The sequence below is a fragment of the Abramis brama genome (genome assembly GCF_963993115.1).
Source record: "Abramis brama genome assembly, chromosome: 8".
Lineage (NCBI taxonomy): Eukaryota > Metazoa > Chordata > Actinopteri > Cypriniformes > Leuciscidae > Abramis > Abramis brama.
The window spans coordinates 2,596,608-2,668,696 of NC_139970.1; the positions used below are offsets into that span (position 1 = coordinate 2,596,608).

General features: G+C 41.7%; 2 protein-coding genes across 2 annotated transcripts; both read right to left on the reverse strand.

The window, feature by feature from the left end:
- Nucleotides 1-4,122: 4,122 nt before the first annotated feature.
- LOC311088751 (tripartite motif-containing protein 16-like) lies at nt 4,123-43,092 on the reverse strand (the record flags this gene model as incomplete). Its single annotated transcript, XM_084123031.1, has 7 exons — nt 42,471-43,092; nt 12,151-12,246; nt 11,830-12,063; nt 7,494-7,653; nt 7,296-7,343; nt 4,533-4,781; nt 4,123-4,196 (listed from the first exon to the last, which is right to left on the reverse strand). The coding sequence occupies exons 1-7, from the start codon at nt 43,047-43,049 to the stop codon at nt 4,123-4,125; spliced, it is 1,440 nt and encodes a 479-aa protein (XP_083979157.1). The 5' UTR covers nt 43,050-43,092.
- LOC311088646 (tripartite motif-containing protein 16-like) lies at nt 40,600-42,081 on the reverse strand (the record flags this gene model as incomplete). Its single annotated transcript, XM_084122892.1, has 4 exons — nt 40,600-41,285; nt 41,525-41,572; nt 41,723-41,876; nt 42,067-42,081. The coding sequence occupies 4 exons, from the start codon at nt 42,079-42,081 to the stop codon at nt 40,600-40,602; spliced, it is 903 nt and encodes a 300-aa protein (XP_083979018.1).
- Nucleotides 43,093-72,089: the final 28,997 nt, after the last annotated feature.

Below are 72,089 nucleotides of genomic sequence, written 5' to 3' on the forward strand. Positions count from 1 at the left end.
TTCTTGCCAAAATATGACATCTTGCTTTTCTCTCTTCATTTTAGCTATGACTTTACCCCTTTTTACAGGATTATGTAAGCCATTTACATTAAGAGTAATAAAGTTATATTTCTGTCTAGTCATTTTATTTTTTAGGGAACGTTATTATTATTGAACAGCTTGAATGGCTAAGAAAAAAAGTATAAAATGTCGGTCTATCTAAAATAAAACATGAACAAATGAACAGGAACAAAATCGACTTCCAAAGGTGAAGTGCCATAATCACTTCTAAGCTGAAAGTGGAATCCTCTGAAACCAAAGGAGTCCCTCTCAATGCGAGTCGTATCCTCTGACTTAAATCAGAGCAGCTCGCGTGGTAGAGAAAAACAAGCATGCATTTCCCAGCGGCAAGGTCCAGATTACACTTAGAGTTTATGGAAAGCTGTTAAGAAAAATCTCACCGGTGAACATCTTGATATTGACCTTAGCTAGTGGCGTCTACGCTGCGGCAAAATTCTTTTAATTTTTCTTGAATGTCTTTGATCCTCTCCAGTTGACGTCGCGAGGTACCCGCATTTTGCCACGCAGATTTCACCATCCTTGGTCCAGAAGGGTCCTTGTATTTAGTTACTTGGTTGAAAGTTTCGGTGTTAATCACTCCTCTTCCCTTCAGGTCGTTCGCGGCTTCTTGAAGATCTCTGTAAATCACTGTACCGGTTTGGAAATGAACACGGAGTCGCGCTGGGTGTAGCGTCTGGCAGCGAAGGTTTTTTTCTTTAAGAGCTCTTCTAATGGGTGCATAGGCCTTCCTCTTTGCCAAAATGTCACTGGTGTAGTCTTGTTCGAAGAAAATGCGCTTCCCTTTGTACTGAATATCTTTCTTCTTCCAAGCAGATTGAAGCACACGCTCTTTGACTTGAAACTCTAGAAAGCTTAGGACGATTGATCTCGGGTTAGCCCCGTGAGGAGGTTTAGCAGCTAGTGAGCGATGACACCTTTGTATTCCGAGAGGGGTGTCGGGAAGAGCTAGTTCTGTTTTGATAAATCTCTCCACAAAACCCGTTATATCGTCTCCTTCGGCCTCCTCTTCTATGCCGTGGATGCGTAAATTGTTTCTACGTGAGCGTGCCTCTAAGTCTTCAAGCCGTGTCTGGAGTTGTTCCTGTAGTTCAAGTGAGTGGGATAGCATATCTCTTGCATCCGTGCTAAAGGCCTCCATTTCAGTGATTCTATCCTGAAGTCGCCTCCACTCTAGTCGTTACGTCTTTTATGTCGGTCTCAATAGTGCTCAGTTTGATGTTCATTTCTCCTCTAAAATCACCAAGCTCCCTTTTGAGTTGGCCCGTTGCTTCGCTGAGCTCTTTAGAGATGTCAGTGTGTATTTGTTTTATTTCGGCAATGATGCTAACCTTCATAGCCTCCATGTTATCGGCGCTTGTTAGCTTGTCAGCGCACGAGGTGCTATCCTCGCTGTCACTCGGTGATAAAACATTCTCTTCTGAATTAACCGGAGTCTTTCCTTTGTTTCTTGACTTCCGTCCCCCTGACATTATCTCTAGTAACTTTTATATCATTAAAATAGCGTTCAACCTTGAGGGGGATTCAACCCCGCCGGGAGCTTTAGAATTATGCGACCACTCGCCTCTCCGCCATTACCGGAAGCCCTCAGTATGTATTTTTAATAATGATTTGGTGTAATATTTGTGAATTTGATTATGTAGCCTACTTATCCCTTTTCTTGCGAGTGCCGTCCAGATTACTCTCTGGTGCCGTGCACTCGCCGCGAGACTCCGCCCACAAGCTTTTGATTGATTTTGACCCATCTCTAGTCGCGTCTCTTCTGGTGTGGACAGGCTAATTGCTTGTCCCTGGAATCTTATTGTCATATTATGTTAAGTTAGTTTCATTATCATTGACTTTTAGTTTTTCATGTTCATCATGTTTTCCTTTGTTCAGTTTTCCCTCTCCTCATTATTAGTTCATATGTGTCAGCTGTGTTCTATTAATCATCCTAATTTGTGTTTGCTATATAAGTTGGTCCCTCACATTCATTCTCTGTCCGATCACTATTACCCTATGTGTGTTACTCTGCCTGTTTGCATGCCTTGTGGATATTTATCATTAAACGTTGTGTGGAACTTGGTTCTTCTGTCTTCCTGATTAGATCATTACATCTGGTTAGGACACGGTGTTAAACGTGCTCTGACTTTTAGTGATGGGAAAATGAGGCTTCCTGAACCACTGCTACCTCGCAGCCCATTGCTTCAGCCAAAGGTTCATTACTCGAAGCTTCATTCAGCATTGCTCACTAGTGACACCTAGCTACTGTGCAAAGAAATAGCAGACAAATTAATTCATTCTGAACCAGTCGCCCCCCTACCCCCTCCCTCCCTCCTCCCTCCTCCCTCCCTCCTCCCTCCCTCCTCCCCCCTCCCCCTCCCCCTCCCTCCCCCCCCCCACTGTTTATGTCTGTAACCTTTCATTTGCAATAATAAAAAGACATGATCAGACATTTGTCCATTACTGTGTATAATATAAAATATTTATCTTTCTCTGTCTGAATTTACTTGTGCAGAGTCACACACAGTTAATTAATTATTCATAAATTGTTTGGATAGTGACAGTATGAACAACAACAGTGACACTGTTGAGTGCAGTGCTTATGTTAGAGGGAGTATAATAAAGTACATTTATTCATTTAGCAGATTATAGATAACAGATTAAAGTAAACTGCAACAGAATAGTCTGGAAGGAAGGATTACAATAGATTTTTTATTGAGAAACAGAATTATTTCAAGTGTGTTGGGGTTTAGAAGATTCCTCTTCTTGGACAAAATCTCTCTAGCCTTGGAAAATATCCTTTCATAAGGAACAGAGGATGCAGGGGAACGTAAAAATGGCAGGGGTACAAATGAGGACACTGATGCTTCTGTTGAGCCTAGACAGGGGAGGATTCCCTCTTTCTTGCTGGCTCCATTACCAGGAAAAAGGAAGAGTCTCAAAAAGCAAACAAATCCAAAAGGGCAATCCAAATCAAAAAGCAGTCCAGATCCAAAAATCCAGAGCAATCCAAATAATCTTATCTAATTAATATAACAAGACTATAATATAGCTAGGCTTACTATAATTAATAATAGCAATATACTATAACTATTCTAACCTAATAATGTAATAATATACAGCCCTCACACATATATGACACAATAACGACAATGACAATGATAGTTATCTAACTCTCTGACTCTCTGACACTACTACAACTGCTTCTGCTACTCCTGACAACACCCACAAGGAGGCGCGAGTTTCGAACCGCCTTTTATCCGGAAGCGACACTCAGACCGAACCGATGACGTATCCACACAAACCGAGGCCTCGTTTGTCATTAGTCACGTGATTTTCACGTTAACAACACAAGCCTCGAATCGCGGCTTCATCTGGCACGCCCACTTTTTCTCGACACATGCTCCGACGCCTCGGTTCAAATGTCACATCACTACTGACTTTTATTATGGAGTTTAGTGGGATCTCATCATTTACTCCACCAATACAGCTCTAGCGCTCGACTGAAGAACCTGAACGTGTTATTTCACTGACAGAAGTCCAGCTGTAGTATTATTCCATAGCAACCCTTGTTTGTAACCATGACAACTTATCACCATCACCTGTCCTTCATTCAGTCTCTTGTTATCTAGTGTATTTAAACCCTCAGTCACATCTGATGTTCATGTCCTGTTCAAATCAGAACTGCTCCCACAATATCTATTTTTAAATCTAAGTTAATTATTATTATTTTTTGATCTGGCTTATAATTCATGAGTTCTGTCTTTCTATGCTTTGTTGTTTACTTTGTCTTTGTCACTGTTACTATGTCTTTGTCTGTATTTTATTTAATGGTTATTCATTTCGTACAGCACATTGGTCAACGGCAGTTGTTTTTAACTGTGCTTTCTAAATAAATTAAAATTGAAATTGTCTTGTGTTAATGTTTCATGTTGGTGTTTATTAAATGTTAGTGTTCGTCGTCTTTCTGAGTCAAGCCTCTTATCTTGGATTGTCTAGTCAAGCCAGTGTGTGACAGTCACTGATTTATCATGCAGCTCAAAGCATTATGGGTAGAATATCTCTACAGTCTATTCTGATTCATCAACACAGTTTCACTGATGATCCATAATAAACCATAAACCCAGGATAGAGCGGTTGAGTGAATGTGGTCTGGACTGTGTGGATGAGGCTCATTGTGTCAGAGACGCTGTAGAAGGACAGAGTTCCTGCACAGTGATCCACATACACTCCTATTCTACTGTGATCCACACACACTCCTGTTCTACTGTGATCCACACACACTCCTGTTCTACGGTGATCCACACACTTTCCTGTTCTACTGTGATCCACACACACTCCTGTTCTACTGTGATCCACATACACTCCTGTTCTACTGCTGATGGGCTTTACAGGGAGTTTAGTCTGTTTGTGATTGTGTCTGAATACGTATCTGGAGGAAGAGCAGGACAAACTCCAGGACTGATCATTACGTCCAAACCAACACTCTTTACCCGATCCCTTCCTGCAGATGCTCTTATATGACACTGATATACTCACACGTTCACCACTCCACTCAATCTCCCAGTAACAGCGTCCACACACACTCTCTCTACACAACACCTGAGCATAATGATCAAATCTGTCTGGATGATCAGGATACGACTGAAACTCTGGGAAAGTGTCAGTAATCACTCTGTTCCTCTCAGACAGACGGAGATGTTTATTCACTGTGTTCAGATCCAGATTGAGCTGATGGGAATCTGATGGAGATAAAACACATCAGAATCAGGAATTATGAATCTGTCTGATCTTTTAATGTATCTGAACTCTTCATGTTCAATATATCATCAGTGTCTCAGTGCAGTTTACCAGATATCCTGAGCAAATCATCATTTACATGATCAACTCTAAAACTCTTCTGTCATGTTTTCTTTCACTTCTTCAGGAAGAACATGAACAGATGTTGGAGAACAGAAGAACATGAACAGATGTTGGAGAACAGAAGAAGATGAACAGATGAACAAGAACATGAACCTGATTTGTTGGTTGCCTCACATATCAAGCAACCAACTGGACCTGGTTTACACACGCAACTGCATCACAGGCACCATTTTGGTGAAACCTCTCCACGTTTCAGATCATTTCCTCATTACTTTCAATCTACAACTCACAACCCGTGCACCACCAACCCCCCCACCAGTCACTTTCAGACGAAACCTGCGCTCACTTTCTCCCTCCCATCTTTCCTCTGCCGTGTCTTCTTCTCTTCCCTCACCCTCACATTTCTCATCTCTGGATGTGAATACTGCAATGGATACCTTATGCTCCACTTTAACTTCTTCTCTTCTTCTGCACCTCCACCACCACCCGCCTCCTCTTTAACTGCTGATAATTTTGCTAACTTCTTCACCAACAAAACAACATCTATCAGCAGTCAGTTCTCAGCTCCACACACACAGGAACCCAGACCGACCTCTCCCACGGCCAATATCCCTCTCTCCTCCTTCTCTCCAGTAACTGAGGAAGAAGTATCTAAACTTCTCCTCTCCAGTCCTACCACCTGCCCTCTAGACCCCATCCCCTCACACCTTCTACAAGCCATCTCTCCCACACTTCTACCAGCACTCACACACATCATCAACTCTTCCCTCCATACTGGCACTTTCCCTACAGCATTCAAGCAGGCTCTGGTAACGCCACTGCTTAAAAAACCAACACTTGACACATCATTTGTAGAGAATTACAGACCTGTCTCTCTCCTACCATTCAGTGCGAAAACACTTGAACGAGTTGCTTTCAACCAAAATATCATCTTTCCTGTCTCTGAACAACCCGCTGGATGTCAACCAATCTGGCTTCAAGAAAGGGCATTCGACTGAGACTGCATTACTGTCGGTCACAGAAGCCCTACGGATCGCAAAAGCTGCTTCCAAATCTTCAGTTCTCATTCTCCTGGATCTGTCTGCTGCCTTCGACACTGTGAATCATCAGATCCTTCTTTCCACCCTCTCATCTCTGAGAGATCTATGAGAGATCTTCCCTCCACTAGTTTGAGTCCTATCTCACAGGTAGGTCCTTCAGGGTCGCATGGAGAGGTGAGGTATCCAGAGCACATCAGCTGACCACAGGGGTTCCTCAGGGCTCAGTGCTGGGACCGCTCCTCTTCTCCATCTACACCACGTCATTAGTACCCATCATACAGGCACATGGTTTTTCGTACCATTGCTATGCTATGATGACACCCAGCTCTACCTCTCATTTCAACCAGATGATCCCACAGTAGCTGCATGGATCTCAAGCTGTCTGGCGGACATCTCGGCATGGATGAAGGAACATCACCTGCAGCTCAACCTGGCAAAGACTGAGCTTCTCGTCCTCCCTGCCAATCCTTCTCTACAGCACGACTTCACTATCCAGCTAGATTCATCATCAATCACCCCATCAAGGTCGGTCAGAAATCTTGGAGTAACGTTTGATGACCAGCTGACCTTCACAGACAACATTTCAAAGACAGCTCGATCATGCAGGTTTGCACTGCACAACATCAGGAAGATCAGGCCTTTCCTAACTGAGCATGCAACACAACTTCTCATCCAGGCCCTGGTCATTTCTAGGCTTGACTACTGCAATGCTCTTCTGGCCAGACTTCCATCATGTGCAACTAAACCTCTACAAATGATTCAGAATGCTGCAGCTCGTCTTGTCTTCAACGAGCCCAAGAGGGCCCACGTCACTCCTCTGTTCATCTCTCTGCACTGGCTACCACTCGCATCAAGTTCAAGGCATTGACGCTTGCTTACAGATCTATCACAGGCTCAGCTCCCTCCTACTTTCACTCACTCCTACGAGTCTACATCCCTACCAGAAGCCTACGAGCGGTCAACGAGCGGCATCTCGTGGTTCCATCACAGAAAGCCACAAAATCACTTTCCAGAACATTCTCATTCACAGTTCCATGCTGGTGGAATGCTCTCCCCACCCTCATCCGGAACGCAGAATCCCTGGCAACATTCAAAAGACAGCTGAAAATCCATCTCTTCCATGAGCACTTAACCTAACTTTCCTTTTCCTTTAATCCTCCCTTGTCTGGCTTATGCTACTCTGAGCAATGCCTGAACTTTGTATTTTGAGCACTTCTTACATTGTTTTTGCCTCTACACGATGCTTTAGTCCTCATTTGTAAATCGCTCTGGACAAAAAAAGTTTGCTATATGACTAAATGTAAATGTAAACACACTCAGTGAGTTTTTCTGCTTGTTTTCTCAGTGACTTACATTGTAGGAAGTCGTTCCTGGTCCTGGGAACAATGTTGGAGAAAGTGACTGTGGAAATCAACAGACATGAAGAGTGTGATTATCATGTCAAGAGAAAATGATCCCTGCATCCGTTCCTAAGACATTTCTAATATGATCTTCTACATGATCTGAGATGATGGAGGATCATTTCTGAGAGCAGAATCTCCAGGACTTTACCTCTGTCAGAGATCTTCTTCAGCTCCTCTTTGCAGAAATCCTCCAGTTTGTCTCTCAGCTGACGGACAGATTCTCTCACGCCATCAAAAGAGGAGAGAGAACTGAAGGGATTGTCATTTACGTCTGTAGATTCAGGAGGAGCTGAGAGAGACTGGAAACTCTAGAGAAAACAGAAATCAAAGCTCATCACCTCCACACTTCAGCCAATAGCCTGCTCTAATTATATATTTAAAAAATGAATGATAGCAACAGTGAAATAAAGCAACAACAACAACAACAACAAAACAAAACAAAAAACATTTGTCCAGGAAACATGAAAGTGATTCATTCACATGTGGAAATAAAATCTAGAGGTCAGTAATATACCAACATCTCTCTCATATTAAATATTTTAAATAATCATATCATTATCCTGATCAAATGCATCAATCTCCATCTCAGCTGTATTGTATTGTGTAAATTGAACTCTAAACAAGTTTAATACACTGGGAATATAATTAAAGCCTTTGTTTTATTCACAGAATTAAAGGGCAAAGTTTGCTGAATTCATGTTTGTGTGATGAAAAGGCATTAATATGTGATTTTTTTACGTTCATTTAATTTTCTATGAAATGTGAAGTAGTATTACTAAACAATTATTATTATATTATTATTTGGGTGTCACAGTTTGTTTTCATTAGTCACAGGTTTTCCTTTGTTCAGTTTTCCCACCACTCCTTTGTTACCATGGTCACCTTCATTATGAGGTCATTTGGTTCAGCTGTGTTTGATTAATCATCCTCATTTGTGTGTGCTATATAAGTTGGTCCCTCACATCCATTTTCTGTTCAGTCACTGTTATGTTAAGTGTGTGTGGATCAACCTGTTTGCATGTCTTCTAGATTGTAATTAAAACTTTGTATTTGAAATGATCGTCTTCTTTCTGCAACCCACTGTGACATTGGGGAATTTATCTTTTAATAAAGCACTAAGTTTTATTAAAAACAAAACAAATAAACAATAGGCTACTGTTGCATTATTGAAAGTGAAGAAACAATACTGTTCTATAATTAAAGCTGCAGGCCGCAGTTTTTCCTCTTTGTCGCCATCTCTTTTCGAAATCTGCAATTGCAGTTATTCGCAGAATTATCAACTTTACGTGTGTTGTGCCTCGGCACGGCACAGTCCCGATGAATCCAATGTTTTGAGGAAAAAGTGCGGCTGTCAATCACCGCTGGTGTGGATACTGGCATTCGCAATCACAGATTCTACTTTTTGGAAGTATGACCAACATAATAATTTTCACCGGATAATGTAATCTGATCAAGTAACATCCACTTTTGTTCTGACTAACTAAGGGGAAAAAAGCATGGCAGTATATTGCGCCGATTAAATCTAACGATCGCTTATCATATCACGTCAAATCATGCAAATTATACTTTGTTCTTAAATTGTTAATGTTAACAACAGCAGCATTGCGTGACTACATTTAATGCCCTTCCGTTATTATCCTTGTTTTCGCATGAGCCCGGTTGCAGTCTCTTCATTTCTGTAGCCACTCTCCAAATTCCATTGTCTTTTGCATTTTTACAACGAGTGAATATCCAGTTGTCACTGGTGATTGTCGTTTGAACCTTTCTGGATCTGCCATCAAATTGATAAGTTTAATTATATCAAGTGCTGTGAGAAAAGGCTATAAATCTCCACCTCCAACATCCTCACACTCAGTCTACTAGCTGAGACTCTTCTTTATGTGTACAGATGTGTACAGATGTGACTTTATGTGTACATATGTGACATAATGACACAAATACATGCTCGAATTTCCTGCGTAAATCCACCAGTACCACTGGAATTAAAAACATTATTACAAGCTTACCATTTTGAATCGAGCTAAGGCAAGCCGATCGTTTTGAACACTGGCTGGTTATGTACTTGCTCAAAAAATTATTTTGGATAATTTTTAACCCAAAAAAGCTACGGACTGCAACTTTATTGGAAATAATATAACATTTCTCATTTTATTCTAAACATTGTCCATTTATTTTTCATTGAATATGTCGTGTAGAGATTGGCATGATTGAAAAGCACCCTGAATTTATTTTGACATGGAGTGAATACAGAGAGAGGTTTTTTATTAGTGATCGGGTAGCGAGTGATGAGAAGAGAGAAATGATCAACTAGAAATATCAATAGAATGTAAACTGGACAATTAATTTACTATAAATGAGTTTGAATTTGGATACTGTGAACTGGAACCTGTGAAACATTCACAAACTATGCTGAACCACCGAACACTAATGTTGTTCCTACAACCAATATGAGAGTTTCTGGTAAACTGTCAAGTTTGAAGATCATCTGATGCAACTTTGATAATCCATCCATCTTCTTTCGCTTATCCGGGGCCGGGTCGCAGGGGCACCTGTCTAAGCAGGGATGCCCAGACTTCCCTCTCCCTAGACACTTCCTCCAGCTCTTCCGGGGGGACACCAAGGCGTTCCCAGGCCAGCCGGGAGACATAGTCCCTCCAGCGTGTCCTAGGTCTTCCCCGGGGTCTCCTCCCAGTGGGACATGCCCGGAACATGTAGGCGTCCAGGAGGCAGCGGCTCTACTCTGAGCTCTTCCCGAGTGACCGAGCTTCTCACCCTCTCTAAGGGATCGCCCAGCCACCCTGCGGAGAAAGCTCATTTCAGCCGCCTGTATGCGGGATCTTGTTCTTCCGGTCATGACCCACAGCTCATGACCATAGGTGAGAGTAGCAGCGGTAGCAGCGATGTGGAGGAGCAGCGGCTCTACTCTGAGCTCTTCCCGAGTGACCGAGCTTCTCACCCTCTCTAAGGGATCGCGAGGGACTCTCTGAGAGTAGCAGAGAGTAGCAGCGATGTGGAGGAGCAGCGGCTCTACTCTGAGCTCTTCCCGAGTGACCGAGCTTCTCACCCTCTCTAAGGGATCGCCCAGCCACCCTGCGGAGAAAGCTCATTTCGGCCGCCTGTATGCGGGATCTTGTTCTTCCGGTCATGACCCACAGCTCATGCCCATAGGTGAGAGTAGGAACGTAGATTGACCGGTAAATCGAGAGCTTGCGGCTCAGCTCTTTCTTCACCACGACAGAATCGAGCTAAGGCAAGCCGATCGTTTTAAACACTGGCTGGTTATGTACTTGATTGCACTATAAAAAAAATAAAGACAGAGGTGATTAAATAACAAACATGTAAAACAACAGCATCAAACCAATAAGAAATCTCAAAACCAAAGAGACACATAATAGTTACTCCACCTCCCCAGAAAACCAGAACACACAAGTTTCACAAATTAGGCCTGTTGTACGCCCCAGTGGCAGTTTGGCCTGCTTCACTACCTCTGCAGGAGGTTCGTATCTGAAGCAGGGTTCAAGGTTGCTCATTTTCATCATATTTTGAGTTGTGGTGGGGTATCAGGTGGAGGGTCCATCTTTTAATGAATAGGTAGCCTAGTGTAACGTTTTTCTTTTTGCTAACAAACAACTGAACATAATTAAATTATGTGACTAGCTTACCTGCTGAAGCTCTTCTTGATTCTTCTCCACTCCATGTCCATCTTCCGTCTTTCTATTTACATGTTTGAGCAAGCTCATCTAACAAAACGTAATTTGTACCATGAGCCTATTTTTATTGAGCATTAAGCTAGCCCATATAACGCACGTCAGACAACGTTTGCAACTATAGTTGAAGTCTGTACTCTCGGCACACAGACTGATTAGGCAAGGCTACGTTTGTAGTGACAGGGCACACCATTTTATTATCTGCTTACCTTGTCATCCAAACTTTCAAACGCGCATCAGTGGGCTCCGGCTCCGACTCCGAACCTATGCTCCGAACTATCTCTGAACTTCTCACACGCAACTAACGTATCAGGTGCAAGGTTTTCAGCGAATCAACGATCAGAGAATACTGCAGTGAGAACATTGTAGGCAGATGTTACTGCTGTGTGCCTTAAACTCCCCTGTCATTAATACGCTGTGGTCTAATCTAGTCATCAACAGAAAATTAACAGATTGAGAGGGGAGAAAAATGGATTTTGGCATGACATTTCTTGCGTGTGCGTGAGAGTGTGAGATTGATGCTGAAAGCGTGAGTGTCACGCCAGATGCGTGAGAGTTGGAAACCCTGTGATTTCACTATGATGTTAGAAATCAGAAAGGTAAAAAAGTTGAATTGTGAGTGAAGATGATCAGATGAGAGTCTGACTGATGATTATATAATAACCGAACACACAGATCAACACTTCAGTCAGCGGCTCATTCTGCTCTCATGAAATGTTTCTCTGAGAGTCTCTTGCTCAAGTCCACTATGATCCTGTTCTTCTGGATCTCTGTTACCTGCAGGAAATGTATGTGATCCTGTGTGTGTGAAAGCTGCTCCAGCTCAGCGTCTCTCCTCCTCAGATCATTGATCTCCTGCTCCAGTCGCTCCAGTCGTTCTTCAGCTCGACTCACTGCAGTCTTTTCCTGATCTCTGATCCGCTGTGTCGCCTCAGAGCGGCTTCTCTCAATGGAGCGGATGAGCTCAGTGAAGATCCTCTCACTGTCCTCCACTGCTGTGTGTGCAGAGCGCTGTTAGGACACACATCACAATCACACAGTGAGCTTCAGTGAGTCCTGACTGAGACTTCTCAAACTTCTCTTCTTCTCCAGACTCACCTTATGAGACTCTACAGCCTCTCTCAGCTGCTGAAGATCTTTCTCTCTCTGCTGGATCCTCTGCTGGAACGACCTCTGCGTCTCCTTCAGCTGCTTCTGCAGCACAAACCAATAACACAGATGGCACTTTATACTGTCACTATATCATCATGTGAAGAGTTGAATCCAGTAACAGTAGAATTAATAACCAATGGCTGGAGGTTCAAACTCCTGAAGGGATGATTGATCAGTTTTACCACCATTGTACATGAATTTACATGAAGCATAAGCATCATAAAAGTGAAATTGACAGAGATGTAAAGCTTCACAATGACAGAGTTTCTGCTGAATAACAGACCTGAATAACTTTAACTTGCGTTATTCTTCACAGAGATATATTTTGTCAAACAACGTGTGAATATTTTCCATTAATTTAGGTTGCTTTATTAAAGGGGTCATGAACTCCATGAACTGCATGACTGAATTATTGTTTTATAATGTTTCCTAGTTTGCACTTATAATTTTAGTGTTGTAATGTCATTATAAAGGCTTGGAAGACAGTAGTTAATGTGATAATGTTCAACAGTGTTAATCTAATAAGAAGTGGTTCTATCTGTTAGTCCCTGGTTCACTTTAAGGGGCTGGGTAGAGAGACTTGAGAACTAGAAGTGTGAGTTCAGAGTGAGTTCAACAGCTAAAGCAGCTAGCTATATTTCTTCCTTCGTTATGTACGGCATGGGTTACGGCCATTACAGTAACTCTGCAGTTCTTAAATAAAGTCTCAAAAGGAGAACGAATCCGCCTGTTTACTTTTACTAATGAAACTCTACATTTGGTGTCAGAAGTGACGGACTTCAACGCACGAGCTGAGCATTCGCCGCCGGGATGGACTACGGGGCGCGGCCGAATGTGAAACGAGATGCAGGAGAAAATAAGGGGAAAAAGCGAGTGCTTGTGAACACATGGCCCGGGGGCAGATCCGTGCTGGGTTTCGAGCGATGTGGCCTAGATGAGAGAGGCTATCATGTTACAAGCTGGTGAAGCTGGCTTCGCACCTCCCTTCGCCCCGCGCAGTGAGTTTGTACATCAGCAGAAAGGCGCCTACATGACGTGCGGCACAGCAAGACACACTCTCGCGATGATGTGGGATGTAAATAAACATGGCGCCGCCCAGGCCTGCAGCGAATACATCAGAGACTCGCTCCCTATTAAAACACCACGGTTCTCCGGTTAGACAGATTGGGATGCATTCAAAGCCCAGTTTGAACTGTTAGCTGATAAAGCCTTGCAGTAAGCGCTGTGCCTCACTGATGATGCAGCTGCCCGTCTGTTGTTGTTGAGTCTTGCAGAAAGAAATTATTATAATGCATTGGTTGGGGCTCTTCATAGACGGTTTGGATAATGTAGCCAGCCTGTCCTTTTAAGGACAGAATTTCATAACAGACGCAGAAGACAAGGTGAACCCCTCCACATTTTGGGCAATGACATTGAATTTCTGTCAGGACCATTATTGTCAAATACGATTGACAATTAGCATACAGTTTGGATTGGCGGTATGGTTCTGTTCTGGGTGAGAACTCCCTGCGCATCCATGCAGCCTCTGCGCCCGGGCCACTCCGCCTCAGAGCCCCGCTCATGCCAGCCAGGCCATCTGATCAGACATGATCATGTAGACAGAGGGACACGGGTCCTTGATAATATTTCCCATACCTCGCCCCAGGTTGTGTACGAGGAGCAGCAGGTGGAGGAAGAGGTTAGACTGTGACCTGCAGAGTCTCTTATGGTAGTGGGCTGGTCTTATTTTGGACATTTTTGCCACATTCCCATTGTAACCTGAGACTCGGGAGATGGGTGAAAAGACACTTCAAGAGGCCATTTATATATATTTATGTATTTCTTCATAATTTTTTATAGAATATTATCATTTAAGATGATTTTCAGGTATCTCACACAAAGCAGTGTGGAACCAAGGAGAACCCATTGAGGTCTGCCCAGACAACCGCACCGCTGGAGGTGGTCAGGAAGGGTCAGATTATCATCATGAGTAAGGTGCCACAGAAACAGAAGTTTCTCCACGAAGGAATGATACGTCAACTGAACAAGTCACAAAGGTCCAGATTGACTCTATGAACTTTGCTCACATTCTACGCTACACCACGAGAAGAAAACCTGAATGCATTCTTCCACCTGCTGAATTCAAACTACATACACCTGGTGAGACCAGGGGTTCTGCAGGTGAACACTGCCCTCTGAAAGCTTCTACAGATGCTAACATTGCAAAGACAATTTTTGAGCTACATCTCAAAGACTACAACAAACGTCTAACAGTGACTCCGTAGGGACTCATCTGAATTTGATGGTGTCAAGGAGGGAGCTGTAAGACTGGAAAAACTGGAAGAACTGGAAGAGAGGGCTACTCTCTGAGAAAACAAAGTAAATTAACATTTGAACTCTCTTGCTATATTACCATCCCCATTCAAGAAACGATCACACTTGAGTTGATCACCTCCCAATTTACACATCATTCCCTTCACCCATCCCTACCTGAATTCACCCAAAAATCTACATGGTTTAATATGAACAATTATCATACAGTATTATACATGTTTGGTATCATTTGAAATGTCTCAGTGCGACTGGTACAAAGGTCTCATTCCCAAAGAAGTAAACCAGAAAGGTAATAAGGTGTGGAGAGTTTAGAGATATCTGCTGTGGGTGTGCCCCCACTTCTGCCCACAGTAAGTCTGGGATGGTGATTAATGCAAATTCCCACTGTGAACTCATGTTTACATTTGAAAAGAAGTCTCTGTCTATATAATGAAATGCAACAAGAGGCTTGGCGCGATTTGTAACTCAAATTAGCCCATGGTGCTGAGAGTGACCAAGACTCTCAGCTTCATGTATTTTCTAATGTCAGGTTCGCATCTTTTCTCTTTATTCCAGAGCATTTGAGGTTTTGTATTTATTATCTTTGAACTGATTAAGAAATTGGCATGATACATTTACCTTAGATAATAAATTGTAAACATTTGATTTTATTCTAATCGACTCTGACATTATTTTCAGTAAAGAGTTAAAAAGAATAGTGAAACATTCGCTCACGTTTAATGATGCACAGATATCATTAAAACCTTTTCATTTATGGAGTCAGATGAAATAACGAATTAATACATATACATTTTTTTATTTCACTTAATCAAATTACTTTGCCACGAGGAAAGACAGTAACACGCATTCCTTCACCCGCTGATCGGATGCCTCTGTTGGGCCGATTGAGACGGGCTTACACTAGCATTAGGATCCTTTGGAAGATAATGTGGTTTTTAGTCGAGTGATCCTGCATCTTCTCTCCTCGTGATCTGACCTCTCTAACACGCCAGTGGACGGGGCCAACGTTACGATGATGAAGTATGCATTGATTGTCTTCTGCAGAGGCGTCTTTAGTTGCACTATTACCTCATAAAGAGGCACATTCCACAACCAGTTGTTCGCTGGGATTGATTACAATAAAAGCTGTTTTTAGACTTACAAGAAAGTTTTCAGTTCTGAAACTTACAGGACATTCTTATAGTATGCTGACGTCTTATATGTGAAAAGCTCAAGAAAATTTGATTTATCTGTTCATGACCCCTTTAAAGCCTGTTTTACAAAAGTTTGTGTTGATCAATGTTTACAGCGTATTTTCACCATATTTTCTGTTAAGTTAAATGCGAAGCACAAATACGCTCAGCAGTGAAAGTCCACTTGCAGCTTCTGTTCACTTCTGTGACGTCTGCAGTGTGAATGATGTTTCCTGATCATATGGTGCCAATATAAATAGTGTCAACATTATTTCATCAGTGTGTAGTTTCATACCTGTTTCTCTGTCCTCTGTGCTGCAGCTGATACAGTGTTGTGGTTTTTATGTTCGTCCATCGTACACAGCACACATATAAACTTCTGGTCAGTGCGACAGAAAACCTTAAGGAGTTTATCATGTGTTTGGCAGATCATCTCCTGCAGTCGTCCAGTGGCATCAGTCAAATTGTGTCTCTTTCCTTTAAACAAACTCTCATGTTGTTCAAGGTGACTTTGACAGTAAGACTCCAGACACACCAGACAGGACTTGACGGCTTTGTGTTTTCTTCCAGTACAGACGTCACACTGCACATCTCCAGCTCCAGCGTAACAGTCAGCAGGAAGTTTAGTCTTCTTCAGTTTCTCCACCAGTTCAGCCAGCATGGTGTTTCTAGCTAAAGCAGGTCTTGGACTGAAGGTCTGTCTGCACTGAGGGCAGCTGTAGACTCTCATCTGATCCTCCTGATCCCAGCAGCCTGTAATACAGATCTTACAGTAACTGTGTCCACAGGCAGTGGTCACTGGATCCTTCAGGAGATCCAGACACACTGGACACAGGAACTCATTCTGATCCACTGAAATTCTGGCTTCTGCCATTTTACTGCATGAGACACACAAACACACAACAGCTCAACTACACTTCAGTTTACCTGAACTCTGAATGTTATTCCTGTTTTTCTTGTTCTGTGTTTGAATGACATGCAAATCTGGTTCATCTGCAAGTCTGCAAATCAGGTTCCTTTCTTATTTGATTCAGGTGTGTTCAGTAACAACTAGAACGAAACTCTGTTGTGTCTCTCCAGAAATAGCTGTGGGCGGGGTGTTCAAACCACACTTTGATGTTCAATTGTAGCAGCCCGGTTGAATAAAGGAAATTCGCTTTCTCACTGATGTTTGTATATTTATTGTCATTATTACCTTCACAACACCTTCAGAACACCATAAGAGAACGTAAATAATTCACGTTCATATAAATGATACAAAACAGTAGACTTTATAGCAACAAAATTACTAAATACTATCATTTATCATAAACAACTTAAAATTACTCATAAATCAAACAAACACATACAAAAAAACAATCATAAAGACAAGATAAGCTATTGCATAAATATACATGAATACCTTGTACTTCTTTCCAACCAGGTGCTAAACAACAGAGACAAAAAAATACAAAATACTACAAAATTAAAACAACAAACAGCAACTAGACGCCTAAATTCACTTAAAAGTGTCCTTAACACTCGAATTCAGTTCAGTGAATCCGTGACCGCATGGTTCTGTGTCTCTGTCTGTCAGCGATCTTCTGTGTATGCGTGCTCTCTTGCGCGAGTGATCTGTTTGCCTTTCAGAATAAAGATCTCTATAGGTTAAATAACTTAGAGTGCAAAGTAACGTTCCAAAATATAATACACACATAACTAATATTAAGAAACTATAGATTTATGATAAATAATATCAGAATTCTATATTAATCTCCAAAACTAATTAAAATAACTGAGGGTTATTTACAAATGATCCAACTAAATCATGAGTGACTACAAATCTCAAACTTTAATCACAAATGATTTCTAAAATAAATTACCCATGTTTAAGGCTAGATGTAAAAGAAAAACATATTCTACTATGAACTCCATAAATCCGTCTCAATCGGCCCAATGGCAGTTTCCGATCAGCGGGTGAAGGAATGCGCGTTACTGTCTTTCCTCGTGGCAAAGTAATTTGATTATATGAAATACATTTTCATTTGTAATTACCTCATTATTTCATCTGACTCCATAAATGAAAAGGTTTTAATGATATCTGTGCATCATTAGATGTGAGCGAATGTTTGACTATTCTTTTTAACTCTTTAATGAAAATAAACAGTTAGAATAAAATTACAGTAGAGTTAGTTAGAATAAAATCAAATGTTTACAATTTATTATGTCAGGTAAATGTATCATGCCAATTTCATAATCAGTTCAAAGACAAAAGATACAAAACATCAAATGCTCTGGAATAAAGAGAGAAGAGTTCCAGTGTCTGCCGTCCAATCGACGGTTTAGAGTACTGCGGTGTACAACCAAACGATACAAAAACAGCTTTGTTCCAGTAGTGATTAATTTTATGAATAGTACTAAGATGGAGTAAACTGTTTTAGTGTGATTTTAGTGTCTTGTTCTGTTTGTATGGTGTTTATCGTTTATATGTTTGAGAAACTGCCTAAACTTGTTCTCTGGAACTTAATTTACCCACGGGTACAAATAAAGGAACTCTGACTCTGACTCTGAAGATGCAATACCTTGACATTATAAAATACATGACGCGAAGTGTTTTGCTTACACTTCGCATCACGGGCTGGGCTGGGTTACAGACTCACCCTAACACCTTGCTGCATTTCATTATATAGACAGAAACTTCTTTCACATGGCTAACATTGGGAATTTGCATTCAGAGGTTACACCTTTTGAGAGCAGGAGGCCACTTGCTTGGAAGACACACCCTCCTGTGTGCAAGATATTTCTAAACTCTTAAGAACTTTATTAACTTTTGGTAACTAACCAGAAACCTGTCTAAAACCAAACAATTATATTACTTTAAATGAGTCCACCCCACAAGATTATGGTTATAAACATGAACCTCGTCTGAAAGGTAAAGGGGGAGGTGTTGCTGTAATTTATAGTAATACTTTCAAAATTACTAAGAAGTCTAGTTTCAAATATAATTATTTTGTGTTGTGCTTAATATAGCAATATATAGTGTAAATGATAAATCACGTTTGAGATTTGTGCTGGCTACTGTATACAGGCCACCAGGGCACCATACAAACTTAATTAAAGAATTTGCTGACTTTCTATCAGAGTTAGTACTGGCTGCAGATAAAGTCCTGTAGATACATGTAGATAATGAAAAAGATGCATTGGGATTGGCATTTAAAGACATTCTTAACTCTATTGGAGTTAGACAACACGTGTCAGGACCTACTCATTGTCGTAATCATACTCTAGATCTAATATTATCACATGGAATCAATGTTGATGCTGTTGAAATTCTGCGACAGAGCGATGACATCTCAGATCATTATCTAGTCTTGTGTAAACTTCATTTAGCAAAAGCTGCAAAACCGACTCTGTGTTACAAATACGTTAGACCTATCACTTCTGCCACTAAAGATTGCTTTATTAATAATCTTCCTGATCAGTTTCATCATCTCAGCATCCCGGATAGCTTAGAAGAACTTGATATTGTGACAGAAACTTTTAACTCTCTCTTTTCCAGCACTTTAGACACAGTTGCTCCGTTGCACTTAAAGAAGATTAAAGAAAATAGTCCAACGCCGTGGTACAGCGAACACACTCGGGCCCTTAAGAGAGCAGCCAGAAAAATGGAGCACAACTGGAAATAAAACAAAACTAGAGGTATTTCACATTACATGGAAAGAGAGCTTGATTGCATACAGAAAGGCCTTAAAAGCTGCTAGATCTGCTTATTTTTCAAACCTATTAGAAGAAAATAAACAAAATCCTAGGTATTTATTTGAAACAGTGGCTAAACTAACAAAAAATAAAGCTTCAAGCCCAGAAGTTTCCAAGCAACACAGCAGTAATGACTTTATGAACTTTTTCACTTATAAGATTGATAATATCAGGGACAAAATTATAACTATGCAACCGTCTACTACAGTATCGCATCAGGCAGTGTGCATTGTAGTCTCCCTGAGGAAAAAGATACTAGAAAAGGCAGCATCTTTACAACTATGTTCCTTTTTAGAAAGAAATGGTATCTGCGAGGATTTCCAGTCAGGATTTAGACCGTACCATAGTACTGAGACTGCTTTCATTAGAGTCGCAAATGATTTGCTCTTATCATCTGATTGTGGTTGTATCTCTCTATTAGTGTTACTCGATCTTAGTGCTGCATTTGACACTATCGACCACAAAATTCTTTTAAATAGACTCGAAAATTATGTTGGCATTAGTGGAAATGCATTAGCATGGTTTAAATCATACTTATCTGACCGTTATCAGTTTGTAGCAGTAAATGAAGAGATGTCTTATCGATCACAAGTTCAGTATGGCGTACCACAAGGCTCAGTACTAGGACCGTTGCTGTTCACTCTGTACATGCTACCCTTAGGAGATATCATTAGGAAACATGGAATTAGTTTTCACTGTTATGCTGATGATACTCAGCTCTATATTTATTCACGACCTGATGAAACTTACCAATTCACAAAATTAACGGAATGCATAGCTGATATAAAAAACTGGATGACTAGTAATTTCCTGCTACTTAATTCTGAAAAAACAGAGATTCTAATTATTGGACAAAAAACTTCCTCACGTAATAATCTAGAATACTGTCTAACACTTGATGGCTGCTCTGTTAAGTCTTCGTCGTCAGTTAGGAACCTGGGTGTGCTCTTTGGTACCAATCTTTCATTTGAAAGTCACGTGTCTAGTATCTGTAAAACCAAATTTTTTCATCTTAAAAATATATCTAAATTACGTCATATGCTCTCATTGACAAATGCGGAACAATTAGTTTATGCGTTCATGACATCAAGGCTAGATTATTGTAATGCTCTACTGGGTGGTTGCCCTGCATGCTTAATAAACAAACTACAGCTGGTCCAAAATGCAGCAGCTCGAGTTCTTACCAGAACCAGCAAGTATGACCATATTAGCCTGTTTCTGTCAACACTGCATTGGCTCCCTATTAAACATTGTATAAATTTTAAAATATTGCTGATTACTTACAAAGCACTAAATGGTTTAGCTCCGCAGTACTTGAGCGAGCTCTTAACGCATTATAGTCCTTCACGTCTATTGCGATCTCAAAATTCCGGCCAGTTGATAATACCTAGAATATCAAAATCGACTGCTGGTGGTAGATCTTTTTCCTATTTAGCACCAAAACTTTGGAACAATCTTCCTAACATTGTCCGGGAAGCAGACACACTCTGTCAGTTCAAATCTAGACTAAAAATACATCTCTTTGACCTAGCATTCACATAACACATTATAGACTTCTATAATTCAATTTAGGCTGCATAGATTAGGTCAGCCGGAACCGGGAACACTTCCCATAAATCCTGATGTACTCGTTACATCATAAGAAGGATGGCGTCTACACAAATATTAGTCTCTCTGTTTATCCGAGATTTACCGCAGTCCGCTGGATCCAGGCCGTATCCAGATCTGATGAAGGACCTGCGCATGGACACGATGACAACGCAGTCCTGAAGTGTCAACCAGTCCCTTTCCTGTTACTGAAGTCAGCCGGATCCCGGTCGTATCCAGATCAGATGGTGGACCTGCACCTGGACCCATCCATGACGCATCCCTGAAGTGCCAGCCTCATCAGCCCTGTGAAGGCCTCATCGACACACGGCACTGATCCTCAACAAAATCGTCTCCCTACCGGTGTGATGACTCCGACCTCCAACCAGATGGAAGTGGATTAATATTCTGAATGTTCTGATCCAATCTGACCTCTGACCTGTAATGCTGCCTGGATCATAATCATACACTGTTCGCTCGTTGGCCAGAGGAGAACTGAGCGACTGAGTCTGGGTTCTCCCAAGGTTTTTTTCTCCATTCTGTCACTGATGGAGTTTTGGTTCCTTGCCACTGTTGCCTTGGCTTTTGGCTTGCTTAGTTGGGGACATTTAATATTCAACAATATTATTGATCTGCCTTACTTAAGGTGGACGATGACGCAATTTTCTTCTAGAAACAAACTTTGTTGTATTATTTTCATGTTATCACTGTGAAGCTGCTTTGATACAATCTGTATTGTAAAAAGCGCTAATTAAATAAAGGTGACTTGACTTGACTTGACTTCTTTGGGAATGAGACATTTGTACCAGTCGCACTGAGACATTTACATTTACATTTATTCATTTAGCAGACACTTTTATCCAAAGCGACTTACAAATGAGAACAATAGAAGCAGTTAACCCTCTGGGGTCTAAGGGGTTTTTGGGGTCATTGAGGTGTTCTGACATGCCCTGACATTTGTGCTTTTTTCAGTTGCTTATAAACATATTAATGGCAAAGGTGTAATTACACTATATTTAGCACAAACAGGGCTACCAAAATATCTGATCAACATGCATGTATATGTTTGAATTTTTAAGAGAATAATATTTATGCGTGGTTATTGGAAAAAATAAAAATGAAAGTTGCAGAAATAAGGCCACAAAACACATACTAAATATGTGGCAATAAGACTTTTGACTAATGGATGTGGTCGCCTATAGTTTTTTCTTCAAAATTATGTGAAAATAGTCTTGCTTTATCATTCACATAAAACCATACATTGATTTAAATTGATGTAAAACAGGTTTTGCTTGGAAAGCCAATATGCGAGGGGGGCGTGAACGAGGAGTGGTTTACACCTGAGAAATACAATGTCCCACCCACTCTGCATAATGATGAGCCATTCACTCAGGTGTGAAACTGACTGAGCCACAATGCAAGGACAAAATATATATTTAGAAGAAGACTTATATTGACCATTTAAGATTTTGCTTACATCTATCTTGTAAATATGTTTTGCTATTTTATTAAAAAGGTTACAACAACAATAATTACAATTTCAACAATATTTCAAGTGTACTCTTTCTTTGTAAAAAAAAAAGATTATAGGCCTACATTTTATCTATGTATTCATTACTTTGAATATAGCCAACATTGGAACAGCTAACATCTTAGTTGATGACTTTATTTTTGACAAAAATAGTAGGCTATTTTATATATAGAAATTGCTAAACAAAAGCTTATTTGACGAGGCAGTATATTCTACAGTAAAAACTGTACCCAAATCTACTAAACAAAATGTTGTCTTTCATATTTCGCCTGACTGTAACATTGTTTTCATGAAATATTAGTGCATATTGTTAATTTGCCGTTTAATACGTTGCTTATACAAATAGCCTACATTTTATTTCAACATATTTCAGTCGATTTTTACTCATCTCAGTATAGCAATACAGTTTGCTAAAACATCATCATTCATTCACACACGCGATTTAAATTTAACTTCTGGCAAAGAAGAAGTTGATGATAGGCTATTGACGCGCGATCTTCGCAGTAGGCTAGTGAACGCACCAGAGAAATGCACATTTATTAGGCTACATAGTTTTTTTGTTTTGGATGGTTTTGTTTAGAACCAGCTTTCTGTAAATATATTTCAAATTTTTTTAGACATGTGAGGCGAGTAGGCTACGGTCTGGTTCATAATGATCTCCAGTTCAAGCACCTTATGTTGTGATTGCTAGCCTATATTTACTTTAAATCCAGGAAATTTGTTAATGAAAAAATTATTAAAATTAAGATACAATTGATACAAAACGAAATTCGTTTTAAAGAAAGGATTTGTACTTTCTGTTTTGAGGTCTCTGTGAATGTTTGAAAGTCTTTTTAGTGCTTAGAGCGCTCGCGTCCATAATGGAGAACTGTCACGTAATATTGTTTTTTTCCTCATAAATGCGAACACGAAAAATAAAAGACAAAAGACTTTTAAGTAAAACTTACTCCGAAATTGTGTCCTCGGCGGAATTCGCTCTTCAATATGCTGCCGTTCATCGTCTGTTACAATCTTCCTCTGAGGAAACAACCCGGTATCATGCATTCTTCCTCGCTGTCCAGAATCATCTGAATGGCATCTTTATTACCGGAGAAGCGTGCCATACTCAAAACGCGATGAACTATCAGTAAGTCTGATAGAAACTGTGTTTTTATGGCATTGATCGGGGGGCGTATGCGATGCATACTAAATCACCTAAACTATTTACATGTGAATCGCGCCGGGGGCGGGGCGGCCGCAGCTGATTATAGAGATAATGAGGCAGAAGGAAAAACGGTACCTCTCCTTGCTTTCAAACGGATTACATGAGTTGAAAACATTTGTTTTTTATATAAATTACTTCATTTAAAAGAAGAGATTTCAAGCTTCATAAAGACATAACTCACATGCCTGTGTGAGAAGTATTCGCTGAGTTATGATTCATTTTCGGACGCGTTTCAGAATGGACTACACGGACAGAGAGAAGGCAGAACTCGCTTCGTGTTTATTTTTCTTTATTTGGCAAAAAGCACCACACTTTGTTTTTATTGTGAGTATACACAAAAATAATACACATTTAACAGAATCGATTGATGTATGAAACTCCTATGGAAAATCAAAGTCAACAGAGTATTTATGAGTTTCTTTTACACTGATAAAAAAAAGAGCGAGCTGGTATCGCCGGCGATACCGTCGACCTCTGGGGGTTAATACGTTGCTTATACAAATACATTTTATTTCAACATATTTCAGTCGATTTTTACTCATCTCAGTATAGCAATACAGTTTGCTAAAAGCAGATCATTCATTCACTCACAGAAATGCGATTCAAATTTAAACTGTCTTTTTGCGAGCTGTGGTAAACAGCGCATCTCTGCCGTTCATTCATTCACACAGAAACGCGATTCACTTGAGAATGAAAAAAACTTACTACAGTATTCCTCAGCTCAGCTGCATCTGCTCCTCGAAATACCAGCACTTCTGAGGTACATTTTCCATTATTATTATTATTCCTCACAGCGCTGCGAGACGGTGTAAACAAGTACAATGATCTGTATAAGCTTGATGTGTTTTCTCGAGCTGATATGGGGGCATTCACAGTTTGCACGGATCGCCTCAGTCATTTGCGTTTGAATAGTGCGCGCTCTCCGTGGGCGGAGTCACATTAAAAATAATTAGCTGAGATGAGAACGACTGACATCTCTCTCTTTTCATAAAGATTACATAAACAGAGAATATTTGTTTTTTATAAAAATTACTTCATTTAAAAGAAGAGAATTCAAGCTTCATGCCTGTGCGTCTGTATGCCTGTTTGACTGAGTATTCACTGAGTTATGGTTCATTTTCGGACGCATTTCAGAATGGATTTCACTGACAGAGAGGAACTCGCATCATGTTTATTTTTCTTTATTTGGCGAAAAGCACAACACTTTGTTTTTATTGTGAGTATACACAAAAATAATACACACTTAACAGGATCGATTGATGTATAACACAAGCATATAAGATAAAAATGAATATATATATATATATATTTTTTTTTTTTGCACTGATAAGGAAAAAAACGAGCCTATCGCGCCGGCGCGATAGCCAACCTCAGGGGGTTAAACTAACAGTAGGACAACAAAATGCAAGTGCTATATCCCTTCTCAGTTTTTCTTTTTTTTTAAATAAATAGAATAGAAGAGAAAGTGTTAGCAATAATAATAATTCGTTACATTTATATAGCGCTTTTCTGGGTACTCAAAGTGGATGATGCGACGGCAGCCATATTGCGCCAGAACGCCCACCACACACCAGCTTACTGGTGGAGAGGAGACAGTGATGAAGCCAATCAGTATATTGGGATGATTAGGAGGCCATGATGGACAGAGGCCACTGGGCAAATTTGACCAGGATGCCGGGGTTACACCCCTACTCTTTTTCGAAGGACATCCTGGGATTTTTAATGACCACAGAGAGTCAGGACCTCGTTTTTTTTTAACGTCTCATCCGAAGGACGGTGCTCTTTGACAGTATAGTGTCCCCGTCACTATACTGGGGTGTTAGGACCCACACAGACCACAGGGTGAGCGCCCCCTGCTGGCCTCACTAACACCTCTTCCAGCAGCAACCTGGTTTTCTCAGGAGGTCTCCCATCCAGGTACTAACCAGGCTCAGTCTTGGGCTACTGGGTGATACGGCTGCTGGATCAAGTTGATTACTGGATCACATGGCTGCTTGGCTGCTGAACAACTTGATTACTGGATCAAGTGCTGCTGAAAAAGATGCGTCTTCAGCCGTTTCTTGAAAATGGCTATGGGCTCAGCAGCTCTGGTTGAGTTAGTTAGATCATTCCTCCAGCAGGGAAAAGTCATGGTAAAGGTCCGAGAAAGAGATTTTGTGCCTCTTTGAGATGGCACCACAAGATGACGTTCACTTGCAGAGCACAAGTTTCTGGATGGCACATAAGTCTGAAGTAATGAGTTTAGGTAAAAGGGAGCAGAGCCAGTGGTTGTTCTGTAGGCAAATGTCAGTGACTTGAATTTGATGCGAGCTTCAACTGGCAACCAGTGCAATTCCAAAGAGGAAAAAAAGAGAGGAGTGGCACTCTCTTCGGCTCGTTAAAGACCACTCTAGCTGCAACATTCTGGATCAGTTGCAGAGGTTTGACAGAGCAAGCGGGAAGACCAGCCAGGAGAGCATTACAATAGTTCAGTCTGGATAGAACAAGCGCTTGGACAAGGAGTTGTGTAGCATGCTCTGATAGGAAGGGCCTGACCCTCCTAATGTTGTACAAGGCAAATCTGCATGACCGGGCAGTTCTAGCAATGTGGTCCGTGAAGTTAAATTCCTGGCTGACCTTGATGGAGTTATGGATGACGAGCCTAGCTGGATGGTGAAGTTGTGATGAAGTGTTGGGTTGGCCGGGACCACAAGTAGCTCTGTCTTCGCAAGGTTTAGTTGAAGGTGGTGGTCCTTCATCCAGCCAGAGATGTCTGTCAGGCAGGCTGAGATGCGAGCAGCTACCGTCGGATCGTCAGGCTGGAATGAGAGGTAGAGTTGTGTGTCATCAGCGTAGCAGTGATAGGAAAAGGCATGTTTCTGAATCACAGATCCTAGTGATGTCATGTAGATGGAGAAGAGAAGTGGTCCAAGCACTGAGCCCTGAGGCACTCCAGTTGCTAGATGTTGGGTCTTAGACACCACACCCCTCCACGACACCCTAAAGGACCTACCTGAGAGGTAAGACTTGAACCATTGGAATGTGGTTCCTGAGATGCCCTTCATCTTTAGGATTGACAGGAGGATCTGGTGGTTAACTGTGTCAAAAGCAGCAGACAGATCCAGCAGGATGAGAACTGAGGATTTGGAGGCTGCTCTTGCCAGTCTCAGAGCTTCAATTATTGAGAGCAGAGCAGTCTCAGTTGAGTGTCCGCTTTTGAAACTAAACTGATTGTTGTCCAAGAGGTTGTTCTGTGTAAGAAAGGAAGAGATCTGGTTGAAAACAACTCGTTCAAGTGTCTTCGCAACGAATGGACGAAGGGATACCGGTCTGTAACTTTCCAGATGTGCTGGATTTAGAGTGGGTGTCTTAAGCAGTGGGGTTACCCGAGCCTGCTTAAATGCTGTGGGAAAGGTACCCATGTGAAGAGAGGTCTTTATGATGTGCGTGAGTGCGGGTACAACTGAGGAAGAAAAAGCTTGAAGTAGGTTAGTAGGAATAGGATCAAGCGGACAGGTGGTAGAGCGATTGGAAAGGAGGAGTTTGGAGACTTCTGCTTCTGAAAGCAGAGAGAAGGAGGGTAGAATGTGTGTGTTAGCTGGTAAAATGTGTGTCTCAGTTTGTGGATTGGTAAATTGGACGTTGATGGTGGTTGTTTTATTTATGAAGAATGTGGCAAAATCGTCTGCTGTTAGTGTTGATGAAGGAGGAGGAGGGTTGAGAAGAGAGTAGAAGGTTTTGTAAAGCATGCGAGAGTCAGAAGAATTGTTAATTTTGTTGTGATAGTAAGTCATTTTAGCAGTAGAGATATTAGCAGAGAAGGAAGAGAGAAGGGATTGATAAAGACCAAGGTCAGTAGGATCTTTCGATTTGCGCCACTTCCTCTCTGCACCCCTGAGTTTAGATTGATGTTTGCGGAGAACATCAGATAACCAGGGGGCAGAGGGTGTGGCGCGGGCTGGCCTGGAGGAAAGGGGGCAGAAGTTGCCCAAGCAGGATGTTAAAGTGGAGAAAAGAGTATCAGTTGCACTGTTAGTATGTAGTGTTGAGAGCTGATCAGGTGGAGGAAGTGTGGATGAGACCAAAGAGGATAGGCGAGAGGGTGAGAGTGAGCGTAGGTTTCGCCGAAAGGTGACCTGTGGAGGAGTGTGTGTTGTGTTCTGAGGCAGGTTGAGGTTGAGAGTGAGGAGGAAGTGATCTGAGGTGTGCAGCGGAGTGACAAGTGTATTTATAAGCTTGATTGTTTTTTACATACAGTATATATATTTAAAATGTATATTTTTGAAGTAATTATCTTATAAGCTTTCATAAAATCAACAGTTACAAGACTGACACTGTTCTAATAAACACAAACATTAAATTTACTAGGTTATTTTAGGTGCTTCAGTTTTCTCGTTGCTCCTCATTCATATCAATAGCAGAACAAACAACAAATCATGATCAAAGGGCCAACAATATCCACTCCAGTTCTCTTAAAGGGTGTGTCAACAACGGGTAATGGTATAAGCGGAGCATGAGCAGGTGTGCGATCAACAGTAAGTTGACATTCAGGGCATGTTTTGCAATACTCTTTAACCCTCTGGGGTCTAAGGTGTTTTTGGGGTCCTTGAGATGTTCTGACATGCCCTGACATTTGTGCCTTTTTCAGTTGCTTATAAACATATTAATGGCAAAGGTGTAATTACACTCTATTTAGCACAAACAGGGCTACCATAATATGTGAGCAACATGTATGTACATGTTTGTATTTTTGAGAGAATAATGTTTATGCATGGTTATTGAAAAAACTAAAAATGAAAGTTTCTGAAATAAGGCCACAAAACACATACTAAATATGTGTCTAGAGTCTAGAGTTTTTTCTTCAAAATGATGTGAAAATCATCCTGCCTAATCATTCACATAAAACAATACATTGATTTAAATTTTGTAAGACACTTTTTGTTTGGAAAGGCAATATGCGAGTGGGCGTGAACGATCCAATGACACCATCATGAATATTGAGTGGTTCACACCTGAGAAGACAACGAGTCTTTCATTCAGGTGTGTCACTGAGCCACAGGAAAGAATGCAAGGACAATATGAAACACAGTTGTTGTTGTTGTTGTTTTCACAAATTGTGCTTGCAAATTGTATAATATCCAAGGTAAACATTTCTAGTAATTGTGCAGTTAATTCTCATACTGTATTTTCAGAAAGTTTTGGAATATATTCTCTACCCAAATGTGCTACTATTAAAACACAATAAAAATTATTTAAAGAGAAGGTTTATATTGACCTTTTAAGATTTTGTTTACATCTATCCTTGTATATATTTTTGCTATTTTATTAAAAAGGTTATACAATTACAACCATTAAAATTTTAACAATATTTCCAGTGTAATCTTTCTTTGTAAAAACTAAAGTATACATTTTATCACACATATTTCAAAGTTAAGGATTCATTAGTTTGAATATAGCCTACATTGGAACAAACACTATAATTTCATTTTAGTTGATTATTTTTGACAAAATATTATATATATATATATATATATATATATAACACATGAGCAGAAATTGGCAACATTATAAGCTTATTTAATGTGGCAGTATTTTACAGTAAAAACTTTATAATCTATCCGATTTTTGTAGTCGATTTTTATCTCAGTATAGCAATAGAGTTTGCTAAAAGCTGTTCATTCATTCACACACAGAAACGCGATTGATATTTAAACAGTCTTTTTGTATGTACAGACACTTGCGATTAGAACAAAGCAAATATAAAACTGACCTATTCCTCAGCTGGATCCGTTGCTCCTCGAAATGAAACTTCCAGCACTTCTGAGGTAAATTTTCCAGGATTATTATCAAGATAGTATTATTCCTCACAGCGTCGTAAAGTACATGACTCTGAAAGTGAACTCGCGGTGTGTGTTATCCAGCTGATGTGGGCATTCACAGGTTTGCATGGATCACCTCAGATCATTTGCGTTTGAATAGCGCGCGCTCTCCGTGGGCGGGGTCACATTAAAACATAATGAGCCGAGATGAGAACGACTGACATCTCTCTCTTTTCATACATATTACATAAACTTAGAATATTAGTTTTTTATAAAAATTACTTCATTTAAAAGAAGAGAATTCAAGCTTCATGCCTGTGTGACTGTTTGACTGAGTATTCACTGAGTTATTGTTCATTTTCGGACGCGTTTCAGAATGGACTTAACTGACAGAGAGAAGGCAGAACTAGCTTCATGTTTATTTTTCTTTATTTGGCAAAACGCACAACACTTTGTTTTTATTGTGAGTATACACAAAAAAAAAATACACACTTAACAGGATCGATTGATGTATAACACAAGTATGTAAGATCAAATTCAAAAGAGTATTTTGAGTCTCTTTTGCCCTGATAAGCGAGCAGATCACGCCAGCGTTATTGCCGACCTCAGGGGGTTAACATCACTGTACATTCTTGGCCAATAAAACCTCTTTGAGGTCCTCATGAATGTTTTCATAAACCCCAAATGGCCTGCCCAGGGGATAGAGTGTCCTATTGCTAACACCTCCCTCCTCTGTGTCTTGGGTACAACCAGCTGTGTTCCCTCCTCCTTACTCTCTCTGTACAGGAGTCCGTTTTTCAACACATGTCCCATCTGACAAAGTGGTAACACCTCCCCTCCTTCTTCTTCTTCTTCTTCTTCTTCTTCTTCTTCTTCTTCTTCTTCTCCTCCTTCTCGCTAACATGCTTAAACAATCAGCTAAGGTGGGATCTTCTTGTTGGAGCTGTGCTAGATTGTTCTGAGTGACAATGTCTCAGACAGTTCAGGTTCTTCTGTCTGAATTCTTGCCGTTTCTGAGGTCTCTATTAACTCTTCTACCCACTCTCTACGCTGCTGCATTCTGGCTTCCTCAGTAGGTCTGGATTCTGCTAGCACACGATCCTCTGAGCAAAAAGGCATCATCTGCAGAGCTTTAACAGTTTCTGATGGTAGGGTAGATTGTACTTTCTGCTTGGCCTGAGCCCTTGTCACTACACCACACCATGCTGTTCCCTGCACCAATTCGGCCAAAACCAGAAAATCTGTGCCTAACAGAACAGGATATGGCAGATTCTGGGCTACTCCAACTTTCATCAGGTATGGCTGGTTATGCACCTCAATATTGACTTCAGCTGTAGGTAGCTATCACTATGCACACAACAAACAGGCACAGTTTCTTCCTCACTCCAGCTATCTCTGGGTACATATCTGGCTCGTATCAAAGTACGAGCACATCCGGTGTCAACCAAAGCCAAAAGTGGTTTGCCATTCAACAAAAGTGTGATAACTGGCTCTGTGTCATGTGTGGAAAATAATGTCTGCACTGGCCTTAGAACATAACAAAGACTAGTTGTTTTGGGCTTTTTCAACGGACACTCTGGCCTAGTATGTTCTGGCTCTCCACAATTAAAACACACAACTTGTTGCTGAACTGTGAGTTGTGATGTGGAAACAGGTGATCTGGGTTTAGGGTGGGTAGACTTCAGAATCTTAACATGGCTTTGAGAGGTTGAACTCACCCCAGACCCCTCAGACTTACCCTTATAAGATGGTAGTATGCCTGCATAAGAGAAGTTTCCAGAAGTCTCTTTTATAGGCCTTAGATCCTCCTATTTTTTGGAAAATACCATTTTAGGGAGAAACCTATAAATTACAAATTAGTGACAAGACATAAACAAACAAACTGTCATGACATTCAACTCTAAATCATACATCATACAATTTAAAGGGCTCAAAACAATAAAGACAAAACATATAAGAAGAAAACATACATACTAGGTTCCCTCCCTCCCCCATAGGGTCAGAATCAGATGGATTAATCTCCCATGAGCACATGCTAGTTTAAATATGGCTACTTTCCTTGTGTACTGGCAAGGGCGGATTAACCATATGGGCAACTGGGCGTGTGCCACCAAGACTCCAGGGGGCACCAACTAACCAGCGTTTTTTTTATTTTATTTTTTTTATCTGGTGATTTTTTGTTCTATTTTATTTTTTAATTGTTTTTCTGTTCTTATTATTTTCGTGCTTTACGTAAGCACTTACTACATCTGTGCTGAGTGGGCGTGACACGCACAATGGTTACACCATGAATTCGTCTGCAGACAGCAAAAAGCGCCACAAAACAATGATATAATGGAGAAGTGGCAGCAACTAAGTGGCAGTGCCAAATGAAAATTAAAACAAGACAAAGAAAGAATACATTTAGCTACTTGACAAAAAAAATTCCACAAATATATAGTCTCTATATGTCGCGCCGGCGCCATCACCGAGTATGAGCAGAAAGCTAGCAGCACTAATGGTAACATAAATGTTAGCTCTGCTGAACAATCAAGCAGTGCCAGTGAAGACACTGCTGATCAAAAAAGCAGCAGTGCACCTGATGAGCCTCAGCAACCAGAGGAGACCGTCAACCAGCGGCTAGACCCGAGCTCCACCCAGGCGGAGTAGGATGATGAAACCGAGCATCGGTACGTTGTTCCTGCTGATCCAGCCTTCTGGTGGCCCATCACAGAGCGAATGAGGGAAGAGTGTATACAATGCGGGCCTGGAGTCTATCAAAACCGGGCTGCGAAATATCCCGCATCCGTACAAGATTGTGGAATCGGGGGAAGAACACGTTCTCTAATAAATTAATTATTACATTCTCGTCTCCAAAACAATGAAATTGTGCCTAGGGAATAGCTACTTTACTCCCCGTCAACCGGCTTCTGTGACTGGAAACATCCTGAGAGGATATCCGAACACGAAAAGAGCGTTGATCACCAACACCACATGGTTGCTTTATTGAACAGAGCGAAACACCTGCCTACAGTGGATGCTTCGATTTGCCGGCAGATAGAGGCCGAACAAAACTATTGGAAGGAGGTCGTGGCGTGTCGTAGCTGTTGTCAAGTTTTTGGGAGAGAGGGGGCTTCCATTCCGAGGGCATGACGAAAAAAATTGGATCACCACACAACGGGAATTATCTTGGTTTGCTTGAACTGATTGCTGTGTTTGACCCCTTTTTTACAAGAACATTTAAAGAAGCATGGACAGAAGGGTAAAAGTAAGCCCTCTTACTTGTCTTCTCGAATCTGTGAAGAGTTCATCTCATTAATGGGCGAGAAAACCAAGAACATCATAGCTGCTGAAATCCAACAGGCTAAATATTTCTCTGTAATTGTGCGAGACTTGGGGATGGACATGTCAAATTGCCGTGGACAAAGCTATGACAATGCGAGCAATATGTCCGGTAAATTTAACGGACTTCAAGCCGTGGAACATGTCGCCGAATGTTGTGACACCTCCAGTAGTGACTGACAGATGAGTTGAGCAGCTATACTGATGTAACTGTGACATAAAATCCTGACCTAAATAGTGAAAAGATTTAGTGAAATTTTAAAATAAATGTCAATAAATAAATGTAAATGTAAAATTGACATTTATTTTAAAATTTCACTAAATTAGGCTATTTATTTAGGTCAGGATTTTTGTGTCACAATTACAGTATAGCTGCTCAACTCATCTGTCAGTCACTACTGGAGGTGTCACAACATTCGGCGACATGTTCCACGACTCAGTGTCAGTGTTTTGCGACAATGTCAGTGGCACACTATCACTTGGCACATGCCAATGATGACCGGATGCGTCATTAAGCATAGCAACATGTGCCATTGGCTTCTGTGCGTCAGATGCCATTTCACTTAATGTTAAAACTGCTACTGGAGATCAAAACAAGCAATGTAACATTACACCAGTGAGCAGGTGCCCATTAACTACAGATGTTGTTATAAAAGATTTATAAATAATTAATTAAATGTATCAAAATTAATTTATAAAAGAGTTATGTTTTTTCTAATGTTCTTTTCTACAAAAGTGTCATTTTAATTTTGACAATTTCATTCTTATAAATTGATAAGAAACTTTATTTATGTATTAGGGCCCTATGAAAAACTTTTTTTTTTTTTTTTTTTTTTTTTTTACCAAATTCTGTGTTTTCTGTTTCAAGTTTTCTGGATTCCATTTTAATGGTTTAATTAAATTGTAATAATCAATGACTGAACAATGATTTAACAATAATAAGAATCAATTCTATTAAATGTTTGTTTTTGTTTTTTCAGAAATTCTGTGTTGTGTATTTTAATTTTTCTGGCAATCAAATGAAGGCATAATTTAATTTATCTTTTAATCAAATTAAATTAAACTTTTTGTCTAATTTGCTGCACAACAGAGCTTAACTGTTAAAATGGGTTGTAAGGGGGCATCTTGTGGACCTGTTGCCCAGGGGCATCATGAGGTCTTGTGTACTGGTTTGGCAAGTGAAGGGTGCACCAGAAGGTATGTGTAGCTGTTCGAAATACATTAAGTTAACTTGGTAACTGAATGAAATGTAATAAACCCTTATTGTATAAAGTGTTTGTTGTGTGCACATACCCATGCTCAATCCCTTCAAAATAAAAGTCCTGGGTCACAGTCAGTCTGTGACACCAATAGTCTGTCATAAACCACTTACTTCACTCAGAGTGAGCATAGAGAAACATTTCAATTCCACAAGTGAAGCTAAATACAGTGATAATTATATTGAGTTTTATTGAGAACAGCGACTGGAGACTAAAATGCGTCTTGTGTCTTCAGGTGCTAATAAACAAAGCCATGAAGCCTGTCAAGTTAAAGCGTTGTCTGATTACGAAGCACCCAGAATATAACGGCAAAACAAAGGATTTTTTCATTTGAAAGAGCAAGGAATACGTCCACCAGAAAACACAGATGGTGACCGAGGCCACAGCTTCAGAAAAAGCACAAAAGGCTTCTTATTGGGGGTCTCAACTAAAAATAAGAAACCATTCACAATTGTGCAAGAACTTATACTTGAAATGTGTGAAATTATTCTCGGCACAGAGGCAGCTAATAAACTGAAATCTATACCTCTCTCCAATGACACCATGAGGAGGAGAACTGAAGAACTCTCGGCTGACGTTCAGTCACAGCTACTGGATAGATTGAGTTCCTGTGAGCAGTTTTCTCTTCAGTTGGACAAATCAGACATTGCCAGTGTGGCTCAGTTCGTTGTTGTGGTTCACTGTCCCTGATTTAAGGGGACTTTCTGTTCTTTTGAACTCAATGGTCACTGCTGTTCATTTTGTGACAAAATCAAAGCTTTCATGAAGCAAACAGACCTATTGAGAAGGAGGTAACAAGATTGAGTTATAGACATGTTCCCTAACTATTTAATTTCTACAATGAAAAAATTGTGTTATTTTACATTTGGCTTAATTCTTAATTTCTGTACCTGAATACTACTGTTAGACTTTGTAACTTTGTTATTTAGTATTCATCTCTGCTTGTAATTTGTGTATTTGTTCTTATTTTATTACTGACTGTTCACTGGTTTTTAATAATGTTTGAACTTCATCAGTTAAGAGCATGCTCTCTCCGCCAGAACCGTCTCACAGAACATCTTCGTCTTCGCAAAATCCTAATTACAACATCGTATAGATGACATTGTGTCATAGGATGCTCATAAGCGTCTTCATACTGCGTTAGTAGCTGATAACACCAAATCAGTAAAAGAATAAAATTGCACAAGAAAGATCTCCATGATTAGCCTGTTTTTTTCACTTCCTGCTTTTTCCTGCTTGAGAATTTCTGTCCAGTGAATGGACGACCTCATCACACGTGTGGTTTTGTTTACAAATTTTGTCTCACTTGCAAAAAGGGCAGTGTGAAAGCGAACCACCCCAAACACACAAAATCAACATTGTATTTGGTCCAGACCAAAGCAAGTGAACTAGCGGACTTTCCTGGTGTGAATACACCCTAATTCTCTCTGTCAGTAAAGTTAACCAAAGAACAAAGGGAACAGAGAAAATGACTAACTGCTCTTGACTAAAGAACAGATTAATCAAATAAAATAATATTTTTAATTAATTTATTTAAATGAATAAATTCATTTTTAATTTATGATTTTTGCAGTGCGGACTGTTTGATAACCATATTCAATTTCTGTATATTTATACCTGTTAGACAGGAAAGGCACAGGTTAATATGACATTTATTATGGGTTTATGTGAGGTTTGTTTTAAGTTGTTATATTTGTTGAAGCCTAATAAATGTTTCAAATTTGGGGGGAAAATTATTTTCATCGAGACATCAGTTGCTATATTAATATCAGTGATACTGGCCTTCATCCATAAAAAGATGCCATTAAACAATTATTTAAAATATACTGTATTTATGTTGTTTCTACATTACAGTGGAAAATGAGCCTCACATTATTTAAATTTTATTTACACACAAAACATTAATGGCTAACATTTTTGACTTCATAAAATGATTCTCTAAAGTCTTGGCGATCAGCCCCTATTAAACAATAAAGAAAATAAGATGATCTTTTTCTTATACATAGTTTAGTAGCCTACTATTCTTTTTGGCAGAATTTATCATTATAATCAAATTATTTCTTGGATTTTGTATCACCATAGTCCCTAAATGTATGTACATGCAGGGAATGGGATTCAAATCGAAAACATTTTCCCCCATTTTGTATCCCCCCCACTTCTCAAACCAAAGTTACACCCTTGTCCCCAACTGACAGAGTTTCTCCACACAAACAGCCTGTCTGTAGCTATAGTGAGAGAAGCAGTTTCAGCTCATACTTCTAGGATGTGAACACGGATACTTGGGACTGGATCCTTTTGCCTCAGCTGCAACAAGTGGCCTTGCTGGTAACACAGAAGAAGAGCTGTTGGACTTATCCTGTGATGGGACACTGAAGGCCTCATGCAGGCTTTTAGACCTCCCTCTCACATGAGTATCCTGAACTCACTGCCAAGCCCATGACAATATTTCTCCCATTTCCTACCACTTATCTCTGGGAGTCCTCATTCTCCACTTTGGCTGCAATGTAGTTCAGGGCTCGTTTGAATGTGGAGAATGATCTGAGAGTCTGTCTCTCGTCCGACACTCCACAAATAAACAAAAAGTGTTGTGAGAGAGAGGCTCACCCATCTCATTAGTTTAGGTGGGCTACGAATGTGAGCTACGAATCTACCCTAATTGTCCAAGTAAAAATGTCTGAATAGGCTTAATTACTGTGATGTGTTCTGTTTTGATAGCTTCTGTTATGATTTTTTCTTGAATCATGTTCATTATCTGTTGTTTGTTCTGCTATTGATATGAATGAGGAGCAACGAGAAAACTGAAGCACTTAAAATAACCTAGTAAATTTAATCTTTGGGTTTATTAGAACAGTGTCAGTCTTGCTACTGTTGATTTTATGAAAGCTTTTAAGATAATTATTTCAAAATTATAAATTTTAAATATATACTGTATATAAAAAACAATCAAGTTTTCCTGAACTTCGCTACAGGGCAGAGGTCTCACTTCTTCCTCAAGAACTCGTGTCCCAATGTGACTTTAAATCAATGCTGACCGTCAACATGATAAACACCTGCAGGTCTGATGTTATGAACTGTGTTATGAACAGGTTTGACCGTGAGAAGAGAAGTGTAATCTTCCTGGATTATGATGGTCAAGGAGAGGGTGCTTTCAGGGACCAGAGCACCAAAACATTTTTTTATTAGATGTAAATAGTATGTTTTTACAGCAGTCACTGATCCAGCATATGAAATAATTTAGTAAATGATGTAACCATAACCAATAAGATTAATCAGAATTTTATACATGTAATCATCTACTAAAAAGTTATGTAAGGATCTAATCAAAACACTGTAGTAGACAAAAGAGTAACGCTTTAGATTACAGCCCGAGTAATATACAGTATGAATGTGTAGGAATAATATGTAATGTTTGGGGGATGAAGGGGTAACAAAATAACAAATTATTTATACTGTAAGTATTTTTATACTTTTATATTATTTTAGAAATAAAGGGGCACTTATTCTTCTAATATGATACAACAACCTTACATTTGGGAGCAATTTGTTATAATAGTGTACCAATAATTAAAGGCTGTTTTTAAATTATGGGGTACATATCTGTGCATTTATATAGTAATTTTTTGATAGCAAAAGTGCACTGATTAAGTTTGGGCTTCTGTGTTTCAAGGCAAGTAAAACTAAACATATTGCAACTTTTGCTTAAATACTGGGGAAATACACTCTTGTTCATGTAGTTACAGGGTCTATTCTGTCCTGGCAGATACGTCACTGTATTGTTAGACAGATAGCGAACATCAACAAAAAGACTCAGTAGGCTTGACTCCAGGAGTGTTTTCTTTACTGAAATCTTGGTTGTTTTCTTTTTTGTAAAATGATGGATCTATTCCAAGGATAGACAAATAACGCTGGTGGTGGAGCATTCAGTCTGCATGTACACCTGTTGACGATCTCCTTACAGGCGCAATGACTCAAAATACCACCAGATGTCGCTACATAACATTAACAAAGCACAGACACTGATAGGAGTCAGAACAGGGTCAGTGTGACATTGCAGGCTGTAAATTAAAGTGGTGCTTGTTTCACTCTTGACTCTTTTGTAATCGACTCAACACCAGCACAAATACAACAAGTGTGTTTATTCCAGACTGATTCAAAACAACATCCCATAAAACCCTGAAACTGAGAGATTCCTCTGATCTCTTATTCATGAAGACAAACACGCGACACCCCACAATCAGAAGATTCAGGAAATAATAAGTAATATTAAATATAAAAACATTAAATGACATGAATAATAATAAAATAAATAAATGATAAAGTGTGTAAATCAAATGACAGCTACATACATGACTAATGATTATAAATTATTCTAAACTCAAATCTAAGAAACTAAAACACAACACAGATGTATGGTTGAATTAACACACACACACACACACACACAGGTTTGAGATCCTCAGATTCTTCATTTGCACCGGAATTAATCGACAAACTGTGAGACTGATTTGCCTGTTTTTTTCTCCGTTTCTCTCGCCTTGTGTCTCTCACTCATCCTTACACCGTGTCCTAACCATAGATATCATATATAAACGCTAGATGTCTTATAGCGCAGTCACTTCCGGCATCACCGTTCGGCCATCTTGTCACAGTGAAGCTGTGAATTAAGGTGAGTGATCAGCACGCACACAAATCCTCTTATCTCGCTGAAATCTTGACGGATTTACAAATGGTTTGGTTTCTTACAAACGTTATTAACTTGGCTATAATTCCGAATGCTTGAACATGTATGTTATAATTATTCATATGTATGCAGTGTATGTATGCAGTGTCATAACTACATCTCTGACGTTTATAACAAACCAAACCGTTTGAAAATCGGTAGCAAATTGAGCAAGTTATGGTTATTTAAAAGTACATGCACCATTAAACGAGTGAGCGAGCACACTGTGGCAAGATGGCCGCCACGTGCGGACGTCGACCTCCATTGGCCAGCAGCGCGCACAAGACATCTAGCCTTTATTATGATATCTATGGTCCTAACTACACGCGACACGAAAAAAGCCGTCTTTTCCATGTTAATCAGAGTGTTTGTCCTAACCAGCCGCGACGGCGACACGCAACGACTCTATTTTAGAAACGGTTTCTATTTTTCTGCGACGTCGCGCTGGAACAACAAACACAAAGTGTGGCAATGATAATCTCAGGGACTGTTTATGTGCTTTATTTAATGTTAAAAGCGTGTAATGTGACTTTGAACATCATTTAGTGCTCCAGCTTTGTAGCTGTAAAAGCAACAATAAAAAAAATTCACCTCAGATCTTAAAATTAAACAAATGGAAACAAGAACGTTTAAACTTTGAACAAACAAGTGTATTATTTGACAAAGATTGTTTTAGTAACTGTATGTATTTTTAATAATGTTTTGGTGTAATATTTGTGAATTTGATTATGTACGTAGCACTTTTCTTGCGAGATTACTCTCTGGTGCCGAGAGACTCCGCCCACAAGATTTTGATTGATTTTGACCCATCTCGTAGTCGCGTCTCTTCTGGTGTTTGTTTTCATGTTCATCATGTTTTCCTTTGTTCAGTTTTCCCGCTCCTCATTATTAGTTCATATGTGTCAGCTGTGTTCTATTAATCATCCTAATTTGTGTTTGCTGTATAAGTTGGTCCCTCACATTCATTCTCTGTCCGATCACTATTACCCTATGTGTGTTACTCTGCCTGTTTGCATGCCTTGTGGATATTTATCATTAAACGTTGTGTTGGAACTTCTGTCTTCCTGAAACCACACGTGACACTTATCGCATCGCGTCTGGTTAGGACACGGTGTTAAACGTGCTCTGAGTTTTATTATGGAGTTTAGTGGGATCTCATCGTTTACTCCACCAATACGGCTCTAGCGCTCGACTGAAGAACCTGAACATGTTATTTCACTGACAGAAGTCCAGCTGTAGTATTATTCCATAGCAACCCCTGTTTGTAACCATGACAACTTATCACCATCACCGGTCCTTCATTCAGTCTCTTGTTATCTAGTGTATTTAAACCCTCAGTCATCTGATGTTCATGTCCTGTTCAAATCAGAACTGTTCCCACAATATCTATTTTTAAATCTGTTATTTTTTTTTATTATTTGATCTGGCTTATAATTCATGAGTTCTGTCTTTCTATGCTTTGTTGTTTACTTTGTCACTGTTACTATGTCTTTGTCTGTATTTTATTTAATGGTTATTCATTTCGTACAGCACATTGGTCAATGGCAGTTGTTTTTAATTGTGCTTTATAAATAAATTAAAATAGAAATTGTGTTAATGTTTGTGTGCTGGTGTTTATTAAATGTTAGTGTTCATCGTCTTTCTGAGTCAAGCCTCTTATCTTGGATTGTGTAGTCAAGCCAGTGTGTGACCGTCACTGATTTATCATGCAGCTCAAAGCATTATGGGTAGAATATCTCTACAGTCTATTCTGATTCATCCACACAGTTTCACTGATGAATTATAATAAACCATAAACCCAGGATAGAGCGGTTGAGTGAATGTGGTCTGGACTGTGTGGATGAGGCTCATCGTGTCAGAGACGCTGTAGAAGGACAGAGTTCCTGCACTGTGATCCACACACACTCCTATTCTACTGTGATCCACACACACTCCTGTTCTACTGTGATCCACACACACTCCTGTTCTACTGTGATCCACACACACTCCTGTTCTACGGTGATCCACACACACTCCTGTTCTACGGTGATCCACACGCACTCCTGTTCTACTGTGATCCACACACACTCCTGTTCTACGGCTGATGGGCTTTACAGGGAGTTTACTATATATGTTATTGTGTATGAATAAGTATCTGTCAGAAGAGCAGAACAAACTCCAGGACTGATCATTATGTCCAAACAAGCACTCATTACTTGATCCCTTCCTGCTGATGCTCTTATATGACACTGATATGAACACTTTAGTACCACTCCACTCAATCTCCCAGTAACAGCGTCCACACACACTCTCTCTACACAACACCTGAGCATTATCAAATCTGTCTGGATGATCAGGATACGACTGAAACTCTGGGAAAGTGTCAGTAATCACTCTGTTCCTCTCAGACAGACGGAGGCGTTTATACACTGTGTTCAGATCCAGATTGAGCTGATGGGAATCTGATGGAGATAAAACACATCAGAATCAGGAATTATAAATCGGTCTGATCTTTTAATGTATCTGAACTCTTCATGTTCAATATATCATCAGTGTCTCAGTGCAGTTTACCAGATATCCTGAGCAAATCATCATTTACATGATCAACTCTAAAACTCTTCTGTCATGTTTTCTTTCACTTCTCCAGGAAGAACATGAACACACTCAGTGAGTTTTTCTGCTTGTTTTCTCAGTGACTTACATTGTAGGAAGTCGTTCCTGGTCCTGGGAACAATGTTGGAGAAAGTGACTGTGGAAATCAACAGACATGAAGAGTGTGATTATCATGTCAAGAGAAAATGATCCCTGCATCCGTTCCTAAGACATTTCTAATATGATCTTCTACATGATCTGAGATGATGGAGGATCATTTCTGAGAGCAGAATCTCCAGGACTTTACCTCTGTCAGAGATCTTCTTCTCTTTGCAGAAATCCTCCAGTTTGTCTCTCAGCTGACGGACAGATTCTCTCACGCCATCAAAAGAGGAGAGAGAACTGAAGGGATTGTCATTTACGTCTGTAGATTCAGGAGGAGCTGAGAGAGACTGGAAACTCTAGAGAAAATAGAAATCAAAGCCCATCACCTTGTATACAAATAAATAATGCCCAAATGAGAAATTCACATTGTTTAAAATAAATAACCACATTTCTAGCATTAGGATCCTTTTGAAGATAATGTTGATTTTAGTCGAGTGATCCTGCATCTTCTCTCCATGTAATCTGATCTCACTAACACGCCAGTGCCAACAGTGTTGCCATGATGATGTAGGCATTTATTTTCTTCTGCGCTTGGTTACAATAAAAGCTGTTTATAGACTAACAAGGAAGTTTTCAGTTCTGAAACTTACAGGACATTCTTATAGTATGATGACGTCTTGTATGTCAAAAGCTCAAGGAAAATTAGATTTCTCAGTTCATAACCCCTTTAAAGCCTGTTTAACAAACGTTTGTTTTCATCAATGTTTATGGTGTATTTTCAGCATATTTTCTGTTAAGTTAAATGTGAAGCTCAAATACGCTCCGCAGTGAAAGTCCACTTGCAGCTTCTGTTCACTTCTGTGACGTCTGCAGTGTGAATGATGTTTCCTGATCATATGGTGCCAATATAAATAGTGTCAACATTATTTCATCAGTGTGTAGTTTCATACCTGTTTCTCTGTCCTCTGTGCTGCAGCTGATACAGTGTCGTGGTTTTTATGTTCGTCCATCGTACACAGCACACATATAAACTTCTGGTCAGTGCGACAGAAAACCTCAAGGAGTTTATCATGTGTTTGGCAGATCATCTCCTGCAGTCGTCCAGTGGCATCAGTCAAATTGTGTCTCTTTCCTTTAAACAAACTCTCATGTTGTTCAAGGTGACTTTGACAGTAAGACTCCAGACACACCAGACAGGACTTGATGGCTTTGTGTTTTCTTCCAGTACAGACGTCACACTGCACATCTCCAGCTCCAGCGTAACAGTCCGCAGGAAGTTTAGTCTTCTTCAGTTTCTCCACCACTTCAGCCAGCATGGTGTTTTTAGCTAAAGCAGGTCTTGGACTGAAGGTCTGTCTGCACTGAGGACAGCTGTAGACTCTCATCTGATCCTCCTGATCCCAGCAGCCTGTAATACAGATCTTACAGTAACTGTGTCCACAGGGAATGGCCACTGGATCCTTCAGGAGATCCAGACACACTGGACACAGGAACTCATTCTGATCCACTGAAATTCTGGCTTCTGCCATTTTACTGCACGAGACACACAAACACACAACAGCTCAACTGCACTTCAGTTTACCTGAACTCTGAATGTGATTCCCTGAATGTGATTCCTGTTTTTCTTGTTCTGTGTTTGAATGACATGTAAAAGAGGTTTATCTGCAAGTCTGCAAATCAGGTTCCTTTCTTATTTGATTCAGGTGTGTTCAGTAACAATTAGAATGAAACTGTTGTGTCTCTCCAGAAATAGCTGTGGGCGGGGTGTTCAAACCACACTTTGATGTTCAATTGTAGCAGCAGGGTTGAATAAAGGAAATTTGCTCTCTCACTGATGTTTGTATGTTTATTGTCCTTATTACCTTCAGAACACCATAAGAGAACGTACAGTAAATAATTCACGTTCATATAAATGATACAAAACAGTAGAATATATAGCAACACAATTACTAAATACTATCATTTATCACAAACAACTTAAAATTATTCATAAATCAAACAAACACATACAAAAAACAATCATAAAGACAAGATAAGCTATTGCATAAATATACATGAATACCTTGTACTCCTTTCCAACCAGGTGCTAAACAACAGAGACAAAAAAATACAAAATACTACAAAAATAAAACAGCAACTAGACGCCTAAATTCACTTAAAAGTGTCCTTAACACTCGAATTCAGTTCAGTGAATCCGTGACCGCATGGTTCTGTGTCTCTGTCTGTCAGCGATCTTCTGTGTATGCGTGCTCTCTTGCGCGAGTGATCTGTTTGCCTTTCAGAATAAAGATCTCTATAGGTTAAATAACTTAGAGTGCAAAGTAACGTTCCAAAATATAATACACACATAACTAATATTAAGAAACTATAGATTTATGATAAATAATATCAGAATTCTATATTAATCTCCAAAACTAATTAAAATAACTGAGGGTTATTTACAAATGATCCAACTAAATCATGAGTGACTACAAATCTCAAACTTTAATCACAAATGATTTCTAAAATAAATTACCCATGTTTAAGGCTAGATGTAAAAGAAAAACATATTCTACTATGAACTCCATAAATCCGTCTCAATCGGCCCAATGGCAGTTTCCGATCAGCGGGTGAAGGAATGCGCGTTACTGTCTTTCCTTGTGGCAAAGTAATTTGATTATATGAAATACATTTTCATTTGTAATAACCTCATTATTTCATCTGACTCCATAAATGAAAAGGTTTTAATGATATCTGTGCATCATTAGATGTGAGCGAATGTTTGACTATTCTTTTTAACGCTTTAATGAAAATAACCAGTTAGAATAAAATTACAGTAGAGTTAGTTAGAATAAAATCAAATGTTTACAATTTATTATGTCAGGTAAATGTATCATGCCAATTTCATAATCAGTTCAAAGACAAAAGATACAAAACTTCAAATGCTCTGGAATAAAGAGAGAAGATGCAATACCTTGACATTATAAAATACATGATGCGCAGTGTTTTGCTTACACTTCGCATCACAGGCTGGGCTGGGTTACAGACTCACCCGAGCCTCTTGCTGCATTTCATTATATAGACAGAAACTTCTTTCACATGGCTAACAATGGGAATTTGCATTTAGAGGTTACACCTGTAGCGACAATGCCTGACATGCGGTCACATGCTGTTCCAATTAGTAAATCCTTGTCTCCAAACACATCCTTCGTTGTCTCCTTAAACAACAGTCTGTGCATGGTGCCGCTAAGTCTACTATGAACAGTCAAAATTGCAATCTGTTGCTCCCCAGAGGGACATTTTAGTCACAAAAGGAACCCTGTTCTGGACAATCCCCTCTAAAACCCCCATTTCAGCATGGACTCCCTGTGACTTTACAACCTCATGACATTCCACGCACACACACACACACACACTCGTGGACTTTCAAACAGAAACCCACCACAGGAAAAAGACTTTTCACCAATAAAGTCGCTTTTAAATGTACTAAAATATATCCCTTTTTGTGTTAAGAAGTGTGTAAACCATAGGAAAGCATACATGTCCTATTGTAACATTAATAGAACTAAAATGCCTATACTAATGCATAATAATGTATCTGTGCATTGCTACAATGTCTATATTCTATTTTTTGATATCTCTGTAATCCTCTCCATCTCACGGAGACGAATCTTGACTGCAAAGTACAATAATATGCATTTGTTCCAGGAAATATCATATTTCTAAGTATGAATCCTTTCCCTCATAAGACATATGGTACAAGGGGGCGTGTTTTTCTTTACACAAAGAAGACTTCTTCCCGCTACAGATCAGAAGATCTGATTGGCTGTTGTCACCGAAAACAGGGCGTAAACAGATGTCTTTAAAAAGCAAGAGACCCTGTTTCCTCGCTCTCTTCTCTCATCGATCTCTCTGATCCCTGCTCTTCTCCGGCTCTTCCTCTCTCATCTCCTGCTGCCGCCCCGGCGCAGCGCTTCTCCCAGGAACATCTGAAGAAGGCCCTGGCCTTCTCTATCGAACAAACGCATGTTCGAGTCATAGATTTCCCTCTTAGAAGCCAAGATTTCCGGCCTCTCCCATCCCGGGACACGAACTTTCTCGGTAACGTTACATTTCAGTGAGCCTTTTTAAACTTCCCGCGACACTGGAAGACGCAGCGGAAAACAGGACACCACCCTCGCTTCCTGCCTCAGCCTTGCCCGAACAGAGAACGAACATGCAAGTAACTTTAAAACCCTCTCTGAAAGCTGCTTTCCAGGAGTCTCGTGAACTTAGGTTTCTGTATGTAATAATTACTAGTTTCCTCTTCTCTTCTCTTTCTTTCTTTCATTTCATTTCAGTCTGATCACTTATGTTATTGTTTGGTTATATGTGTGTTTGTTTTATTGTTTGCATTTTTACGTACGTTTATATTCGTAGCTCATATAATCTCTAGTTTTGCATTTATTAAAATTCATAAATACTTTTCACTGTCTCTGTGTTTGAAAATCCACCTTATAAGTCAATGAAACTTAAAAGATCCAATTATAAGCTACAAAGCTCGATATATAGACTACTTGAGTAGTTTTAATTAATAAACTTAGAAAGTTTGATGTCCGTGGCCAGAACATAAACTTTCGTGGAGTTTGTAAATGGATACCCCTTCTTAACTGTGAAAATCTTACATTTATTCGCAGGACGAATAACGATTAGACCAGTTACAGAACAAGGTAATCTCTATAATTGATAAAATAAATGGACATGCGACTTATGAATTATGACCATGAGTCATAATTATTAATATTTCCAAAATTCCCTATATTCTTGAGCTAATTCAAATTAACCCAAAGTCGTATTTGTTACACACCTTTTGAGAGCAGAAGGCCATTTGCCTGGAAGACACACCCTCCTGTGTGCAAGATATTTCTAAACTCTTAAGAACTTTATTACCTTTTGGTTACTTACCAGAAACCTGTCTAAAACCAAACAATTACATTACTTTAAATGAGTCTACCCCACAAGATTACTGTTATAAACATGAACCTCGTCTGAAAGGCAAAGAGGGAGGTGTTGCTGTAATTTATAGTAATACTTTCAAAATTACTAAGAAGTCTAGTTTCAAATATAATTCTTTTGAAGTGTTGGTGCTTAAAGGGATAGTTCGCCCAAAAAATGAAAATTCTGTCATCATTTACTCACCCTCAAATTGTTTCAAACCTGTATGAATTTATTTTTTCTGCTGAACACAAAAGAAGATATTTTGAAAAATGTCGGTAACCAAACAGTTGATGGACCCCATTGACTTCCATAGTAGGAAAAAAAAAAATACTATGGAAGTCAATGGGGTCCATCAACTGTTTGGTTACCGACATTTTTCAAAATATCTTCAATATATCAAAATATCTCTTTTCCAGCACTTTAGACACAGTTGCTCCGTTGCGCTTAAAGAAGATTAACCCTCTGAGGTCTGAGCTGTTTTCTGGGCCCTGGAGGTGTTCTGACATGCTCTGACATTTCTGGTTATTTCTGTTACTTGTGACATTTTCATGGATAAAGTCTGATTACACTGTATTCAGCACAAACTCTGCTACAATAATATATCAACAGCATGTATGTAAAAGTTTGTAGTTTTGAGATAATGACATTTATGCGTGGTTTGTGAAAATACAAAAAAAAAAATCTCACTGAAATAAGGCCATGAAACCCATACTGATTATTTCTTCACAAGACTTTTGAAAATTGTATCACGTAGCCTAGAATATTTGCTCCAAAACAATGTGAAAATCACCCTGACTGCTCATTCAGAGAAGACAATATATTGATTTAAAAATTTTACGACGTGTTTTGTGTTAGAAAGCCTTATGCGGCAGCTCATTAATATGTAAGCTTTTCTCACCTGAGAAAGACAAAGAACCTCCCCAACGGCCCTATTAGGAGCTATCCTAATATAGCTCCTAATAGCCCTGTCATTCTGAGCAACCTTGCACAATACTGTAAATGAGATTTAAAAAAGAATGGCTTTTAAATTGTTTGGATTTATTTACAACACAACATAACCCAAAGATACACAACAAATGCCAAAAAAACACTTCAAAGACAGACCTTTGTGCCATTCCTAAAAACATTGTAGGCTACATACCTTTAATTTCCAAGGTGTTTGATTTTCACTTTACCATGTTCATGTTCCAGAGACTCATGTGAATGTTGAAGTCGGCAGGACTCAGTGGCATCTGGGCCCTGAAAAAAATGAATATACTGATATCAAGAGAAAGGCCTGCACGATTTTGGAAATAAATATTAGATTTTTCTGGTTAAAATTGCTTTTTAAAGTTCACAAAATACACACACACACACACAAATGTTTCCAACAATATATAATATAATGAACACAAGGTTTGTTGTGCCTTGTAGGCATAAGCTATGCGCAGTGCTGGGTAAAATAATAATAACAATAGATAGCAGTATAAATCTTCCAAAATATTTCAGTAACAACCAAGCTAGAGAAAAATATATTGATTATCATGTTACTTCAAATGTTTCCATTCGTTATGATGATATGAAATGAGATAATAGTAAAAACATGAAGCCGTTTGGTGCGTTTTGCTTTTCAAATGTTCAAATGATACATTCAAACGCGATCGCGCTGCAAAATCTGATACATTCAAACGCGATCGCGCTCAAATATAAAACATTATGGTTACCATACATATCTACGTTTGACCAGATATCCACAAACACAGTAGGCTTAACAGTAAACACGGGTCTAAATATTATAATATTCCCCATATATCTAGCAACAGTTCAACTGCAATGTGACATTTATGCAACAATAACAAACTGATATGTAAAAATTTCTTACCTTAAATCTTTCTTGTCTACAAATCGCGTTCTTCTTCTTCTGAGGTAGCCTAAATCCAATGTAAGCTCTGGCGCGTCTTTCAAACACAGTAAGGAGTAAGTTACGAAGTCTCTGCTTCTTTGTTTTGAGGTGATGAGGGCGTTTTACAGGTCTGCGTTTCTCCGCATGGATCATTTGCATGTCAATCGCTCGTGCGCTCGTAGGCGTGTTCAAATTAAATTTAATGAGGACGCGTTTGAGAAACTGTACATGCCGCTGCTTTCGTATGGATTACTTAAAAATAGAATATTTGTTTTTTATATTATTTACATACTTTAAAAATAGAGATTCCAAGCGTTGTATAGACATGCGTTTCAAGTCTGTGTGACAAACATTCGCTGAGTTACAGGTCATTTTCTGTCGCGTTTCAGAATGAGTTTCACATTGAGAGAGACGGCAGAACGCGCATCATGTTTATTTTCTTTGTTTAACGGAAAACACAACATTTTGTTTTTATTATGAGTGTACACAAATAAAAGACGAGATTTAACAGCTTTGAATGATGTACAACACAAGTATGTAAAATCAAAATCAACAGAGTATTTTGCACTGATAAAAAAAAAAACGAGTAGATCACGCCGGCGTGATTGCCGACCTCAGGGGGTTAAAGAAAATAATCTTTTTCCAACGCCGTGGTACAACGAGCACACTCGGGCCCTTAAGAGAGCAGCCAGAAAAATGGAGCGCAACTGGAAGAAAACAAAACGTACTCGGTTACTAACGTAACCTCGGTTCTCTCTAGAAGAGGGAACGAGTACTGCGTTCGTAGAACGCTGCGGGAAAAGTCTCTTTTCACGAAATACTGAAGCAAAATTATCCTTAATTTTCATATTTGTAAAACGCATTGCGGCAGTGCACAGCCATGGCGAGACGGCTCGCTCACTCATTGGCTGTTCTGCGGCAACTGCATGAGCCTATCGAGCGAGGGCTGATGCAACATCAGACCAATGAGAGTGCTTCGCGCGCTCCTCGTCACATCCCGCCGAAACGGGTGTGGCCATCCCCTATAAAAGGAGCTCGAGTAGGCTGATTCAACTGGTTTTCATCGCCGAAGCGAACCAGAGCGAACCGCGCGCACGGCAGGGAACGCAGTACTCGTTCCCTCTTCTAGAGAGAACCGAGGTTACGTTAGTAACCGAGTACGTTCTCTTACGAGAGTTCTCTCGTACTGCGTTCGTAGAACGCTGCGGGAACCACTTGTAAGACGCCGTGCGTGCTGGGATGAGAAAACACCGACCACTGGAAGCTAGTCCAGGTATACAGTGCATAATCACCCGGTAGACTTCGGAGAGTCTGGAGGGGGGGGGGGGGACAACCACCCTCAGATAGCTGCGTCCTAAGACGCGATATAACATCACATAGGCAGGGGGAGGCCTGGCTAATGTGGGAAATGTGGGTCTTACGTAATTTCGCCCAAATGGATGCGCCCTTAAGCGCGATACAGCGTCACATAGGCAGGGAGAGCCTGGCTGATGTGGGAAATGTGGGACTTACACACTTTCGCCCAAATAGGTGCGTTCTAGACGCGATATAACATCACATAGGCAGGAGGGAGCCTGGCTAATGTGGGAAAAACATGGGTCTTACACAATTCTGCCCAGAAAACTTCGGCGGCGCTGTGCGTCTACGATATCAGTGCCGTGTTTAGACAGCTGACTCGAATACACCGAAAATACTTGGCTTGCAAGTGCGGTGAAGTCTTCGGTGGCGCTGTGCGCCTGCGAAATCAGTGTCCTGGTTAGACAGCTGATTCGGCTAAACCGAAAACAACCTGGCCTGCAGGGCGGGAACTTCTAGGTTGTAGAACCTTATGAATGTAGACGGCGAGGCCCAGCCCGCCGCCGTACATATTTCCTGTAAGGAAATCCCGCTAGACCAGGCCCACGATGAGGCAACGCCTCTCGTGGAATGCGCTCTAATGCCCAAGGGGCACTGAAGGCCCTTGGTGGTATAAGCCATTGTTATGGCGTCAACCACCCACCTGGACAGGCTCTGTTTCGAAACAGCCGTTCCCTTGGAACGTCCACTGAACGAGACAAAGAGCTGCTCCGTCTGTCTGAAGGCAGCGGAGCGGGACACATAAGCTCTTAAAGCCCTAACGGGGCAAAGACAGCTCGAGTCCCCTTCCTCGTTTGATCCCGACAGGGCAGACAGGGAAATAACCTGAGCCCTAAACGGAGTGTTGAGGGATTTCGGCACGTAGCCGTGCCTAGGTTTGAGTATGACTTTGGAGTCATTGGGCCCAAACTCCAAGCACGTTGGACTCACAGAGAGCGCGTGCAGATCGCCTATGCGCTTCACCGAAGCGAGGGCCATCAAAAACACCGTTTTGAAAGACAGATGTTTGAGGCTGACAGATTGGATAGGCTCAAAGGGGGGACCTTTCATGGCTGCCAGGACCGTAGAAAGGTCCCACACCGGGACTGAGGGAGGTCTGGGGGGATTCAGCCTCCTAGCTCCCCTGAGGAAGCGGATGACTAAATCGTTCCTTCCCAGTGACTGGCCTGGCGTTGCTGTCGAGCACGCTGCGATAGCCGCCACATAGACTTTGAGCGTGGAAGGGGATCTGCCCTTGTCCAACAGCTCTTGTAGGAAGGAGAGAACCTCCGTCACCTCACAATCGAGGGGTGACAGGCCCCGAGCTGTACACCAGCTGGAGAAAACCGACCACTTCGAGGCATAAAGCCGCCTGGTGGAAGGCGCTCTAGCCTGAGTGATGGTGTTCAGCACTCCATCCGTGAGACTAACGGGTAACCGTTGAGCGTCCACGCATGAAGGGACCACAGCTCTGGGTGTGGGTGCCAAATCGAGCCCCTGGCCTGCGAGAGGAGATCTCTCCTCAATGGCACTGGCCATGGAGCGGAGTCTGCTAACTGCATCAGGACTGGAAACCAGGCTTGGTTGTCCCAGAACGGTGCTATAAGCAGTACTGGGCATTTCACTTCCCTGACTCGCTCCAGCACCTGAGGTAGGAGGGAGACTGGGGGAAACGCGTATAGCGGGCAGTGCGGCCACTTGTGGGACAGTGCGCTGTCGTTCTTCGAAAAGAACACGGGGCAATGAGCGTTTTCTGGGGACGCGAATAGGTCCACCTCCGCCCTGCCGAATCTCTGCCACAACAGCCGGACTGTTTGTGGGTGTAGAGACCATTCGCCCGTGGGAACGTTGTTCCTGGACAGCCTGTCTGGACCCAGGTTGAGTGTCCCGGGCACATGCACCGCTCTCAGCGAGCGCAGGTTGCGCTGAGCCCATATTAGGAGGCGCTCGGCCAGCCTGAAAAGGGAACTGGATCCGAGACCGCCCTGGCGATTTATGTAGGACACCACGGCCGTGTTGTCCGAGCGGACTACGACGTGTTGGTCCTTGATGTGGGGACAAAAGCGCGTCAGCGCGTTGTGAACTGCTAGCATTTCCAGGCAGTTGATATGCTGGAGCTTTTCTCGTTCTGACCAAAGGCCAAAGAACGGCCTGCCCTCGAGCAGCGCTCCCCATCCCGAGGTGGATGCGTCCGTAGACACCACTTTCACTCTCGAGGAAGTCCCCAGGCTTACACCTGAACGGTACCAATCGCCCGCCGCCCATGGTCTCAGGGCTGCTGCGCAGTCTTGATCGACTTTGAGGCGCAATCGGCTGAGTGCCCACGCTCCGCGTGGCACTCGCGCTTTCAACCAGAACTGCAGAGGGCGCATGCGAAGCAGGCCCAGCTGGAGAACTGATGATGCTGAGGCCATGAGGCCCAGCATCCTCTGAAACCGTTTGAGCGGGATAATCGCACCGCAGCGGAAGGACCTCGCTGCGTGCTGTATGCGCAGCGCGCGCTGTTGCGACAGCTGCGCCGTCATAGAACGAGAGTCCAGAACGATGCCCAGAAACGATATAGTTTGGCTGGGGTTCAGGGAGCTCTTCGTCCAATTGATCATGATACCAAGATTCTCGAGGTGATCGAGTAACATGGTTCTGTGCTCCACGAGCTGAGATCGTGATTGAGCTATGATCAGCCAGTCGTCCAAATAGTTCAGCACTCGCATGCCCCTGAGTCTGAGGGGAGCGAGCGCTGCGTCCATGCACTTCGTAAATGTACGGGGTGCCAGGGACAAGCCGAACGGCAGGACTGTATACTGGTATGCCCGACCCTCGAAGGCGAATCTCAAGAATCGCCTGTGGCGTGACGCTATCTGTATTTGAAAATACGCATCCTTTAGATCTATCGACATAAACCAGTCTTCTCGGCGAATGTGCGCGAGGATTTTGCTGGTCGTGAGCATTTTGAAACTGCGTTTCACTAAAGCTCTGTTTAGTCGTCTTAGATCTAGTATGGGTCTGATACCACCGTCCTTTTTGGGGACTAGGAAGTATCTGCTGTATAGCCCCCCTTCGCTTTGAGCTTGGGATACATGTTGTATCGCCCCTTTGCTCAACAGTTTTGATATTTCGGCGCGAAGTAGGTGTGCTACTTCTGAATTCACCGTAGTTTCGACGCGCGCTGTGAAGCGTGGAGGGCGTCGACAAAACTGTAGCGAGAAGCCTCTCTTTATAATGTCTAGCACCCAGTCCGAAACCCCTGGAAGCGCGGCCCATGCGTCTGCATGGCCGGCTAGGGGTTGGATGCGAAGCGCGCTCTGTTCGCTGTGCGACGGCGGCGCTTCGGGGTGCGCTAGCATAGGCGTTACGCCTGAGACATTTGAGGCGGGGAGCGCGCGTAATACAGCGGGCAAAACGCTCATCCTCGGCCGCGCTACAGTGTTTATCTGAGCGGGGGAGGTCTGAGAAGGTCTCATGCAGCCTACAAGTGAACGTGGGCGGGGACCGGGCACGTTTACTGCTTTGGCCGCGCTGTCTGCTTGAACAGAGCGGGCGCGCACAGGTCCCGTTTTTACAGGGAGCCTGTGGCTTGCCAGACATAGTGTTTGTGGGCACTGGGAAGTGGGCACTTTGACTATGTTTGGGGCGCGATCGAACTGCGTCGATCTTATGAGTACGGGCCCTGTGTGCAGGGCTGTGCTTGTGTGTGGAGATGGGCACAGAGAAGTGGGCATCAACACTACATTTATAGCACCATCGGCCATGGCCGGGACACCAGAAAATACACTCTTTTCGGGATTTATCTGGGTAGCCGTAAAAACGGCTTTTGTGTGCAGGCAAGCGGGCAGCAGTGCGGGCTTGTGCTCTGCTGAGAACGCTGAAGCAGTCGCAATTCCTGGGACTGAGACAGCGGTGCGCTTTGGTGAGGGCCCGGTCGCAACGGGGCTTACACACCTGCGCTTTCCTAGGCGTGCTAGGATTTCTTTGGGGCTTCCGGCTTCAACACAACCCTTGGTCGCGGCCCGCGGCGAGCGGGGCGGCGGCTAGTAGAGCGAGAGCGAGGGCGTGAGCTGCGCTGCTGTCGCTGTGAGGGGGCGGCCGAAGGCGGGGGCTGAGGCTGTGAGCTCCGAGGGGCCTGTTTCTCACGGCCCGCTGCAGAACTGGGGCGCTTCGGCAGGAAGTGCTTGAACGCCTGTGACGCTTTTTGGGCTTCGGAAAATCTCTCCACGAGCTCGGAGAGAGAAGATCCAAAAGGCCAGCGGAGGATAGCGGGGCGTCGAGGAACGCGTTGCGCTCTGCATCAGCCATCTCCGTGAGCGTCAGCCACAAATGCCTCTCGGCTACGGTAGCGGAAGCCATACAGCGTCCCATGGCTTGTGCTGCAGCCTTGGTAGCGCGGAGGGAAAGATCCGACGCGCTTCTCAGGTCCGCGATGCAGATAGCTTCAGGTCCTATCTCGTCCAGTTTGCGGAGGAGATCGCCTTGGAAAACCTGAAGCGTGGCCATGGTGTGGAGAGCCGATGCCGCCTGCCCAGCGGCGGAGAAGATCCGCGCGAGCATCGACGACGTCATGCGGCAGGCTTTTGACGGCAGCGCAGGCTTAGTCCGCCGTCCAGCAGAGGGCGGGCAAAGGTGGGCTGCTATCGCCTGTTCCACCGGCGGCAGAGTGAGGTAGCCTCGGTCCTGAGCATTATCCAGGGAGGAAAATGCTGGGGATACAGACGAACGTGTTCGTGCAGAAAAGGGAGCGTTCCAGGCCTTCGCCACTTCTTCATGAAGCTCAGGAAGAAACGGAGCGGGCTTAGACACAGGAGAAGTGCGCTCACCAGGATATGAAGCGCCGGAAAGCGCAGCAGGTACGGCAGTGGAAGGCGGCGAAGGCCAGCGGCTTCAAGGGCTCGTCCCGCTGAAAAGCTTGCCTCGACGACGCTTGCTTCTCCGTGATCCAGCGATGCGTGAGCTTCGCTGAAGAGATGAAAATCAGTTGAATCAGCCTACTCGAGCTCCTTTTATAGGGGATGGCCACACCCGTTTCGGCGGGATGTGACGAGGAGCGCGCGAAGCACTCTCATTGGTCTGATGTTGCATCAGCCCTCGCTCGATAGGCTCATGCAGTTGCCGCAGAACAGCCAATGAGTGAGCGAGCCGTCTCGCCATGGCTGTGCACTGCCGCAATGCGTTTTACAAATATGAAAATTAAGGATAATTTTGCTTCAGTATTTCGTGAAAAGAGACTTTTCCCGCAGCGTTCTACGAACGCAGTACGAGAGAACTCTCGTAAGAGAACTAGAGGTATTTCGCATCTCATGGAAAGAGAGCTCGATTGCATACAGAGAAGCTTTAAAAGCTGCTAGATCTGCTTATTTGTCAACCCTATTAGAAGAAAATAAACAAAACCCTAGGTATTTATTTGAAACAGTGGCTAAACTAACGAAAAATAAAGCTTCAAGCCCAGAAGTTTCCAAGCAACACAGCAGTAGTGACTTCATGAACTTCTTCACTTATAAGATTGATAATATCAGGGCGAAAATTATAACTATGCAACCGTCTACTACAGTATCGCATCAGGGAGTGCATTGTAGTGTCCCTAAGGAAAAATGTAACAAAATTTAAACCATGCAAATTTTTTTTTAGCATGGTTTAAATCATACTTATCTGACCGCTATCAGTTTGTAGCAGTAAATGAAGAGATGTCTTATCGATCACAAGTTCAGTATGGCGTACCACAAGGCTCAGTACTAGGACCGTTGCTGTTCACTCTGTACATGCTAACCTTGGGAGATATCATTAGGAAGCATGGCATTAGTTTTCACTGTTATGCTGATGATACGCAGCTTTATATTTCTTCACACCCTGACGAAACTTACCAATTCACAAAATTAACAGAATGCATAACTGATATAAAAAAACTGGATGACTAGTAATTTCCTGCTACTTTTTTCTGCAAAAAAACAAACAAAACAGAATTCTAATTACTGGACAAAAAACTTCCTCACGTAACAATCTAGAATACTGTCTAACACTTGATGGCTGCTTTGTCAAGTCTTCGTCGTCAGTTAGGAACCTGGGTGTGCTCTTTGATACCAATCTTTCATTTGAAAGTCACGTGTCTAGCATCTGTAAAACCACATTTTTTCATCTTAAAAATATAGCCTATCTAAATTACATCATATGCTCTCAATGACAAATGCGGAACAGTTAGTCCATGCGTTCATGACATCAAGGCTAGATTATTGTAATGCTATTATGGGTGGTTGCCCTGCACGCTTAATAAACAAACTACAGCTGGTCCAAAATGCAGCAGATCGAGTTCTTACCAGAACCAGCAAGTATGACCATATTAGCCCGTTTTTGTCAACACTGCATTGGCTCCCTATTAAACATTGTAAGTGATCAGCAATATTTAAAAATTTATACAAAGCACTAAATGGTTTAGCTCCCCAGTACTTGAGCGAGCTCTTAACGCATTATAGTCCTTCACGTCTATTGCGATCTCAAAATTCCGGCCTTTTGGTAATACATAGAATATCAAAATCAACTGCTGGCGGTAGATCCTTTTCCTCTCTAGCACCAAAACTTTGGAACAATCTTCCTAACATTGTCTGGGAAGCAGACACACTCTGTCAGTTCAAATCTAGACTAAAAACACATATCTTTGACCTAGCATACACATAACACATTATAGACTTCTATGATTCAATTTAGGCTGCATAGTTTAGATGAGCCGGAACCGGGAACACTCCCCTTAAATCCTAATGTACTTGGTACATCATAAGAAGGATGGCGTCTACACTAATATTAGTCTCTCTGTTTATCCGAGGTCTACCGCAGTCCGCCGGATCCAGGCCGTATCCAGATCTGATGAAGGACCTGCGTCTGGACACGATGACAACGCAGTCCTGAAGTGTCAACCAATCCCTTCCCTGTTACTGAAGTCAGCCGGATCCCGGTCGAATCCAGATCAGATGGTGGACCTGCACCTGGACCCATCCATGATGCATCCCTGAAGTGCCAGCCTCATCAGCCCTGTGAAGGCCTCATCGACACGACAGCCATCGGCACTGATCCTCAACAAACTCGTCTCCATACCGGTGTGATGACTCCGACCTCCAACCAGATGGAACTGGATTAATATTCTGAATGTTCTGATCCAATCTGACTTCGGACCTGTAATGCTGCCTGTATCATAATCATACACTGTTCGCTCGTTGGCTAGAGGAGAACTGGCCCCCAACTGAGCCTGGGTTCTCCCAAGGTTTTTTTCTCCATTCTATCACCTGATGGAGTTTTGGTTCCTTGCTACGGTTGCCTTGGCTTTTGGCTTGCTTAGTTGGGGACATTTAATATTCAACAATATTATTGGACGATGATGCAATTTTCTTGTAGAAACAAACTTTGTTGTATTATTTTCATGTTATCACTGTAAAGCTGCTTTGATACAATCTGTATTGTAAAAAGCGCTATATAAATAAAGGTGACGACTTGACTTGACTTCTTTGGGAATGAGACACTTGTACCAGTCGCACTGAGACATGTACATTTATTCATTTAGCAGATGCTTTTATCCAAAGCGACTTACAAATGAGAACAATAGAAGCAGTTAAACTAACAGTAGGACAACAAAATGCAAGTGCTATGACCCTTCTCAGTTTAATCTAACGCAGAACACGTAAAGGTTTTTTTTTCTTTTTTTTTTAAATAAATAGAATAGAAGAGAAAGTGTTAGTAATAATAATAATAATAATAATAATAATAATAATAATTCATTACATTTATATAGCGCTTTTCTGGGTACTCAAAGCACTTTACATGGAAGGGGGAATCTCCTCAACCACCACCAATGTGCAGCAACACCTTGATGATGTGACGGCAGCCATATTGCGCCAGAACGCCCACCACACACTAGCTTACTGGTGGAGAGGAGACAGTGATGAAGCCAATCAGTATATAGGGATGATTAGGAGGCCATGATGGACAGAGGCCACTGGGCAAATTTGGCCAGAATGCCGGGGTTACACCCCTACTCTTTTTCGAAGGACACCCTGGGATTTTTAATGACCACAGAGAGTCAGGACCTTATTTTTTTTAACGTCCCATCCGAAGAACGGTGCTCTTTGACAGTATAGTGTCCCCGTCAATATACTGGGGTGTTAGGACCCACACAGACCACAGGGTGAGCAGCACCTCCTGCTGGCCTCACTAACACCTCTTCCAGCAGCAACCTGGTTTTCTCAGGAGGTCTCCCATCCAGGTACTAACCAGGCTCAGCCCTGCTTAGCTTCAGTAGGCAACCAGTCTTGGGCTACAGGGTGATATGGCTGCTGGATCAAGTTGATTACTCGATCACTTGGCTGCTGGACCACTTGATTACTGGATCAAGTGCTGCCGAAAAAGATGCATCTTCAGCCATTTCTTGAAAATGGCTACGGGCTCAGCAGCTCTGGTTGAGTTAGTTAGATCATTCCTCCAGCAGGGAACAGTCATGGTAAAGGTCAGAGAAAGAGATTTTGTGCCTCTTTGAGATGGCACCACAAGACAACGTTTAGAGGAGTGACGTGCACTCTCTTCGGTTCGTTAAAGACCACTCTAGCTGCAGCATTCTGGATCAGTTGCAGAAGTTTGACAGAGCAAGCTGGAAGACCAGCCAGGAGAGCATTACAATAGTCCAGTCTGGATAGAACAAGCGCTTGGACAAGGAGTTGTGTAGCATGCTCTGATAGGAAGGGCCTGATCCTCCTAATGTTGTACAAGGCAAATCTGCATGACCGGGCAGTTCTAGCAATGTGGTCCGTGAAGTTCAATTCCTGGCTGACCTTGATGGAGTACTGGATGACGAGCCTAGCTGAATGGTGAAGTTGTGACGAAGTGTTGGGTTGGCCGGGACCACAAGTAGCTCTGTCTTCGCAAGGTTTAGTTGAAGGTGGTGGTCCTTCATCCAGCCAGAAATGTCTGTCAGGCTGAGATACGATCAGCTACCGTCGGATCATCAGGCTGGAATGAGAGGTAGAGTTGTGTGTCATCAGCGTACCAGTGATAGGAAAAGCCATGTTTCTGAATCACAGATCCTAGTGATGTCATTTAGATAGAGACGAGAAGTGGTCCAAGCACTGAGCCCTGAGGCACTCCAGTAGCTAGATGTTGGGTCTTAGACACCACGCCCCTCCACGACACCCTAAAGGACCTACCTGAGAGGTAAGACTTGAACCATTGGAGTGCAGTTCCCGAGATGCCCTTCATCTTTAGGATTGACAGGAGGATCTGGTGGTTAACTGTGTCAAAGGCAGTAGACAGATCCAGCAGGATGAGAACTGAGGATTTGGAAACTGCTCTTGCCAGTCTCAGAGCTTCAATTATTGAGAGCAGAGCAGTCTCATTTGAGTGTCCGCTTTTGAAACCAGACTGATTGTTGTCCAAGAGGTTATTCTGTGTAAGAAAGGAAGAGATCTGGTTGAAAACAACTCGTTCAAGTGTCTTCGAGACGAATGGAAGAAGGGATTCCGGTCTGTAATTTTCCAGATGTGCTGGATTTAGAGTGGGTTTCTTAAGCAGTGGGGTTACCTGAGCCTGCTTAAATGTTGTGGGAAAGGTATCAGTGTGAACAGAGGTGTTGAGGATGTGCATGAGTGTGGGTACAACTGAGGAAGAAATGGCTTGAAGTAGGTTAGTGGGAATAGGATCAAGCGGACAGGTGGTAGGGCGATTAGAAAGGAGGAGTTTGGAGACTTCTGCTTCTGAAAGCAGAGAGAAGAAGGGTAGAATGTGTGTGGCAAAATCGTCAGCTGTTTGGGTTGATGAAGGAGGAGGAGGAGGAGGGTTGAGAAGAGAGGAGAAGGTTTTGAAAAGCATGCGAGAGTCAGAAGAATTGTTAATTTTGTTGTGATAGTAAGTCATTTTAGCAGTAGAGATATTAGCAGAGAAGGAAGAGAGGAGGGATTGATAAAGACCAAGGTCAGTAGGATCTTTCGATTTGCCCACTTCCTCTCTGCACCCCTGAGTTTAGATCGATGTTTGCGGAGAACATCAGATAACCAGGGGGCAGAGGGTGTGGCACGGGCTGGCCTGGAGGAAAGGGGGCAGAAGTTGCCCAAGCAAGATGTTAAAGTGGAGAAAAGAGTAATAATAATAATAATAATAATACATTTTATTTATAATGCACTTTACATTATGGCAATCTCAAAGTGCTACAGAGCATATAGTAATCTAATAAAAAAATCAAGATTTAAAAAATAGTTAAACCTAAAGAAAATACATTTAGGGAAAAGCTTTTTTAAAAAGATGCGTTTTTAGGTTTCGTTTAAAAACATCTGTAGTCTGTGGGGCCCTCAGCTGATCAGGGAGGGCATTCCACAACCTCGGGGCAGCCGATGAGAAGGCCCTATCACCCATGCTGCAGAGCTTGGTTCTGGGGGTGTAGAGGGTGTTTGTGTTTGCAGAGCGGAGAGTGCGTGAGGAGGTCTGATGAGTGAGGAGTTCCTGTAGGTAAAGGGGAGCATGTCCGTGAATGCACTGATGGGTGAGGAGGGAAACCTTATATTCAATTCTGAAAGGGACAGGGAGCCAGTGAAGAGATTTTAGGATGGGGGTGATGTGATCAAGCTTGCGCACCCTCATCAGGATCCTGGCAGCGCTATTCTGGATGTATTGGAGTCGCTGAATGCTTTTACTAGAGATCCCAATAAGGAGTGCATTACAGTAGTCCAGCCTGGAGGAAACAAAGGCGTGGACGAGCTTCTCTGCATCTGCCAAGTTGAGTATTGGACGGAGCTTGGCTATGTTCTTTAGGTGGTAGAATGATGTCTTACAGAGGTGTTTGATGTGGGTGTCAAAAGTGAGTTGAGAGTCCATTTTAACACCCAAATTGGTGACAGATGATGAAAGGGCGATGTTTTGGCCAGAGAAAGTAATACTGTTGATGGTGGACAAACAGAGTTGATGTGGTGTGCCAATTAAGATGGCTTCCGTTTTGGAACTGTTTAACTGAAGGAAATTGAGCTTCATCCACGCCTCTATCTCCTCCAGGCATGTGGTCAATGTGGATGCTGGCAAGGGAGCAGAAGAAGTGGGGGTTGTCCTGAGATAAAGCTGTGTGTCATCAGCATAACAATGGAAAGATATACCATGTCTGCTAATGACTTTTCCAAGCGGGAGCATATAAATGGAGAAGAGTGTAGGGCCCAGCACAGAGCCCTGAGGTACACCACAGGTGACGTTGTGAGTGTGTGATTTTGCTTTGCCCAGGGCGACGTGCTCCGTTCTGCCAGTCAAGTATGAAATAAACCAGTTGAGAGCATTTTCTGAGAGTCCAGTGGTGTAGTGCAGCCGGTGAAGGAGGATATTATGATCTACTGTATCAAAAGCAGCTGTTAGGTCTAGAAGGATAAGTAGAGATGGGGAACCAGTATCTGCTGCCATCAAGAGGTCGTTGGTGATCCTGACCAAGGCTGTTTCTGTGCTATGGCCAGGGCGGAAACCAGACTGAAATTTTTCAAACAAATTATTGTGTTTGAGGTGAACATGAAGTTGTGCTGCTACTATTTTTTCCAGAACCTTTGATAGGAATGGAAGATTGGAAATGGGCCTGTAGTTAGTGAGAACTTCAGGATCCAGAGTGGGTTTTTTCAGTAGGGGTCTGATGACAGCAGTTTTTAACGTTGATGGGATATGGCCAACCATGAGGGAGTGGTTTATGATCTTAGTGATGAATGGAGAGATAGCAGTAATGTTTGCCTTCAGCAGTGCTGAAGGGAAAGGGTCCAAGGCACAGGTAGACGACTTCATTTTTTTGATGACGTCCTCCACTACTTCCTGTGTGGCATCAGAGAAAGAGCAGAGGGGCTGAACAATCTCAAGCGGTGGGTCGACCGTTGGGAGAGTAAGGAGGACAGCGGTGGCGTAGAGGTGAGAGCGGATGTTAATAACTTTTTGTTTGAAAAAATTGATGTGCATGTTACACCTTTCCTCGGTGGTCTCAGAATGGGACAATAAGGGGGGTTTAAGAAGGTGGTTTATTGTTGAAAAAAGTTGTTTGGAGTTACCGGGACTGTTATTGATGATAATGGAATAAAACCTGGAACGTGCATCCCTCAGAGCATTTGCATATGCCTTCATTTGTTCCCTGTATGCCTGTTTGTGAACAGTCAGTCCGGAGGCCTTCATCCACCGCTCAAGGACACGCCCAGCCGTCTTCATCTTTCGCAGCTCGCAGGTGTACCAGGGTGCTGAGCGCGTGAATGAGACTGACCTGGATATTAAGGGTGCGTGAAGGTCCAAAAGACTGCTCAGGGACTGATTGTAAAAATCCACTGAGTCATCAACAGAAAGGGAGTCAGTAAAGCCGGTAGAGAGATGTTGAAGATCCTGGGCCAGGGCACCCGCATTGATGTTTTTCAACTTTCTGTAGTGGATCTGTCGCTTTGGTTTGGTATGGGAGGAAGGAAAGGGCAACTCCATTGACACGACCCTGTGATCTGAAACACCAAGATCATAAACATGTAGGTTGCTGATAGGAGCGTAGTTAGATATAACCAAATCGAGTGTGTGTCCCCTGGAATGTGTGGGGACATCAACATGTTGTTGTAAGTTAAGGGAGTCTAGCAGCTGAAGAAAATCAGCAGCGGGATAACATGAGGGGGTATCGACATGAATATTTATATCTCCCAGGATTATCGTATTAGCAGAGGTAGTACAGAGTGTTGTTAGGAGATCAGACATTTCCGTGATGAATGCAGAATTTGATTTGGGGGGCCGGTAGATAAGTAGAACAGTCATTGGAAAGGGGGGCTTACATTTAAATGCAAGACACTCGCAGGAAGATGTTGCAGGCAGCGCAATAGGGGACAGCTCCAGGTCCTGTCGGTGAATGACAGCTAGGCCACCACCTCGACCAGTACTGCGAGCTGCCTCCAAGTAACTGTAGCCGGGGGGACAGGCTTCATTTAGGGCAGAGTAAACCTCTGGCTGATGCCAGGTTTCCGTCAGACACATGAAGTCAAGTCCTTTTTCCCTGATGTGTTCTTCAATCAATATGGATTTATTATTGATGGATTGAGTGTTAAAAAGTTCGAATTTGACCAATGTCTGTGGGGTAAATCTCTGTACAGGTCGCAAAACATTAAAATCCACTCCACGCAGACTGGAATCCACTCCACGAAATGTATCCAGCCCAAAGTGCTGGAATCCCATACTGGAGTGCAGAGGTCTCGCGATATTTCCAGTGTTGATGGTAGCTGGAGTGACGGTACTCTGATGACGCGTCAGACATGCGACAGATGACCAGAGAGATGAGATGTTTGTAGCAGAGCAGCTTGGCTGGTTATGAAAGATGAATTTTCTACCGGAGCCTCTATGAATGTACCGAGGGCGGCGAAGAAGTCCAAGTTCTTTAATGATGGGGATGTTAAATCCCGGTGTAGTTGCAAAATTAAATCGTCGGATTTGCGAGCTGGAATAACTTAACGCCATACAGGAACTGGAAGTCATCTGTAGTAGGTAGGTGCCAAGTTACCTATATAGCTTCCCCACTAATATAAAAGGTGTGCACCTTATGTCAGTAAAAATAGCTCATAAAAGGCACAAGGCTCGTAAAAATAGCACAAGTTTAAAAATATATAATCAAACTATAGACGCAATTAAAGATCGCGGGCGGAGAAGCGGCGAACAAACAACGCCAGCGTCCTCTCCCTCCCGATACTCTGCTGAGTATTAGTTGCACTGTTAGTATGTAGTGTTGAGAGCTGATCAGGTGGAGGAAGTGTGGATGAGACCAAAGAGAATAGGCGAGAGTGTGAGTGAGCGTAGGTTTCGCCGAAAGGTGACCTGTGGAGGAGTGCGTGTTGTGTTCTGAGGCAGGTTGAGGTTGAGAGCGAGGAGGAAGTGTTCTGAGGTGTGCAGCGGAGTGACCAGTGTATTTATAAGCTTGATTTTTTATATATATACAGTATATATATTTAAAATGTATAATTTTGAAGTAATTATCTTAAAAGCTTTCATAAAATCAACAGTAGCAAGACTGACACTGTTCTAATAAACCCAAACATTAAATTTACTAGGTTATTTTAAGTGCTTCAGTTTCCTTGTTGCTCCTCATTCATATCAATAGCAGAACAAACAACAAATCATGATCAAAGGGCCAACAATATCCACTCCAATTCTCTTAAAGGGTGTGTCAACAATGGGTAATGGTATAAGCGGCGCATGAGCAGGTGTGCGACCAACAGTAAGTTGACATTTAGATCTCTTAGAGATCCGCATGAATGTCTTCATAAACCCCAAATGGCCTGCCCAGGGGATAGAGTGTCCTATTGCTAACACCTCCCTCCTCTGTGTCTTGGGTACAACCAGCTGTGTTCCCTCCTCCTTCCTTTCTCAGTACAGGAGTCTGTTTTTCAACACATACAGTGAGGAAAATAAGTATTTGAACACTCTGCTATTTTGCAAGTTCTCCCACTTGGAAATCATGGAGGGGTCTGAAATTGTCATCGTAGGTGCATGTCCACTGTGAGAGACATAATCGAAAAAAAAAAATCCAGAAATCACAATATATGATTTTTTAACTATTTATTTGTATGATACAGTTGCAAATAAGTATTTGAACACCTGTCTATCAGCTAGAATTCTGACCCTCAAAGACCTGTTAGTCTGTCTTTAAAATGTCCACCTCCACTCCATTTATTATCCTAAATTAGATGCACCTGTTTGAGGTCGTTAGCTGCATAAAGACACCTGTCCACCCCATACAATCAGTAAGAATCCAACTACTAACATGGCCAAGACCAAAGAGCTGTCCAAAGACACTAAAGACAAAATTGTACACCTCCACAAGGCTGGAAAGGGCTACGGGGAAATTGCCAAGCAGCTTGGTGAAAAAAGGTCCACTGTTGGAGCAATCATTAGAAAATGGAAGAAACTAAACATGACTGTCAATCTCCCTCGGACTGGGGCTCCATGCAAGATCTCACCTCGTGGGGTCTCAATGATCCTAAGAAAGGTGAGAAATCAGCCCAGAACTACACGGCTGGTCAATGACCTGAAAAGAGCTGGGACCACCGTTTCCAAGGTTACTGTTGGTAATACACTAAGACGTCATGGTTTGAAATCATGCATGGCACGGAAGGTTCCCCTGCTTAAACCAGCACATGTCAAGGCCCGTCTTAAGTTTGCCAATGACCATTTGGATGATCCAGAGGAGTCATGGGAGAAAGTCATGTGGTCAGATGAGACCAAAATAGAACTTTTTGGTCATAATTCCACTAAACGTGTTTGGAGGAAGAAGAATGATGAGTACCATCCCAAGAACACCATCCCTACTGTGAAGCATGGGGGTGGTAGCATCATGCTTTGGGGGTGTTTTTCTGCACATGGGACAGGGCGACTGCACTGTATTAAGGAGAGGATGACCGGGGCCATGTATTGCGAGATTTTGGGGAACAACCTCCTTCCCTCAGTTAGAGCATTGAAGATGGGTCGAGGCTGGGTCTTCCAACATGACAATGACCCGAAGCACACAGCCAGGATAACCAAGGAGTGGCTCTGTAAGAAGCATATCAAGGTTCTGGCGTGGCCTAGCCAGTCTCCAGACCTAAACCCAATACAGAATCTTTGGAGGGAGCTCAAACTCCGTGTTTCTCAGCGACAGCCCAGAAACCTGACTGATCTAGAGAAGATCTGTGTGGAGGAGTGGGCCAAAATCCCTCCTGCAGTGTGTGCAAACCTGGTGAAAATCTACAGGAAACGTTTGACCTCTGTAATTGCAAACAAAGGCTACTGTACCAAATATTAACATTGATTTTCTCAGGTGTTCAAATACTTATTTGCAGCTGTATCATACAAATAAATAGTTAAATTATACATTGTGATTTCTGGATTTTTTTTTTTTAGATTATGTCTCTCACAGTGGACATGCACCTGCGATGACAATTTCAGACCCCTCCATGATTTCTAAGTGGGAGAACTTGCAAAATAGCAGGGTGTTCAAATACTTATTTTCCTCACTGTATGTCTCATCTGACAAAGTGGTAACACCTCCCCTTATCGCTAACATGTTTAACCCTCTGAGGTCTGAGCTGTTTTCTGGGCCCTGGAGGTGTTCTGACATGCTCTGACATTTCTGGTTATTTCTGTTACTTGTGACATTTTCATGGCTAAAGTCTAATTACACTGTATTCAGCACAAACTCTGCTACAATAATATATCAGCAGCATGTATGTAAAAGTTTGTAGTTTTGAGATAATGACATTTATGCGTGGTTTTTGAAAATACAAAAAAAAATTCTCACTGAAATAAGGCCATGAAACCCATACTGATTATTTCTTCACAAGACTTTTGAAAATTGTATGACGTAGCCTAGAATATTTGCTGCAAAACTATGTGAAAATCACCCTGACTGCTCATTCAGATAAGACAATATATTGATTTAAAAATTTTACGACGTGTTTTGTGTGAAAAAGCCTTATGCGAGAGCTCATTAATATGTAAGCTTTTCTCACCTGAGAAAGACAAAGAACCTCCCCTAACGGCCCTATTAGGAGCTATCAGGCCCCTATCATTCTGAGCAACCTTGCACAATACTGTAAATGAGGAGATTTAAAAAATAATGGCTTTTAAATTGTTTGGATTTATTTACAACACAACATAATCCAAAGATACACAACAAATGCCAAAAAAGCACTTCAAAGACAGAGACCTTTGTGCCATTCCTAAAAACATTGTACATACCTTTCATTTCCAAGATTTTCACTTTACCATGTTCACGTACTGAGACTCATGTGAATGTTGAAGTCCTCAGTGGCATCTGGGACCTGAAAAAAAAAAAAGTGAACATACTGATATCAAGAGAAAGGCCTGCACGATTTTGGAAATAAATATTAGATTTTTCTGGTTACAATTGCTTTTTAAAATTCCTTTTTAAAATTCACAGAATACACACACACACACACGTTTCCAACGATATATAATATAATGAACACCAGGTTTGTTGTGCCTTGTAGGCATAAGGTATATGCGCAGTGCGGATAAAATAATAATAACAATAAATAACCTATAGCAGCCTATAAATCTTCCAAAAGAAGCTAGAGAAAAATATATTGATTATCATGTTACTTCAAATGTTTCCATCCGTTATGATGATATGAAATGAGATAATAATAAAAACATGAAGCCGTTTGGTGCGTTTTGCTTTCATCCAAAATATGATACATTCAAACGCGATCGCTTGCAAAATATGATACATTCAAACGCGATCGCTTGCAAAATATGATACATTCAAACGCGATCACTCTCAAATATAAAACATTATGGTTACCATAAACATATCTATGTTTGAGCAGATATCCACAAACACAGTAAACACATATGATACATTCAAACGCGATCGCTTGCAAAATATGATACATTCAAACGCGATCGCTTGCAAAATATGATACATTCAAACGCGATCGCTTGCAAAATATGATACATTCAAACGCGATCACTCTCAAATATAAAACATTATGGTTACCATAAACATATCTATGTTTGAGCAGATATCCACAAACACAGTAAACACGGGTCTAAATATTATAATATTCCCCATATATCTAGCAACAGTTCAGCTGCAACGTGACATTTATGCAACAATAACAAACTAGGCTATGTAAGAATTTCTTACCTTATCTTTCTTGTCTTCAAATCGCGTTCTTCTTCTTCTGAGGTAGCCTAAATCCAATGTAAGCTCAGGCACGTCTTTCAAACTCGACGAAAAGTGAAGTGAAGTGTTTTGTTGTTGAGGTAACGAGCGCGTTCGCGTTCCATGTGGAGATTTGCATGTGAATATCTTTTGCGCGAGTAGGCGTGGCCAAATTAACTGTAATGAGCAAGCGTTTGAGAAGCTGGACATCTTGTTGGTTTTATACAAATTACTTAAACAGAGAATATTTGTTTTCGTTTTGAATCCGATCATTTAAAAGTACACACTTAAATGTTTATAAAGGTATATGGCTCATAAATGTGTGACAAGTATTCGCTGAGTTTTGTTTCAGTTTATAGACGTGCTCAAGAAAAAAAAGTTCACCGCGACGGAGAGGCAGAACGCACACCCTGTTTATTTTCTTTATTTTACAAAAGCACAATGTTTTGATTTGATTGTAAGTGGACACATACAAAAGGAGAAATATCACAGATTCTTTTTTTATATTTCTTTTTTCTGTATGACCATAAATGATGGAGTAATTTAAGTTTATAGTGCTACAATGTGGAGAAAATCCGGCAAAACGCGTCGGCGCGTTTGTCGACCTCAGAGGGTTAAAACAATCAGCTAAGGTGGGATCTTGTTGGAGCTGTGCTAGATTGTTCTGAATCACAATGTCTGTCTCACACAGTTCAGGTTTTTCTGACTGTATTCTAGCCATTTCTGAGGTCTCTATTAACTTTTCTACCCACTCTCTACGCTGCTGCATTCTGGCTTCCTCAGTAGGTCTGGATTCTGCTAGCACCTCCTCTGAGCAAAAAGGCATCATCTGCAGAGCTTTAACAGTTTCTGATGGTAGGGTAGATTGTACTTTCTGCTTGGCCTGAGCCCTTGTCACTACACCACACCATGCTGTTCCCTGCACCAATTCGGCCAAAACCGGAAAATCTGTGCCTAACAGAACAGGATATGGCAGATTCTGGGCTACTCCAACTTTCATCAGGTATGGCTGGTTATGCACCTCAATATTGACTTCAGCTGTAGGTAACTATCACCATGCACACAACAAACAGTCACAGTTTCTTCCTCACTCCAGCTATCTCTGGGTACATATATGGCTTGTATCAAAGTACCAGCACATCCGGTGTCAACCAAAGACGAAAGTGGTTTGCCATTCAACAAAGCTGTGATAACTGGCTCTGTGTCATGTGTGGAAAATAATGTCTGTTCTGGCCTTGGAACATAACATAGACTAGTTGTTTTGGGCTTTTTCAATGGACACTCTGGCCTAGTATGTTCTGGCTCTCCACAATTAAACCACACAACTTGTTGCTGAACTGTGAGTTGTGATGTGGAAACAGGTGATCTGGGTTTAGGGTGGGTAGACTTCAGAATCTTAACATGGCTTTGAGAGGTTGAACTCACCCCAGACCCATCAGGCTTACCTTTAGAAGATGGTAGTATGCCTGCATAACATAAGTTTCCAGGGCCCCTCCTTGCAGCAATGTAGGCCTCTACTAGGTTAGCAGCTTCGGCAGCAGTGGTTGGATTTTGTTCCCTGACCCAAGTCCTTACATCTGGGTACAACACCCACAGATATTGTTCAAGCACGATAATCTCCATAAGATTATCTTTGCTATTTTGGCTGAACTGGTCTCACTTGCAGAACAAGTCCTTAAGCCGTGTGTAGAGTTCTCGTGGTGACTCATCAGTCGGGGTGCTCAGAGAATGGAACCTCATCTGGTATGTCAGATTCAGATTATTTTATTTAATGCCATGTCAGCATTCAAAGCTATTTTCATGGCAAAAATTAAATTACAAAAATCATCCGGTATGTCTCAGGACTGATCTCATACTTCCTCAGTATGACTTCTTTAACATTAAAACACAGAAGCAGGTTTATTAGACTGCTGCCCCTTTAAGACCGAACGCACGGACCGCATTTGAACATGCTATGTTCATTTGAGATAGAACCGACTTTGTTTACTATAGGATACTCGCCAAGGCGGGCGTTTTTACATAATTTTGTGTGAATTCGTCCGTACAAGCGCAAGACGTGAAAGACAATAATCAGGGCCGGCGCTAGCCATTTGGGTGCCCTAAGCACAAATGCTTGGCGGTGCCCCGCTAAATAAAATAAATGCAAATAAATAATTTTACATTAACAATGGCACCAAACATGAAAAGAAATAAATTATATAAAGGTTAAAATATAAATACCAAATACCACCACAATTACTAAAAACACAGATTTGGAACTGAACAATGTAAACACAGAAAGTTAAAAGTGCAAAGGTCTGATGAGGCACAATATAATAATTCTGTACATAATTTGACAACTCTGTGAATATGAAAATATACAAACACTGAGATTGTGTTTTTTTTTTCTTATTGCAGTTTCAAAGTTTTTAAAATAAAAGACTCAACATGCAGGGCTAAAAGCCCCGGATCTTTTGCACTACTAGCGACGCCCCTGGACATGCCCCCACCACTATTTTCTAAGGTCGATATTGTCCCCACCACTTTTGAAACATCTCGCGGCACGAATGTACCAATACAAACAAACAAAACATCTCCAGTTAACCAGCAGATCATTCATTTCATTCGTTTTTTAAATAAGAGGCGATCTAGCGCTGAAATGTGTTGTTTTTTTAAATCAACTGATCAAAGTGCTCGTTGCCGCTGCGATCAGTGGCGCGGATACTATGTTTGTTTCTGGCTCGCGCACAGCCTTCACTCAGACGCGCGTTTCAATCCGTTGTGGAGACTCTCTATTCGTTCCGGTGAAATTAGAAAACAAAAAGCACAAAAAAAGTGTCCCTGCCTGATATACAACCACTGAAAAACATAATCGGTTTTGATGAGAAAAAAAAAAAAAAAAACTATATGAGTGCGGATTAGAACTCAGAACCTCTGACACGCTTGGCAAAAATTCTACCCCTGGACCACTTAAATACACGCTTAATTTCGTCGGATCAACATATAATAGGCCTCATTGAACGACCACTTAAACCCAATCAATGTACTAGCCTATTTAAATCGATTGCTGGACATCGTAGTGTTATATCTGTTTTATGATTAAGCATTGTGTTCCCCCCCGCACCCGCAGTGTCCCACCCACTTTTTAAAACAAAGTTACGCCACTGCATACACGCAAGGGCTACAAAACTAACATTTTTATTTAAAACATTGTCTTACATGCAAGCGACGCGCGACTCGGCGCGAGCATCATCCCGCTGTCTCTTCTTTTTTCTTTTTCCCGCCCCCGACTCTTGGTGCTTTTCGACGCGATGTCTGAGGTCGGTGTCTGCCAAATTTGACATTGATTGAGGCATAATCGAACAGACCACTGGGAGGTGGGGAGGGGGGGCACCAGAGGGAGACTGGCACAGGAGATTCACCTTTTTCTCGACTAATTTGGTCTAGGCCTATATTACTTTTGTATTGCTTTTGTATATTAACATGCTTTAGACATATTTTATTTGTTAAATACTAGTAGCCTATTGTGATGATTTTTCACGACCCAGATTTTTTGGTGCCCCCACAAGCACTTGGTGCCCTACGCGCAGTGCGTGATGTGCGTGTGCGGAGCGCCGGCCCTGACAATAATTCAGTATTGTGCGTGCTGAGACGCTGGTTTGCGGGGCGCGCGCTTTGGATGTTTGCGTTCATGGAACTTCTTGACCTGCACAGTGCACACGTCCTGTAATAAAGTAGGGAACCACTACTTAAATCAGGTAACAGTTCATGTTTTACTTTACTTACATATACGATTTAGTTTTCATCCAAATAACGTGCTGAGTGAACGATCAGCAATCAAGAGCATTCAACATAAGTGTGCTCGCTCGCGCGCGCTCTCTCTCTCTCTCTCTTTCGTCAGTTAACGTTAATAATAAGCTACATGCCTCGTTTTATTTTCTTTGCCATTGACATCCGACTGAACAAACTTTCCACTGTTGTCTGTTTAAAGGGATGTGCTCGACCAGCTCGCGCGTCTATGCCTCAGTTCACCTCGACAAAGCACTCGCAGCGGCCAGTTTCATTTCGCAAAATGTACGTGGTATCGGCGAATTTTTATGAGTACGAGTATATGAGGACAGTATCGGCCCGATCCCCGATGCCAGTATCGGTATCGGGCCATCCCTAGTTTATTCTACATTACAGTGGAAATTGAGTCTCACATTATTTAAATTTTATTTACACACAAAACATTAATGGCTAACATTTTTGACTTCATAAAATTATTCTCTAAAGTCTTGGCGATCAGCCCCTGTTAAACAATAAAGAAAGTAAGATGATCTTTTTCTTATACATAATTTAGTAGCCTACTCTTCTTTTTGGAAGAATTTATCATTATAATCAAATTATTTCATGGATTTTGTATTACCATAGTCCCTATATATATGTACATGCAGGAAATGGGATTCGAATCGAAAACATTTTCCCCCATGCTGCCGCAGGCTCCTGGATAGGACCCCAGCTCCTTTGGCATGTCAATTGCCTCGAGTTGCTGGCCTTGCTCAAGTATCAACACGTACTGGTCCGCTCGGACAATACCGCGACTGTAGCGTACATCAACCACCAAGGTGGTCTACGTTCTCACCGTATGTCGCCGTACTCGCACGCCACCTCCTCTTATGGAGTCAGAAGCGTCTGAGGTCGCTTCGAGCCATTTACATTCCTGGAGACCTGAACCGTGCAGCCGACGAGCTCTCACGGCTTCAGCCACTCCCTGGAGATTGGAGACTC